Source organism: Diadema antillarum, unplaced genomic scaffold (assembly GCF_040938485.1).
Source record: "Diadema antillarum isolate AM-2024a unplaced genomic scaffold, OU_Dant_1.0 seq00000732_RagTag, whole genome shotgun sequence".
NCBI lineage: Eukaryota > Metazoa > Echinodermata > Echinoidea > Diadematoida > Diadematidae > Diadema > Diadema antillarum.
The window spans coordinates 494405-566493 of NW_027271633.1; the positions used below are offsets into that span (position 1 = coordinate 494405).

At 37.6% G+C, this 72089-nt stretch overlaps 1 pseudogene; it reads right to left on the reverse strand.

Moving 5' to 3' along the window:
* Positions 1–31823: 31823 nt before the first annotated feature.
* On the reverse strand, positions 31824–59989 carry LOC139738283 (uncharacterized; annotated as a pseudogene).
* Between the last annotated feature and the right edge of the window lie 12100 nt (positions 59990–72089).

A 72089-nucleotide genomic window follows, 5' to 3' on the forward strand; every position in this document is an offset into this window, starting at 1 on the left:
TTAATTCAGGTATAAGACGGTCATGGTAAACAAAGCAATACGACAAACAACAAGAGAAATGAAATATGAGATAATAGCGCCGATCTTTCTTGCGCTCTCATTTGAATTTTCAGATAATATAAATTACCAATCTGACCATGAAAACGAAATACAAAAATCTCAGCAAGAGTACAAAATCTTTAATGTATAGTAGAATCCTGATATCTTGAGCTAAAAGAGCAATATATGTATATATATATATATATATATATATATATATATATAGTGTTTGTTCGCAAAAACCGATAAGTCCATTTTTGAAGATTTTGAAGTATGGTCTCTATCATAAAGTACAAAATGATACCTTTTAATTGATATATTGGTCACTACTAAAGGTATATTTTTGAAGTTATGGTCAAAAGAAGCAAAATTTTTCTTATTATTTTCTTTTTTTCTTGACCTTCAATGGCAAATATCTCCATTTGGCAAATATGGACTTATCGGTTTTTGCGAACAAACTCTTCATATATCTATTTATATCTATATATCTATATAAAACAAGAATTAAATATTTGGTTATGTCCAGGAGAAGAATAGGAAGATCAAGAGAAAGTGAGAGAAAGACGAGAATATAAAAAAGCGAAAAAAAATTCATGACTTCTAGGGAAAACAAAGTGAAATGTTCAAGCAAAGTCGTTCATTTTTTTCTTTTCTTTTTCAATGATAAATTTGCCAGACGTTTATATCATCTCAACACAATGCCTGTGGTCGTTTCCCCATAATTTTCCGTTGGTTTCTTCATCTGCTGACGAATTTCCCCAGTATTGAAAAAAAAAATAATGTCTCATTTTCTTCTCTTGCTTCTCGATTACACAGATTGATATATGCAACGTCGGGACATTGCCCAAAAATGTAGTGTTAAAAAGCCCTTATACATTTTAAAAGTCTGTAACGAATGTTTTATTGACATCGGTGAAAAAATCATAGTGTGCACATTACCCCGGAAACATATCGTGCTTGTTATTGATAATATTGGCTTTATATTGTCATCTGTTTACATCGTGTCAAATGATATGTTTGACAATTCTTTTAACCCTAATAAATAATGTTACTGCACAATTTCCGTCAATGGGAATCGCGCGGGGGGGGGGGGGGGGTCGGTTAATCCACGACATACCAATCTTGATCGATTTTACTGTTTTTATCATCGCTGACAAAACTATGATACAAAACAATAATTCAGTAAAATGAAAATCAAGAAGTTGTTTCTTCTTCCTGTTCTATTTTTTTTTCAATCCTTACAAACAACAACCACCCTTCGTGTAATCAAAAATCTCCCTTAAATCTGAAGTAAGAACCAACATATCTTGCTGCCCACGGTGATCAAGCCCATATAACAATATCAGATGAATTACCGCAAACCAGTTGGAATTACAAAAAAAAGACATACACAAAAATAAGGAGACATATAGCTGCGTGGTACGTCAAACACGCTTTTTGCTTTTTGCTCCTACCGTAATAACTCTGCCCTATTTTCCTCGCGTTTTTTTCGGATATAATAGAGATGAATGAGGTTTTCCGAAATTCAAATAGAGGGAATTGATTTATCTTAGCGTCAAGCGCCTTATTAAGTCAATGAATTAAACGCATCTGCCGATTCAGAATGTGTTTGCCTGTCATTTCCAACGCCAGATCTCACCCGAGCCTGGCAAACAAAATCCCCGTTTCGTCTTGCCTTTTTTCGCGCCATTTCGGTATAAACAAAATGAGTGATGTAGATCTAGATGATGTAAAAGAAATCCTCGAAAAAAATGCCAAAGGCACAATGTGAACTGTTATCGGACAGGAGTCGCCAGTGTTAATTCTGGACGTTTTAGGTTTTTTGTTAACTTTTTATTATGCTGTTTACAACGGGGGAAGATAAGAATCAATTTTCTGGTAAATATAAGAATACACTTTTTTTTTTCTTATCAGAGTATTGTTTTTTTTTAACAAAACAGCTATATCAATTTTTCTTGTAAATTTTTTTTTATGGCTTAAAGAGGAGTACGGGGCCTTCCCGTTACCACTTCCTAGCGTATAATGATGCATATAAATTACGTGTTATGGTACTATAGTTAATAAACAACAGATGCTGAAACAATGAAGTTACAACTGTATTGTATGAGGTAAATTGAAAATGAGTGGTGTACATTTTGTTAATATATATGAAAAATAAACTCAAGGCTAAACTATCGATGGTTATTCTGTTTTCAAGGCATAGTGGAGACAATCAGAAATCGTAATATATGGAAAGGATGTTAACATTTGTGTCCTTGTCAGCATGTCATAGACATCGTATGATATAAATCTTTTTATCGCTACCATGTACCATCAATCATATTTCTACGCATAATAGAGAGGTGGAAAGTTCTCCAGGGCTCTCTGTGTATGCTACATGTCCGCATAGCCACGAACACAATGCTGGACCGGAGACAAACACGACTTATAATAATCCCAAAGGCTATCCATATCATGGGTGGATAAGTATATGTGTGTATCTGCACTGGAGTGGGGTGGAGGGGGGGGGGGGGGTTAGGGGATGGAGTAGTTTTGATGGGGTTGGACGAGTGAAGAGCGATGTCTACATGCTAGACACGCATTCGATGCTACATCTCCGCGACGCTTAGGGACAATCATGAGGACATACAGCATTGTACCTATGATAATTTTCTCGTGATATTCATGTATCTTCCATTTTACTACACTTTTTACCACACTTTTTTTTTTTTTGCCACACTAAGATATATTCATCGTTTGGGATTTGTTTTGAGGTACATTTTGGAACATCGTCAGTTTAAAAAGAAAATGGCTAACCTTCATTTCATCAGCGCACGATGAGATGTTTGCATGTAAAGAGCCTCTAACGCTCTACAAAAAAATACCAATGTTTAACAAACACTTGAAAATCCGGCTAGCACAATATTCAATGGGGAACTTGATATCTGAACAACAAAAGGACACTCTTCATACTGAAGGCATTATTAGAATTTGTTAAAAGTACTAGATTATGATAAACAACAGTTATGTTGTTTTATTCTCATTAAGTTATTTTATTCAGTTGTTTTCATATCCAAATAATAATCATTATTGCAAAGCAGAATAATTGATTTGTACAAGTAGGTGAAATGTCATGAAGCAAATGCAAACGCAAACAATGATATTCCAAAATTAATGCATATAGAACATAACTTTCCCTCGAGACCTTTTTGCAGGTGAAATCATTGCCTTCTCGCAATTTCAAAGACGAGAAAAGTTGAAGCAAATCCTGATGACAGACCATGCCAATTGGAATTGTAATTTACGGATACTTCAATTCGACATTTCCATGCAAATAACGAAATCAGAAGCGACGAGTAATGAAATTATTTACCACAAAATTAAAGTGATTGCTGCATCAGAGGCGGCGAGGTCCGCGCTGGGGGAAATCCCAAATAAATGAATGCATTTTAAAACTTTCTTTAAAACATGTCAAAGCATTCACTTCTCAAAATTGATAAGCCTTGATTTGATTTACATTAGAGAAGTTCAAAGCAAGCCATAGCCGGTGTCAACTGCCCACACACTTGATGGCTAAGTCAAATTAAAAACAGAAGTAATCATACTTTATACTTAATCATACCTCATAACCATGTATAGATATATGGTCAAATTGTCATCTTACACGGTTGGTTTGAACTGAAGGAAAAGAAATAAAAACGACAAAAATATAAAATATGCAATTTGACTACAGTAAACTCTTACAAACTAATTTTGTACGTTATTGGTTCAACATACTGTCAGATGATATTCCATAACAGATCTCTTTTTTTAATATAAATGTATATCGTTAGAGTACTTTAGAGATATTGATGCATTAGAAATCACCAATTACGATACTCAATATTTTGTCCTGTATTGCTTTCTTGAATATCAAACCTCGGCGCACTTACTTTCTCTGTGTTTCGTACAAGTACATATATGCCGTTAGCAACGCAAACAAAACATGGACAAATATTACTTAAAACAAGCTTAAATTATATCATAAGCATTTTTCTTTTCGCAAAGTCTGGTCAAAATTCTATCTGCCATTTAATGCTCTTTGCATTCGAGCTGCATCTTACACTAGATGTACTCAAAACCGTTTTTTTTTTTCTCGTGAGATTTCTTCTTAGATACAACTTTAACTAGAAAAGCACTCTGAGAGCGCAGGCCTCCGCCAAGCATGAAGCTTACTTCAACCACCTACACTGATCTTGTTCTTCCATAGATATCATACGTACACACAACATCGGTGCTAAAAGTCGCCAGATTTCCAAATATAGAAGCCTTTGTTACGTCATAAGCCTTAAAGGGGAAGGCTAGTAACTGATCAGTGGGAATCAGTGGAAATGCTGGGAGATGATTGTTCCAATCCTTATGGGATTCATTCAAGAGTACATTGTATATCTATTGTTGTGTGAACATGATTTGCTTCAGAACGGTCTCATATTCAAGTAATGTGCAGATTAATGCTCCGTCACTGACCAGGGACGCTAACCTGGAAGCATTAAACTGCACATTACTTGAATATGAGACCATTCTGAAGCAAATCATTTTCACACAACAATAGATATACAATGAACTCTTGAATGAATCCCATAAGGATCGGAACAATCATCTCCCAGCATTTCCACTGATTCCCACTGATCAGTTACTAGCCTTCCCCTTTCAGCTGCACTGCGCGCCTCACCCCAGCAGAAATTATAAAATGGGTTCAAGAATGTAGCCAATTGGAAGCGCTGAAATGAGTCACGTGTGCGTGCATTAATTTCTTAGTAAATGCACGGCCGGGGCCTGACGTACGTCACAATGTTTACACTAGCAGTGCGCACTCAATCAGTTGTTACAAGTGCGTCACGCGCTACTATACGCGCTGTCAATCCTGTAAACAACTTCTAGTTCGGGCTGCCAGAACAGCCGGCGGCCTTTCTTGTGCATAACACGTGGCGTACGTATACTCTTATACGTACGTACAGTACTTATGTGCGGGATTTCCGAGTGCGACGTGCGTAAATGTTTGGGACGAACATCTTCGGACATCTTGACTTTTGAGCGAGTGCTACATGTAGCTGACTGGTATTGACCCACAAAGGTACGTGAATAATGCTGTTAGTTTTCGACCCATTTTATAAAACAAATGATGCACAGGATTATTTCGTGGCGTTAGCGAAGGTGCGGCTCACTCTCGAGTATTGACAACGGTTGCAAACATGCACTCGGCTGCGCCTCGTGCATGTCGCACCATTGTCAATACTCTCGAGCGCGCCGCACCTTCACTAACACACTCTATCCTGTGCATCATTTGTATACTAGAGCACGCACTTTAGTGCGCGCAGGCAAACCTCAAATACGCGCAGCCTGAACTCCCAAGTTCATTGACCCTACCTGCCAAAACATCAAAAATCCCTCATAAATTCCCCCCGAATTCTCGGATCACAACCTAAAGTTAATCGTTTGTTACTTGTGTCATTCTAAACCTTTCCTGCAAGTTTCATCTAAATCCGTTGACTGCTTTTTGAGTTATTTTGCACACGGACAAACAAACAAACTAACTAACTAACGAACAAACGCTCAAACCGACGGTAACAAAAACATAACCTCCTCCCTTGGCGGAGGTAATCAAACGGAAAGGGCAGTGGAAATGTAATGCTTGTTTGTGAGTACATTTTGTATGTTTAGTTTCGAAATATGCAACTTCTTACTAGTTTGGAACGCTAGCGCCCAAAAGCCTTGTTTAAAAAGTAGTGAAAAATCGACAACAGTCCTCGTCATTTCAAACTCCCCAGACACATCTTTGCAAACTGATTCGTAACTTGTCCGATCCATTTCAAACAAATACTGGCACAGGAATGCTAAAAATATTATGGAGGATAGATATATTTTTAGTGACATGGGCATTGATATTTTGCAAGTTACATATACAAACATAGAATCAGGCAGTAAAACGAAATAAGTAAATACAAAGCATTATGACATGTTAAACAAAAAACAGAACAATGTCAGTTTTCCAAAACACTTACAGACTATGAAATTCGGTCAAGAAGCACTTAATGTTATTTTGATTCCGAATCTCGAACAACAACACTTTCCTATCCTGAATATTTTCTCCAACGTCATCTTGTTTGACATATTTTTCCCCCTGCTTAAGGGTTGGCGATGTTATTGGAATAAGGTGTAGGCGGGTCGCATTATTCACAACGTGTTAAATACAAAATTGTAGAAGAGAGATAACAAGAAAAATACATCTAGGGCCTACTTTGATCTAAATTCTATGCTACTCATGGGGTATGGGTAGGTTTTTCCCTAATGTGGTTCTACCTTCACTACACATTCTTGTTCATTGCAGAATGTCACCTGCCTTTGACAATTTGGAAACACGCCGTAAATTGAATACAATATCTTCTTCAACGAACAAAAATGGTGACTGATTAAAATCTGATAATATATCCCTGTTTCTCTTTACATTTTATTCTCTGTTTTTTGATGATCTTTCGTGTTGTCTTGTGTTGTTCTCGTTTGGATTTGTACTGATTTTCTACCCTTCTACCCAACGGCAATCTTGGGGACTTTGCGAACGTTTCTGACCCTCATGAAAACACAATTTATATCGCCTTTGCAATAAAAGGAGAGGGTATATGCAGCCGCTGGAATGCCTTATGGTCTTTTCGTTTTTTCACTGAATTCGATCAGCATGCTCATCCCTCAACTCGCCTCGAGGTTGGGCGGGTCATGACCGTGCTGTCGGGCAGTGGTCGGGGCCCAAGTCTATACTTAAAATCCGCTCGCAGGGGAAGAGGAGGTGTGATGCAAGAGGCATGACAAATGGTTTGATACCGCGTGAATCTTCTTTTGTATGACTACCCCACTATAACTATGCATTCACCACAGGGGGGGGGGGGGGAGGAAAAAAATAGGGCGAATAGTTGCAAACCGCATAATATGGTTGGTTGGTCTCACCCGCGTTCGCCCACATTTCTAAAAGAGGAAACGCAGAGACTGCCTAATGCTGTTTCCTTTCTACGATTTCTGGGTCGGAAAACATACATGATCGAGATATCTTTCTTATATTATTATGTGTGTTTGTGAGTGTGTGTGCGTCGGGGGGGGGGGGGGGGGAAGCGGGGAATTCAATGGATGTTTTATTGAATTTGAGGGAATAAGAAGTCCATACATGAAACTGAAACTCGTCTAGCGAGAAGGAAATACAAATACCTCGCACTAATAGGTGCAAACGTGACAAGTGGGACCTATTGGTGTGCATTATAGGACGCATTTTGACTATTCATTGAAATGCCATTGCACTATCTCGCAAATCTGTTTGAGGCAACATGCGCGGGAAACTAATATGGCTGCTGGTGGAATTTCACTTATTTTTTTCTTCCTTCTTCACCCCCCTGAGCCAGCTGAACGCAAACAACATTTCGGTTTCCTTTTTTATGTTAATTCAAGACAGTCTGAAAATACATCTTTACACTAATTGTCTTTGGATGATTACATTTCGTAACTGCAGTGCAAAGCTAGACTTTTGCAATCACCTGGACATTCCAAGGGAAATTCCATCCTGATACTACAACGCTTTGTATGAAAAAAAGTCATATCAGCTAAGTAAATTGGGGAACTTTATGAAAACACCAGACCATTATAAAATGCTAAGTCTTATGATAGTGTAGAGAGTAAGGCAAAATTGGCAAGTCTGCTTGATTTAGATGTTGGGCTGCTCTTTATTTGCTCTGCATACAAAATTCCACTTATTCTGATTTTTCTTTAAAACAATGACTCAGAAAGAACATATCCATATTACTGTTATTCGAATAGGTCTAAAGAAATTATTTCTGGGGAGAAAAGTGAAAGTTAGTAAATTATTGTATACAAATTCAATTTTCTTATCGTATACTTTGTTGATCTAGTGGAATGTCTCGCGGGTTAGCATTTTAACTTCGTAAACTTTAAAAAATGAATTTTTAAAAACTTCTATATGATCTGATTATTAGGCATTTCTTTGTTCTTCCGTATATTGTTTGCCATAAAGTGGCATGTATCAAATTTCAGTAAAAAGCACACGGAGTAGAATTCTCGAGGACAGACTCCAGTGGCGACGAACAGAAATTACTTGCATATTTGCACACACAGGGATAGAATGCATTTATTTGAGAATGATTAATCGAGCAAACCTATCTATGGTTGAATAAATACACCACTAGATTAATAGAACTGTATCTTTTGTTTCATATCCCCATTAGTTACAGGGCACCTTTTATAAGAACTTTGTCCTACGGAAAGCTATTGTTAATGGCCGTTGTTCATTACAAGCATTTACAACAGTTACATCAAATGTATAGCAATTGATATGCGCTTGGACGTTTACCTTAACTTCCATCGTTCATAAATATATATTTATATTCATCTCACCTTACCATCTTCACATTCGCATTCACACATCTTCATCAAAACAACCAGCATATGTGCAGTTGGAACCACCTTTAAGATAATCTTGTTACAACAACAACGAATTGTCGCATCGAATCGCCCTCTCCGGCAGTGTGTGATTCAGTTATAACGAAGGCCCTTTAAAAAAAGCTCTGAGCCGAAATGCGGAAGTGCAAGGTATATCAGGCGATGTCGCGTAATACTAATGATACATATCTTTGTAGAAGTATCTTCTACACCTGCCTGTTCAAGGACAACGGAAAGGCGGAAGAGCTATATAACACGTCCGAATACAGGTTGCCCCAGGCAAACCCGTTTCCCCCTATTTGCCAGGCAGTCGATGCAGTTGAATTCATAGCGAGCGTAAGATCTGCGACGCGAACGGGAATACAGCGCTAATTAGGCCAAAATGGTGTTCTGAATATGCGCGCGACAGCTGTTTCCATTGTCCAAGCTGGGAAACTGCGTTGTCTTAGCGTTCGCTGTTATTTGACGGGCATCTCCTACGATACAGATATAAGTCATTATCTGCCAAGCCTTTTTATGATAATTGAGTACACACATTCAGTAAAGTTCAATTAAATCAAATTTCAAATCAAGTATTTAAACGAAAGATATTATTTAACATTGCCAATACTGTGACTGCCCTCAAAAGCAAAGGATGACAGAAAATTATGTTGTAAGAGCTTAAAGTCACCTTTTTCTTGCATTATCATATGCTTTTATCATGAAATTTCAGGGAATTTTTTTTTTAGTTAATCACACTGACTATTATACACACCTAGTGCACAAATTAATTCATGATATATACAAGTGTTTACGATATACACTATCATACCGCACTTTTTCCCACCAAATTTAGCAAGCTCTCCCCAAGACAATAGAAAAAATATTTCTGATGCACCAATATTATCAATCTGCCTTGTAAATTTCCCCCATGTTAAGAATGATGACGTCATCGATTCCAAAACAGGTGCAGTGTCCCAATGGACAAGAGCTGAATGACGTATAGAACGGAAACGCAGGATGACGTCATGGCGTTTGTTCGCTATGTGACGTTACTTCAAAACGTCTATGAAATAAAAATTGCGTTAAACTAAATAAACACATATCTATTCAATTCACTTCTCTTCAGTTCTATTCACGTGATTAAGCTTTCATTTCCATCCAACAGAAAAATGATATGATTTCCAAGTATACATCTACATTTCATTGTAACTAACTAAAATCATTTATTTGTAAGCATTATCATTATTTTATAACATTATTAACTATGATTAATTAATACAGTCTACATTAATCACTTAAAGGAATAACCTTTGTTGTTTATACAAATGAATGAAAAAAAAACCCGATAGCATCATGGGCGATCAATGCCTACATTTCTTGCACTCTGGTTTTTATATAAAAAGGTGTATACCCTTAAACAGAAAGAAGCGCATGTCACAATAATAATATACAGCGCAAAACCTATAGACGGGAACCCGATTGTTATAAAGTGTGCATAAAAATTTAATGATTGCATGGAATTCGAAATGTTATACACCAGTCTCAAATTCACCATTCAAATTCTTCAACTGCAGGCATCCAGAATGCTTAAATCATTCGTTAAAAGACAAAAGAATTCGATGACTGATTAAACGTGTCAAACGGACTATCTCGCGCCTCACTGAAGTAATTTACAAAGCAACTGGTGAATATTTGGATGAATATTTATGGACAGCTATGGGCTTTGCTGTAAGATATGAAAATCTTTCATTCCCAGGCACGGTGTTGGGTAAGAGTTTGACTATCGTAATCTCAGGAGATCAAAAACATATGAATAAATCGCCTTCGGGTATGCAGAGTAGTTTTATATTTCAATACTTTTTCTAGCAAGCATTGATATGTTTAGCATTCAGTAAACTGGTGAATCCGAGATGTTTTAAATATCTGTGAAGCAAAGTCCCCCACCCCCCCAAAAAAAAAAAAAATAAATAAAAAAATTGTAGTGCAAGAACATTCGATAGCATTTGATGCGAATCGATATAGACAGGTCCACACTGTGTTTGATGTCCTGTAATGTCAACATCTGAAGTATTAGTAAAGTATTCCCTTAGTACCATAGTGAAATGCTTGGCGGGCTTTTTTATACTCAGATACTTTTTTGATCGAAATATATTCCCCTTATTTCTCTACAGCCTCAAGTGTTTGCATTATGAAGCATCTCAAACAAACAATATTCATGAAAGAATCATGGCTCCCACCCTTTGGAAGTCTTTACCAATCTCTGGCCGTAACGCACCTTGCCCTCCAGAATTCTTCATGACAAGACTCAGAACTTGTTTAGATTATCTAAACAATAATCATAATTTTGTTAAGTTAATACATGTATAATCGTTTCATGGCGCCGGCTTTGTGTATGGTGTTAGTTTTTAATTTCATTGTTTGTGGTGCATTCATTTTGTAACTACATGCATGTACTGTTGTATTTCTACATAACTATGTATGTGTGTGTGTATGTGTGTGTGTGTGAGTGTGCGCGTGTATGTGCGTGTGTGTGTTAATGGTGTGGAACTGCGGTGTAATATATTTGATGTCGTAAACGAAGGGCGGAATTTTCTCGGGCAAACGCGAGATGTAGGAAGGGAATATATAAAATGGGTGTCAATGTATCGGCCAAAGTTACCTGAGTGAATAGTTCCCATGTGATAAGCGCCTGGATTTTGGACTTGTCTATTTTCCTTTCCTTTTCCGCGGAATGCCTATTGACAAGACACCTGTACAGGTTGGGAGAAGTAATCTAATATGCGACAAACAACTCCTTTTTCTTAGAGGGTATTTAGCTTGTGCCTGTGTACTGCTCTCTATATTTCATCCTCTCTCGACACTCTATTTCATCTGGTCCCTTGACGAAACTGATTGCAGAACGACTTAACTCCAATCTTATCAATTTGAGATATTTGCAATTAAACATGAAATGAAAATAAATGATAAGAATTATGAACATTTACGATCACAATTTGAAGAATGATTCTGACTGTGCGAAAAGTGATCCATCATTTCAGATTTATCATTTTGCGATCTAATGATGACTTTATCGAAATATTTAAAGCTTGTGCTTAAGCTGCTTTGCAATCAGTCTCTTCGGTTTTTTTTTCTTTTACTGAAAAATGCATTTCTATACACGTTTTATTAGGATAATCAGGCCAGCTTAGAATACAATAAGTTTGATGTAGCAATAGTAAAAATGAAATGTTCATGGGGTAGCTAATGGAAAACGAGAAAGAATAATTTAGAATTAACGTCCAAATAATATGATAATATGTACCATAATAATAAGTCCCGCAGGTTGGACGGAAGTATGTTCTCATTCCTCATGTTAACAAAGATGGCATCTACTAGGTAACGTGTGATCTTAACCATTTCAGGACTTTAAAAAGACACTTAACATTCAAGATAGGCAAATGAATGAAAAGAGAGGGATGAAGAATTTAGGGGGAAAATGTGGGTTTGAATCATGCTTTTACACGTAACCCTAAAAGAAGAAAGATCTGTTGTATTAAAAAGACAATGTGGTATAGTGTAAAGAGCAACTTCTTAAAATATTATCATAGAAAACACAATTATCTTTAACACAAATTCAAAGAAAAGGAAATATTAGGAAAAAATTGATGTTACTGAAGTATTGGGGTTCTTAGTTTGAGTCCACTGCCAGCATCCGTGGCGCCAATTGGAGAGGCCACTTACTTCGTCTCTTAGTTACACCGCAAAATAAATGCACACGTTCGTAGATCCATGATATAATTACGGGATAGTTAGCAAAGTATTGAATTATGTGTAACCCTCAAAGACAGAAACCTTCGGAAAAAGAAAAACAACTCTAATTTCTGAAAATTCAAAGAAAGAGAGGAAATAATAACAATAAAAACGGGATTTTTTTTTTTTTTTGAACGGGGAGGGAGATTTGACAGGGCATGCTTTCTTTGAAACTTCCGACAAAATTCAATAACAACTCTGTAACTAGATTTGGCACGTTCGTAGAGATCTCGTTCGGATGATACATGAAGGTAAAATGTTTGTAAGATTTCTTTTTCTTCTCTAAGTAGTATATCTTCTTCTTCGTCTTCTTCGTTTTTGTAGTCATTTCGGAAATTACTGTCCTTGATGATGTGTAGACAATCACAACTGGTAGCGTTCTTGTCGAATTCATCACAAAATTGGGGGATATTCCTTTATTTTCTTTCCATCACGCTAGCGCGATGGAATTTCCCCAAGTTGGATTATAGTCGCAATCCTCACGTGGATTAGACGAGCGGGTTGGGTTGCATTCGATTCAATTCGGTTACGACGTCACACGATCCATACGTCGTGACCTTTCTCCGCACGACGAAATCCGCGTCGGGTTCGGATAGGTTGAGTGAATGGCGTGATATTCCTCAATGTGAGCAAACCGGATGGCGGGGTGTGTAAGAGCTTCGGTCCTTAAGATGAATTCTGGTGGAGAACGACAGATCAACAAAAACATGAACAGAACGAGATGGAGAAGAAAACGGCTTAATAAGTGACAAGTTCGTGCGGAACGGGAGACCGAGAAAGGTTTGGGTAACCGGTACCGCAGCACGTCCTCGCACCAGGTAGACGACAAGCTTGATCTGTGGATCACCATGTACGCTCGCAACATCAAGACAATTGTCATATCACATGGATACACGACGTCACGTAGAGCATTACGAAAAATAAAAGAGGGAAATATCCTGTCTTGACTCAGTTCTGCCAAGACCAACTCGCACCTTGCAGCTGGTGTTGCACTTGACAATTTTTTTTTTTCAGTATGCCGAGGCGGGGTATCCCGAAGTTAGTAGGCCTACTCCTCTTGGGTTAACGATGAGCGTATATTCATCATTATTAGGTTGAATCAACACTGTTTTCAAAGACGGAATATTATGAGTTGAATCGATTTCATTTTAATTGATTTCATTTTGATAGATTGTATTTTTATTTGTTCCTGCATTATCATTGCGTCTTCATACAGTTTGTTGGTAGCATAGACATACGTCGCGTACAAAATAATGCGACGTCTTATCAAAAGTGTATCGGCAATACAATGAATAATGCTCTTATTATGTTTGAAAGGATTTTATTTTCTGCATTTCATATTTTCTTTCAGAATACAAAAATAACAAAGGCAGGTTCAATTACACAAATACAATTCTGAAAATTATTGACATATTACATAGTAAGTCATATTTTGTATATAAAGACAAATGAAACGTTAAATAACATACAAAATGTTTATATGGCCAATAATGACCTGATTCACAGTACAATATATAATATATACATATAATGCAGAGGGCCGCCGTTATAAGCCGTGCTTGAACAGACGGACAGCCAGAGTTAAATTACCATTTTTTATTGTAGTACTTGAACACTAATACGGATGGGCCATGTTAAAATGCGTGTAAATCCAGTTTTATACAATTACTTGGTAAACAGGAGTGGTGCCTGTGAGTGCGTGTGCAGGTGATGAAGCGCGAAAGTGTTGATGGTCAGCACTTCTAAGAAAATGATTGAATATGTTATAATATGGGCGAAGGGTCAAGCAGCAAAGTAAAAGAAAGGGAAAAGGGGGTGGACCAAAATATTGCCTTGTTGTTGAGTATAAGAGGTACATGTTTAATGATTACTGTACCGTATGATATTGTGCCAAGAAATATTTCTTTGTATTTGCCTTAAAGGAATAGAGAGATGTGCACTGTTTTATGTGGAGAGGGAGTGAATTCCAAATATCAGGCCCGTTATGCCGAATTGATTTTTGAGCTAATAGGAGTTTAGGGTTATTCAAATGGAAATCATTACGATGGCGCGTGGGGTAAGCATGGACATCCCTGTTAAGGGAAAATGCGTTGTGGAAGAGTGGGAGTAGATTTTGCGTGTATTTGAACATAAATATTGCTGTTTGAAATTTGTGTATATCGTCAACTTTAAGAACTTTTAATCTAAGGAATAATGGATCAGTATGTTCTAAATAATGTGAGTTAGTACATATTCTTATTGCCTTTTTCTGTAAAAGAAAAATAACATTTACTTTGGTTTTATTACAGTTTCCCCAGACAACATTACAATAATTAATATACGGTAAGATTAATGCATTGTATAACATAATGAGTACTTTTTCCGTTACAAAATATTTTAATCTCCGAAATATTCCAATGACTTTAGATATTAATGTGGTTATATTATCAATGTGGTTATTCCAATTTAAATTGGAGTCAAGGGTTACCCCTAAGAACTTGGTTGATTTTTTTCCAATAATGGGCATACCATCAATAATAATGTTATTAGGCATTATCGGTTGCAAATGTGAAGTATTGAAGTTTATGAAACACGTTTTATCTATATTTAATGATAATTTATTGCATTTAAACCATGTAGAAATTTTTGCAAGCTCAGAATTAAGTATATCCACTAGTGTGTTTAAACAGTTGTGAGAGTAGAAGACACTGGTATCGTCCGCGAATAATACATAGGTGAGAAGGGTTGAGGAATTAATAATATCGTTAATATATATAAGAAAAAGTAGAGGTCCTAAAATGGATCCCTGTGGTACACCGCAAGTAATATATGACTTAAACGAGGTACTTGAATGAAATGCTACGTATTGCTGACGTTGGGATAAATAATCTCGGAACCAGGAAAGAACTATTCCTCTTATGCCATAATTATGTAGCTTTTTTAATAAAATTCCATGGTCTATTGTATCAAAGGCCTAAAGAAATATGCGAAAAGGCCTAAAGAAATATGCGAAAAGGCCTAAAGAAATATGTATCAAAGGCCTAAAGAAATATGCGGTACGATATATCTTCATATATCCTATTAGCAAATTTCAATATTAAACCATTTTCCACTGCTTTCCTTGCGCGCCGTTTTTTAATCTGAGAAAATTTCGCTGATTTTTTTTTCTTCTTTCGCTTGCTTTATGTCCCGTACATTTCGTATGTTACATACATTTTTTTCTTGTTTGCTGTACCTGATTTTAGGATATACTTACGTTCCAAAGCTCCAGGCGAGAAGAAAAATACGGGCGTTTCCTTGCCCCTCTATACATTTATTATGTCCCTGCTAAGCATAGTGCAGACTCCTGGGGTGGTATTCTGAAATCCCTCCCAGGAAGAAATTTCTTCCTAAGTCAGGATTAGTTTCCTAAAGTGGTATTCCGAAAATCTTCCTACATAGGTTTCTCCCTATTTAAAGTCTTGTCTTCCTAACTTTTTCCTAATCTCAGGAAGACACTTGGGAATATATGCTAACGAGGATGAGATATGCAAATATCTGACTTCACAGGAGAAGAAGTTGGTATTTTAGAATGCACTTAGGAAAAACTTTTATGGGAGATAATTATTCTAGGCACGTTGCTAAGATATGGTAAGCTGCAAAATCGTGATAGGCTCTTGTAATTCACTGCGCGAAACATGAACGTTAATGCTCCAAATGAGCACGAGAGAGAGGACATGTCGCATCCACGTGCAGATAACCCTTAGTCATAATAATACGCAATTGTCATTGGTTGGTTCCTTATGATACGGCATGCTGTATGGGCTTAAGAAAGGATGTCGCCGGGGATAAGGATGGCTTAATTTGCATGAAGAAGTTCCTGGGAAGAAATTTCAGAATACCAATTCTGTCTTTCCTAATTTTCTGACTTTTAATAGAAAGCTCGTGAGCCCATTCTACTTGATCTAGAGCTCGTGGACCTTCTTTGTATAGCTCGTGGCCCTTTGTTACTTAATGTCGCAGCTCGTGGGTTATATTATGGCTCATGAAGCGTATAACTCGTGGATGGTTTCTCTAGTGGTTAGTAAGACTCCAGGGCTCTGTTATCCGTGGGTTGTATACTTCGTGGGTGTAGAGCTTGATATGTGTACCAAACAAATTCCCGAGTATTACTTGACAGGTCATGCGAAGCATGTGACACTGAAATTGGGTTGAAGCTATCCGTGGGTTGTATACTTCGTGGGTGTCAAATTCCCGAGTATTACGAAGAATTGTACCACAGGACAGGTCACTGCGAAGCATGTGACAGCCTGAAATTGGGTTGAAGCGTTCCACCGTTTCTCTAGGCGTGATGTTCATAGTCAATATTATTGCTTGCTTTACAATATTCCAACTGCACTATATATCCTGCGACTCCACGATTCATAATCATTATCATAAGCGTCAGGACAGCTTCTTTGACTATCATTGATCACTGTAATTATTTTTACCGCGAGGTCTCAACCCTGAGGGTAAATGCTGGAGCAGCCCGGACTTGCAGCGACGCTTCCATCAGCGAAAAATAAACGCCGGCAACGAGCGTTTGACACATGCACATCTTCATAATATCATCATTAATTTGCACAACGTGACCCCCTGGGAGCAATAGAACGTAGACGAAATGTCCCTCGTTTCCAATCTGCCGAAATGTGGTGAAATGCGGTGAAATGCCAAATGTGGACTCCCCTCTGGTACTCCTCAAAGGACACGAAATATTTCCAAACTCTACCCTGTTCAAACGAGGAGTCATCTCTCTCGTTAATTATGCATTCTACAGTTCGACGTTGCCCAACATTATTCAGCCATCAAACTGCCTTTTCTTTCTGTATCTCTTTATTTTGAAAATCTACTAATTTACAACTGCATGAATCAGACTATCTTCTTATTCAAAGGAGAGTTGTCTTTGATGCTAAACAAACAGATGAATGTGTGTGTGTTCGTGCCTGTGCTCGTGTGTGTGCGTGTGCATGCGGGAGTGTGGATGGGGAGCATGCAGCCGTGGTTGTGGGTGTATACCTGACAGGCGGTTGCATGGTTTACATAGGACGATTATTCTTTCTTCTCGCCTTTCCATTATAATAGAACGGCTTTTCACGAAGAAAAAAAAAACACTATTCCCGTTCTTTGGCACAATAAACTTGCTCCTCCACTCTCGTGTTCCTGGTTCAGGAATTGACACTTCTCTAGAAACTTACAATCATTGAAATAATGTCATTCAAAATTTCATACGTGTTGAGAGACAGTTTTGGTGAAATCAACGCTTGGCTGTCATCGTTCGTTCGTTCGTATTTATTTTGCTTCTCAAATCAAGTCAGAACAAAATGAATTACATGGATGTGACGATTTTGAACGAAACACAAATAATTGATAAAAGAACAATACAAAAGTGCAGTTTATACTACTTGATAACAAAAATATTTGTAAATAATTCATAGTTGCATATAATACAGAAAAGGCAGTACATAATTCGATAAGGAAGCATGGAGACCGTCAGCATAAGCAAAGTAACTGTCGGTCACACTGCAGTCTAACCACTATGCACGTACCCGCATCTGCGAAATTAAAACATGATCATTTTAATCAGACAGGTACATGTAGAGTATTTGTATTGAAACTGTGACTACTGTCTCAACAGGCTCAGTTCAGAGAGCCTCAGTCATACACACCATGGCCAACGGATTTCATTACAGTGTACTCCTGTTATAACGAAGTCCTCGGGACCGGCAGTTTCCTTTCGTTGTATCGAAATTTCGTTAAAACCGAATAAATAAACAATACAAATTGCTCTGATATCCTTGCGGCCTGAATTTTTTACTTTGTTGTAACCGGTATTTCGTTATAACCATGTTCGCTATAACGGGAGTGCACTGTACTCACATTTCTGTAATTGCTCCGTACAGATTGCAATGTCTGGTAATATTATGTAGATGATGACTGGCGGGGGAGGGAACATATCGAATGTTCCACCCGAAGTAGCATTTTAAATCCTGAGGGTGGAACGCTTGGTACATGTTCATGACAACCTAAGTCATCATCTGTTATATTATATGGGTTAGTCTAATACGTCAACGTTAACCACCGCACCAGCACAACGCACTCGATCGCTCGCACGCTCGATCGCGCATGCAGAGCCAAAATCACCGTGCGCGCGAGGTCCTAGGCCTTCTGTCCTTAATTGTCAGGTGAAAATGTTTTCCCATGGGAGAACATTCACAAGAATGTTCACCCATGGGCGAACATAACGGATGTACCTCCATCACGTGACTGTGTTCAGCCAATCACTAACCGATATTTCACTAACCCATTTAATATAACGTTATCTCTCATCATGATGATATAGAGGAGGAGATGGCCATACGGGGGAAAGAAAGGGTCTTCAATAATACAATTGTAGAATCAATTGCGATTGTACCTTAGTTTACAAATAAGTGCTTGTGTGTATTTGTGTATGTATCGTATACAATGCCTGCGTGCATGTATGTGTATAGGCATACTTGTGTTTTCTCATTAAAGTTTAACTGAGTGTTTTCCTATGATATTCATTTATTTATTTATTTTTTACCACCAACGCATTTTGTCACTAAAATTAGATTATACTATTTTCTGCTTCTTCATCTTCTTCTATTACTGTGATGTACTTGTATTTTCAATCTGTTTGCTTTGATGTACAATTGTAAAGCGCCTTGAGCATTTAATCAAAGTGGAGAACGGCGCTATAGAAATTGTATGTATGTATGTATGTATTATTATTATTATGTTCGGAATTAGAAATTTCATTTAATTTTCGGAATAACGAACCTTAACTTTATTTTCAGATTAACACAAGTTCCAAATTATGAAACTAATTTCAATTTCTGATTCAGGAGTCTTCGGAATAGCAAACCTTATTTCATTATTGGATTATTGAGCCTTCGAAACAACGAGATAAAAAACGAGACTATAAAGAATAACACACGAATATCAGTTGGTCTCATTTCTGGTACGATGATGGAGAAGCTCTGCAACATATTTTATCGTGAGGTTTTGATGCCATCTTTGTTTCCATGCTTTCTCCTGTTGTTTTTTGTTTTTTTCAGGATGCCCATGTCGCGGGAGTTCCAACGGAGCACCGCGGCGGAGATGCCTTCTAGTTTGCGGGTCGGTAACGACGAGCAACGGCCGGGTCCTGACTCTTCCGGTCAAACGGTTAGCCGGTCAGGTATGTACAAATTGTGGGCCTGCATCACAACATCAACAACAAGTCAGCAGATATATATTACTTAAGAACATATTCTGAAAGAGCAGACTCTAAACTTTAGTCTGGTGTTTAACTCAATTCAAATGGACTCTCCTTATCTAGCTAAATATTGAAAAAAAAAAAAACAAACACACGCACACTCTGGAAAAGTGTGAACCGAGAAAAGAGGCTTTGAAGTACAGGGTCCATTCAAGCGCTTAATCTTTTTCAAACCGTGCCAGCTGTGTGATATATTGGACAAACAAAAACAAGAACAAGAACAAGAACAAGAACAAGAACAAGAACAACAACAACAACAACAACAACAACAACAACAATAAACTAGGATGTATACGCCCAGAGCAGCAACAATGAAAGGATAATCAAATTAAGCTAAAATTAACCATATAATTCTATTACCAAATTCTGTTCATGATTACTGCCAAATTTCAACGAAGAAGCGTTATCTTTTCAAATATTATTACAGTTAAAAGTGAAGAGTGTGCAAGGATTTTCATGAAATGAAAAGGGGCTGATCTAAGACATACTTGATCTTACTACTGTACGAATAAGGTCGCAGAAAAAAAAATGATGAGAACATATTTTCCATTTCATGATGGGATGATCCAAACTTCGGAATATTATACATAGAAGAAGAATAACTCTTTTAGGAAGTATAACAAAAAACCCAAGATTGACTTGGTTGACCTGTATCACTTTCATGAGTCCTCACGTAAAATCAAGCATCAAGGGGTGCGACTTTTTTTGTTGGTTTTGTTATGCACAATCACAAAATATTCACTCGACTCCCCGAGACCCGTCTCACTCCGCCCCCGCCTTACTTTCTGCCTATTCCATCTCCCCTAAAGTCAACAACAACAACAACAACGTCAACAACAACAACAACAACAACAGCACATAAATCTTCCTTTTTAAGCAGGTGATTTTATAATCTAATACCCCTCTGTCACTTCATACGCCCACTCGGATTACGTTAGTTTTACGCTAACATTGATATTCTGGGGGGTTTTTTTCTCTCTCTTGCAACTTACACAGAGAATAAGTCCAAGTTGGAAATAGAGTTTGGGAAGTTGATACTGCAAGGAAACAATAACAATCAACGCAAAATGCAAAGACATAAAAATAGCAAAGTTCTAACTATGAATATCCCCTTAGTTGTCTGGTTTCTGTGCGATTTTACTTGAGTACAAGTAGAATCACTATTTTCGCATTTGTTTAGTCGTTTAGGGACCACTTTCAGAATTTTCCTTCCAAGTAGAATTGCATAATTTATGTACCTATGTGAGTTGACAATGTTTAAAACATGACTATGAAAAACATGTTTATATTTGCCCGTAAGTGTACACGACTGACCGCATATTTTGTGCCGAAATATACACTCGGAATATTCTACGGAGACTATGAATCAATGACCTCATTGTCCGTAGGGAACCTTGTGTATTGTGTGCATAGTCTGCGAAAGCTACAGCGTGTCAAAGGAAATATGAAGAGTTTGATTGCAAAACGACTTAACTCCATTTATGTTGACTTAAGATGTTTGTGATGACAAATTTTAAAAAGCAAATAAAAAATACTAAGAAGATGGGATATCTTTAACTATAACTCCATGAATATTCCTTGCAGTGGTACAGGAAAGGTATCACTGAAAAGGCTTTGCCTCGCTCTTTCAGCTGATTGATTTACTTTAGAATGTCTAAACATAGTGCCTAGTATTTTGCGATCATACTTTTTACTTGTTTATACGTCAACAACAAAATTCTAAATAAACTAATTAATATAAAGCAAATGTTTATACACAACACTTCCTTGCGTCTACATGTAGCGATAATATAATCATGATTGTTTTCTATGTTTTAATATCCAGGAACAAATCAGCGAAGACTTATTAAATGCAGACAGAAACGACTTTGACATTTTGAGATATGTTCTCGATGCCGCTCTACACAGAAGAGAATCGTCGAACACAGGTAGGTTATATTCGTTGAATCATTCTAAGCAGAATACAAACATCAAATAAAAAAAAAAGAACAGGGTCGTTTTTATTATATCTTGACATCGCCATTTTAAAAAGATATGACAACGATTCATTTATCACTACCAAGTTGACATATCTTAGTGTCAACACGTTTACCTAAAAATATGTCAGACATCAACATTGCAAGAATCGCGATCAACGCGATTTGATCGCAGATAAAGTTCTTATATAATCAAAGCTTCTACACGTTAATAACTTTCTTCAAAATGTGACTATGCAATATAACAATTTCATTATTCCACAAGGGTTAAATTATATCAGCCTATATTCATTTTGGTGTAGGCAAATCTAATTTGATTGGAGCTTTGAATTCCCTGTTTGTTCAACACACGTTGACTAATCGGTAATGGATTATAATAGACTCTTAATTACAAAATTCATTAAAAAAAGTAGAGTTCGTTGAATCATTCTAAGCAGAATACAAACATCAAATAAAAAAAAAAGAACAGGGTCGTTTTTATTATATCTTGACATCGCCATTTTAAAAAGATATGACAACGATTCATTTATCACTACCAAGTTGACATATCTTAGTGTCAACACGTTTACCTAAAAATATGTCAGACATCAACATTGCAAGAATCGCGATCAACGCGATTTGATCGCAGATAAAGTTCTTATATAATCAAAGCTTCTACACGTTAATAACTTTCTTCAAAATGTGACTATGCAATATAACAATTTCATTATTCCACAAGGGTTAAATTATATCAGCCTATATTCATTTTGGTGTAGGCAAATCTAATTTGATTGGAGCTTTGAATTCCCTGTTTGTTCAACACACGTTGACTAATCGGTAATGGATTATAATAGACTCTTAATTACAAAATTCATTAAAAAAAGTAGAGTTCTTCCGGACCTATTTCCACTTTCTTTCCTCTTCCGTGATGGATTTAAGTAGCAAAAAAAAAACAAAAACAGATAAAAATGGGATATTATCAAATACATCATTCGAAGATTAGAGTATGGGCAACTGTAATAGGCCTACTTCTAAAAGAGTCAAACATAATATATTCAGTCTCTGCGAAGAAGGATAAATATCTTATATTCGAAATCGGAAAGGAATTAAGTTTAAGGGAGATATTTCAAGGAGTGTCATTTTGTGCATTATTGCGATCAGCAAAGGATTTACAGGAGGATGAACAGCTCCTGACAAATACCGTTATCTGTCTTTTTCTCTCGGTGTGAATGCTGGTGACATAATGTCCAGATTGCTTAACATTCAATGATGATACTGATTTAGAACTGAGAAGCGTGTCGAGTCACGATATCGAATCTCAAGGAGGTCATTAAGAAAGTTCTCAGAAGGAAGGGGATGGCTACGAAAACTTTCGATGAAATCAAATCGTATTCTCCTCCCCGCACTTGATTTGATTTGATTTGATTTGATATGATTTGTTTGATTTATCTCTGCATTTTTCACAAAGTATAGACGACATAACAAACAGTTTTCCAATACTATACATATCATATCCAACACGAGATGAATAGAAAATATAATAAAATAGTCATAATGTACCGATAATGAAATATTGTATAGGTGAATTATGATCATACAAAAACAATTGGAAAATTATTGATTATTCAATCGAGTTAATACATACAAAATGAAGGAGAACGTCATCTTAAGCTGAAGCTTGAGTTTGATACCTGCGTCTGGAAAAGCATAATATGGCTTATACTTCTCTACAAATTATTTAATACATATCAAATTGTGTAACCGAATAGGGTAGCTTCAAAATGCATCAGCAGATTTGTTATTGTATCATTATTAATGCTATTTAAGAAAAAAAAAATCTGTTGAGATAAATTTCCATATGGAAAAAAAAATTATATACTTAATCTTTATGTGTGCGTATTCTGTATGGACACGAATCATGTAATATAACATTGTGGTGGAAAGAATAAAGTATATCGTAGCAATTATAACTGTGTACACACACTGTGTTTTATTAGACATAAGAGCCTTAAGAAGGTTACGGATATCAATCCAGGACTAATTTATGAATTTATTCACTTCATCTTGCAGCGAGAGAATGAGAATGAAAATGAAATATCTAAAGCCCCTCATTTCACTTTTAATAAACAAACAATTCAGTTAATTTAGTCATCAATTGTAGTTATTCTTTTCGGTTTTGTTTGATATAGACTCTAGAATCAATTTGAGAAATGTCGTTTGGTACGCTTCTAAACAAAATCTCTTGACAAACTTTTATTTTCTAAATGACAGTTCCTACGATTATGGTTACTGGAAATAATAACAAAAGGAGATAAGTATCATTAGGTGAAAAAAAGTAAAGGGACAGTGAGAGGGATACTGTTGTCCCAATTTAGCTTTTCCTGTTTCAAGTAATTTAGACTTGTCTTGAGTCATTTTGGCGAGAATGCATAAATGTGCATGTATTTCCAAAGATAGACATTGGCTTTAGGGTTGAATTGAAATCGATCGCATCTATCGTTGCCAGTTTAAGAAGCTGTTGAGTAAATAACAAGTCATCGACAATACGTGCTCGTAGGTAATTCTAACAGCACAGTGACTTTATAATACACTGACTGGTAGAGAATGTTACATTTGGGTTTATTCAGTAAAATAAGAGGTTAGAGTACTGGATATTGAGTATCTCCTCCACCTACATAAAAAGAAAAAAAATTAATGGGTGATAAATCACAGAATATTGATGGAAATGAACGACTTTCGCCCTCCGACAAACAAAAATGGTCCAGGATAATGCAACATTCATACGCACTTTAACGGATTAACTTCGATCAAAACATAAAAAAGAAAGAAAAAAAAAAGAACCGATCAAAACGTTTGTGTCCTTTATAATTCGCAAAATATCATTCTTACCTAATGTTTTTATTTATGTTTTATTTATGTTTACTGGACCCAGATACTGGACCCAGATACTGGAATGACCTCTCTCAAGATATTACTTCTTCCTTATCCTTATTCACCTTCAAACGCAAACTAAAACGGCTATTACTTAGTGGATACACACTACCCGGCTCTTAGCAACAATTTTTTTTTAATACCCCCAGTCTTTTGTCTTTGTCTGCAGCTCCAAGTTATTTGAAGATACCGTTATAGCACTTTTGTGTGTGTATGTGTGTGTAAACACGGCGAAATATGTACAGTCTCGTTTAAGTGATACTAAAGTATTCATGTGGTTCGATAGTTCGTTTTTGATACTGATTTTGCACTGGTACAATTTAAGTTGGTCGAGATAAACATGTCCGTTCTCCGTATAATTTCACGCCTATAAATTCGGGAACATACAGTTTTTACAAGCATCATTGCTTTTATGTAGGCCCCATCATATTTCTGACATTTATTTGTGATATCCTCAGATGAAAACGACCATTTATATTTGTGTGTAATGTTTGTTTGTCTTTTTTTCCTCAAACATAAGATATGATTGTATATGTTTTGTACTTTTGTTTTATTGTCAATCATTTTGTAATCCCATCACTGAGAAAGTGGAAATATGAAATAAACTTGAAACTTTTAAGTACTTTTTGTAATACTATACAATCAAATCGTACTTAACTTTCAACGAGGTAAAATCAGTATACAACATAATCGCTTCTTTTTCTCCCTCGATATCACATAATACATTATAATTGTCTTATTTTAAGCGCCATCATTCATGAAAACAACAAAAAAGGTGCCTTTCATCTGCTTTATTGTCTACCGACAGATCGGATGTCGGGCATGGATGTCCAGCCTAATGACATTGACGAGCGATTTTTCATCGACCAATACTCTGCGTGATCGAGAAGGGCGGAGTCCTATCATCGCTATGGAGCTCAGTGATCATGGAGCTCAGCGTCATTTTTGTTAAAACTCATCGGCGTCAGATACCAATGATCGTAATTATACATACCCTTGTCTTATGTCGAGAAATCGGTAACTTTTTCCTAACCTATTATTGTTTTTGGTCATAAAATTTCAGATTGAATTCAAATCGAGCAATGCGTGAAGAAGACAGGTGTTGTATCTATTCTTAATCTGAAGAACGAATTTACTTTGGAATCGTATCCAAATCGTTACCCATGCAAATGTCACTTACCGCTTGTTACACACTCTACACGGTGTTCTGATTTAGGATATTTAGATCTATTGCTAGAAAAAGATGAAAAAGTCAAACAGATAATTTTTATTGTATAGAGGTCATACAGGTCCTACAAATTGATCTGTCAGGCTTTTAGCTGTGAGAGTACTTAAAGCAAAATGCAAAGTATGCTTTTCGAATTGTTCGGAAAAGCTGCTAACAGCCCTTTCGTATGCTTTTTTTTTCCAATTAGTATCTTTAACGCCGGCCTTGTCACCAGGGCAAGTGCGAGACGTTCTATTAAAAAGTGAACCCATACCTCCTCGTAGGTTAGCGGGGTCACTTGGCGGATGACTCGGTGTCGACGAAGTCTTAAGCCCCACTTCACCCTATCGTGATATGGTGACGCGTGTGTCATATTTGGCCCCCTTGGCGTTTCCGGAGACTAATGAATGTATTGTTTCCAAACTTTGAAGATGACTATATACACCGCTCTGTCTTGTATACTGTTGGGTTGGTGCCTTTACTTTTGCTTTCCTAGAAAATGATGATATCCTTTAATAGACAGCAATTTCATAGAGCAACAACTGAAAGATTTTCCCCATGGGTAATCAGTGAAGATCAATAAGGTGAATTTTAAGCAGTATAGAGAAGGGTACCCCGGGGGGAGGGGCTGGTCTTTCGGAGTAGGTAGCCGCATGGGAGGTATAATGAAATCACACATATCGCATATTATCGTCGTGCAACTACACACACACACAAACACAATCAAAGGAAAAAAAAAAGGAAACATCAGAGCATCAAACATCTCTCCTCACTGATTTATTTTTAAGCCGTTCCCAACGGGAATCTGGTTTTCTATGTATTAAGTTTATGGGGATTTAAGAGTTCAGTATGGAACGGGTTAACTTTATTCAACCCATAATGAACGACCTCTCCCATGAATAGGTTTCACGCTTTCACACACTAGCTTGTGAAGATGTTTGTAAGAGTAGCAGAGTTAGGAATGATTATACTATTATTATTTGAACAAAAAATCCGGGGTCGATTCGAAAGGTAGTTATACCATTAAAACACTTAAAAGTAAAACATAAACGGAAACATAGATATGAATGTAAATAAATTATGTTTAAATAAACGTCAGACTTACTCGCTGTCTTCGTTAAACCTCTTCTCAAATTATAGCCAATGAATTTAGAAAAAAAGAGATACAAATATATTGACGTAGAAGGTAGAAATTACACAGTTGAGAAAAAACGAGTGAATATTCGAAAGAAAATATTTTGCTGTCAAGAGTCACGCATTTGAACTTGGTTGTCATAAATTATTCATTTGTTGTTCAGTCCGTAAAATATCAGGGATATCGAGGATATTTCATCAGCTACTTCCACTTATTCTGATTATTTATGATGCCCGTTGAATTAAAATGTCAATTTCTATCAAAATTAGGTATAATTTCAGGCTGTGGTCTCAGAGAAGTCTGTATTTATGCAAAAAGTGTTTTTGAGATGAATCTATTGAAGAATAAACGGTGACGTAATTCGATAAAATATATATTTGGGGGAAAAATCTGCTTCGGTGTCGAGTATTAACAAATCAGTTGACATTTGATGGTGATACTCTGCGTTTGATAGGGAGTGTGGGTGGTGTGCTTGTTTGTGTTGTATGCCTGCGCTTATCAAAACATTTTTTTTTTCCAAAGAAAAGGAGATTTTATGTAATGAACTGTATAAAGTTATTTGATTAAAGAACTTCAACTATTATGTAGTCGATGTTTGAAACAACATACATAAAGTTGTTTCATATTCATAAGACAGCATTTATTCCGCTCCATTGGTTATTTTTCTTTTAATGGAGCTTTCGACATCGCTGTGTTCTTTTACATTTCTCTTTAATTTCTTTACAAACTGATGAAATAGCTAAAAATAAGCGGAGATTGAGTTATGCAGGACTGAAATAAGAGAACTTAAAACAAAATAATCAGTAAGGAAATACGTATAATTTAAATTCGCATGACAATTAGGTTGGATATCATCTTAACATAATTATATTTCAATTGCGACATGGTCAACGAATGCAACGCATGTAAAAGGATGGAGGTGTATAAGCAGAGGGAAATAGGAAACATATTCAAAGATTGATATACTAGACCCATTCATAAACACAAAATATTGTTACTCTGCATCACATTGCCACCAAAAAGTCTCTAGATATGGATTTCAAGTTAAGGACAAATTCTGAAAGAGCAGCATATACTCTCTAAAACGTTTGCATAACTCAGAGACCTTCCTAACCTGTTTGAATATTGAAAAGAAAGTACACACTCTGGAAATGTTTTTACTGGATACGAGGCTTTGAAGTTTAGCGTGTATTCAATAATACCTGCGTTCAGTGGTGTGTGTGTGTGTGTGTGTGTGTGTGTGTGTTTTAGTGTGTTGTTTGTGTCTTGTCGACATGTAGAGAGCGTGTATGTCTTTTTTTGGTTTGGGTGTGTGGGGAGTATATATATATATATATATATATTTAATATATATATATATATATATATATATATATATATATATACATATATATATATGTGTGTGTGTGTGTGTGTGACCCTGCACCTCAAAATAAACAAAAAGTCGCCAGACATGAATTTTTAGTTAAGACCATATTCTGAAAGAGCAGACTTTAAGCTTTAAAATGATGTATAACTCAATTCAAATGGACTCTCCTAACCTATCTAAATATTGGAAAGAAAGCACAAACTCAGAAAAAGTGTGAACTGAGAAAAGAGGCTTTGAAGTACAGTGTCTATTCTTTACCAAACCGTGCTGGCTGTGCGATGAATGGGACAAAAAAAACCCAGAAAGTATACCACCAGAGTAATAACAATGAAGAGATTATCAAATTGAACTGAAATTAATCATGCCTTATTAACACAGTCTGTCCATAATTAATGCCAACTTTCAAAGCAGTAGCACTATCCTTTCAAAAGTTATTAGAGTTGAAAGTGAAGAATATGGACGAGGTTTTTCAGAAATGGAAAAGGGATTGTAAAGACACACCTAATCACACTACTCTACCAAAATGTTCGAGATAAACTCCTAAAAAAGCACACACTTTTCAGCCCGTTTCATGATACCAAATTTTAGCATAATGTAAAAGAAGACCCGCTCTTTCAGAAGATATGAAAAAGTCAAGTTCGGCTAGGTTGACCCATTTCACTTATTTTCAGTCTTCACGCAAAATCAGTGTGTGCGACTTTATGTTCGTTTTGAGGTGCACGGTCACATATATATAATCATATATATATATTATATACATTATGTATATATATATATATATATATATATATATATATATACATATATAAATATATATATATATATATATATATATATATATATATATATATATATATATATAATAAATGGGCATGCTTATTAGGTGTCTTCCTTATCATTTCACATCTGCAGCTTACAAGAGTCAGTTTCAACGTTGCAACGCATTTACTATTAACACACCTATCGTGAGATGAGCTTTATATCCAAATGAAAGCTAATCATTATTGAAGGTCGAGGGCGTACCCCTCTTGAAAGACGTCATCGAGTAATACCATTGGACATCGCCCGAGGTCATTTTCCCCCTATCTTCCTATCTTTTTCTCCTCTTCTCTCACTGACAGCGTCTGTCCCTCTTTCATCTGTTACTCCAGCGTAAGACGCAGTGATGTGGATACTCAACTCAAATTACTCAATGGGTGGTGGAATGAAGTCACTTATCCAAAGCAATATAGGTGATGATCAACACATCTAAAAAAAGAAAAACAAAAAGAAGAAAACAATCCTGTGAGAGGTGCAGTTTTGTTTTGCTTCGTTTCTTATTTTGGTTTTATCATCACAGTGATATATAAAGGTCACATCTTGAATAACCGGCAGATAAGGGTGTCGAGTATTGTTTAGTTACAGGTCATGATTAGACATCTAAACATAAGTAAACTGCATGTCCATTCATTCCTTTTATTCCAATTACTTCATTTCGAAGGGTTACATTGAAGTGCTAAACCTGGAGAATAATCTATGCACAAAATACAGTGTGCGCAAGATAGTTAAACATGCATGTTAACTTCCCTCCATTTATGTCTCCAGGTAGTCTTTTTTTTTTCCTTCAGCTGCCCACGCGTGCTTTCATACTGCAGTTACTGTGATGTGAGCAATTGTAACATTCAACTTTAAGTGGAGATAAAAGCATAATGATATTCTATTGGCATAGCCCTGGATATTGCTTTTGTCATTAATATGTAAACGTCGGCGTAGGGAAGGATTTATCCTTCCATATTTAAGTGTAATTTCTCATTTGCACACTTAAAATGTTCTTATCCGCTTACTTTCAACGCTGACTTTGTTCTTAATGGAAAGGAATTACCTAAAACACTTTGAGCAACTAAGACATTATGGCTAATGCCTTAGGCTTATTTTATCTTAAATGGAGGTCTACCAGCTATCAGCATTTCTCCGTCGTGTGATGTTGTGGTCTGGAGCCTTGCTTACCCGATTTGGCAAAATTGCAGTATAAATCTATGATGTTACTTTCAAGCTGGTTTGATTGCGATGATAGTTTATGTGATATGATACTAAACCAACAAACGAAAAAGGTTGTAAATTTGAAAGATGCGAATGCGTAAGGTCCTATTAGCTATTAGAGAAGAGCGAACGATGAATAATGAATAAAATAAATTACTTCATAAACAAAAGAAAACATGTGTTATAATAAAATGAGTTTGATCAAAAACTGGATAAGCGACATTTTTAAAAATCTTGAAGTAAAACCCTCATCAGAAAGGGAAACATAGAAGCTCTCCAAAGACATCTCACATGTTGTATAACAAGAAATGTTCTTGAAGTTATATCAAACATATCACAAATTTTTGACAAGGATGGAGTTAAATTGTTTTGTGATCAAAACCCTTCATATCTTGTAATGAACGCATTATGCACTTGGATGTAGTATTATGCTATTTGTTTGATATTAAACCTTAGTATATATACCCCGTTTCCTGCTATTCGTAAATAATTGGTTTTTGCATGAGGGTCGTCTGCCTATATATAAGACTCGTTGGACGCTGTATACGTTATTAGGTGTTGAGGTGTTGATTAGAATTAGCAACAGAAAAACAACTCTTTCAGTTCTTTCCTGTTTTTTTTTTACAAATGAAACATGCAAACACACAGATACACGCACACGCACACACCCCCACACACACGCACGCACGCACACACACACACACGCACACGCTCGCTTCTACAGAAAAAGAAATAAGTTTATATATACAGTAATCTGTTTTATTTCCTCGGATACACAACATTTAACATAAAAAAAAATAGGCAATACATAAAATATGTCACAGTGGTTTAACAATGCGGACATACAGCACAGAGAATATGGAGCCCCATTCTGCAAGGCGCTGCCACTCATTGTTAACCACCCGATGAAAACTATATTATATCCAACAACTTGGATAGGTGTCTATATTTAAGAAGTGTGTGCCACAGGAAAATCTATTTATCCTCAATGGGTTAACATAATCTGAATAGCTTAAAGAGCAGAAATCACACCCTCGATTCCCGAGGTTTCAAAATTCGCAAGGAGAAGAAAACATACATTGATTCCATAAAAGCGCGGAACGTGGTAACAATTTGAACATACAGATTACTAAATCACAACTTTGTTGCAAAAACTCAGCTATCTCAAAATGACACCATTATGCGATAGTTTCAGAAATCAGAAAGTATTTTTTTTTTCGTTCCTTTCATACAAAAGTAGACTGTTGCGAAATCATGCTGAAGATATGACATACTCGTTGCCGCTAACCTATATTCAGGGGGAAAACGAAGATATAGTGAGGAATATTCTTTCAGTACTGTTTGCAATTTCTCAGAGTTCAACGCAGTTCATGCATTGATAATGGGAATAGTTAATGCTCTTTCTACAAAAGGGAAATTCTTTATGCACTGATTTGCTGACATCCACCTCCCACGAGGGGGAAGAATCAATCGTAAGTAATATTATCTGTCTCCTCTTCCGAGACTTCTCGCGAAGGAATATCCGAGTTGTCCCAACACCCCGTTGATGAATATTCATGAGTACTGTTCAACCATATAGGTGCCATGTGACAAGCCAGTCGGTCGACGTAATAATAATAATAATAAGAATGATGACGTAATTTTGTCCCGCCCACAAAATCGAGACTCGGCTAGAGCACGAACGTGTCCTCAATTCGACTGAAAGATGACGGGAGCGTGCCCTTCTTGAGTTTCGTCAGATAGATCTTCCTGTGTTGGTCTTGTTCGGACTCCTAAAATAAAAGAAAAGAACATGAGGGGAAAAAACCCACTAGTATAACAGACAAACAGACAGACAAACAAATCGATCAATATTTGACGGTGACGGAGACGTTGAGAAAGATTGAATGAAAAACGGCTAGATGACGTGTGTGCCCACATCAAACACAACGTTTCAGTTTGATAAAACAAAACAAAACAAAACAAAACAAAACAAAAAACAAGCAAGGAAATGCAATCTCGCTAAATTTAGGTCGATATCCTGCAGATATCATACTGTCACAGAATAAGTGGCAGGTGAAAAGTGACATACCCCCTCAAAAAAATAAATCACCAGCTGAGAAAGAGAAGGGTGATATTGCGTATGAGATACACATGAAAATGATTTAAAATTGACGCCATGGTGTGGAGGACATTGAGCTCAACAACATGATATCAATATCTCAATACTCCCCTTTGAAAAACAAAACAAAACAAAACAATTGGGATGAGGTCCTTCTTGTTCTCAGCCGACAGTGTTTGGGTTTCTTTTCTTTCACGACTTAATCTTTCAAATAGCCACTAATCCATCAGGTTGGTCTCAATAGTTCCAAATGGAATCTCAATAGATCTTGTACGATGTCTACGTCGGTACGCGAATTGCATAGCAAACATTAGTTATATCCACCATCTTTCAAACAAAACAAGGTGGACCTTCACTAAAACAGTGACAAATGACGTGATCTTTAATACATACTTCTTCTTCATCGTCATTCTCCTCCTCCTCGTGAACCTGGGTCCTTTTCCGGTGCTTCTCCATGATTTCTCGCATCCTCTCCTTCTCTGCTAAGCTTTGCCTCTTTTCTTTCTGCAGCGACGAAGTCGCGAGGTATCTGGAGAGTCCGGCTGATTCCCCGGTCGGTGATTGGTCTACCAGCCTGGTCACATGACTGAGCCGGTTGGCGTAGGAGCGAAAGTGGCGCCACGCGGTGTCCGCGAGGAAGCGTTCAAAGAGTTCCTCGTTTGACGGGATCCTGAAGAGTGCAGGGGTGAATCATTCATGTTATAATCCAAGTGGGAAATACAAAGATCGATTTCGCCCCTAAGCAGTCATTATCTTGTTTACTCCATATCCATTCGGATTCTTTTTTCTTTCTTTCTTTTTTGGTTCTATATAGGGTGATACTGGGGAAAAAAAAAAACATATTTATTGCTGTGGACATACGACAGTAGATATTGGTTCTCCTTTCGAAAACATTCTCAGCACATATTTACCCATTGAAGACAGATAGTCATGGGTATACTTGGAATGGTATCTAAGAGAAACATGCGATAGAGCAAAATAAGATATATAGGCTTCAATAGGTTAACATACATGTATCAAGATGCCTTCAGTCACCCGAATACATTCATCTACATTTACCCATTTAGACTTGCACACACAAAAACACATATCAGCGTGCGTCATGACACCTTTACTTTCTCATCCTTTCTCATGTTTTCTTGACTTACATTGTAGTCAGACGATTTGTGTTTAGCGCAATTGAAGACACCAATAGTTGAAAGACAAGATAAATGGTAACAACAATATAAACGGTACAACACAAAAATAAATGTTTCATAATGTTAAGATGAAGAACCTGTCCGAACAAATTAACATTATTTTTTTTCATTGCTACCGAGTAATTGTTCAATGCAAGACCGATTATCTTGAGGACTTCGACTCACCGTTCTTTCTTCCTGAGCATGCTGAGGGCCAATTTAAAAACTACTTCAGAGTACCTGGAATCCCCTTCATGCTTTCAATTATTGCAGTGTGGGACAATTAATCCATCGAGGAACAGCAGACGTAACAGATTGAACTTTGAATTTGACTATGCTAACAATCAAACTCTACTATCGCTCGGAGCGGTGAAAAAAAAAAAGGGAAGAAAGAAAACCCATCCAGAGTTCAACGGGAGCCTTTTCCTAGTTTGCAGTTACAAACCCTGGTCGGTCGTACAGGAGTCTGTGCCTAAGCATCTCCTTCATTATTCCCTCCGCTGTCAGCTGCTCCCAACAAAAATGACAAAGGAGCAGCAGCTACAGTATAGTGCTCACGTGGGTCGATAATTTCCCAAAGAAACGTGTTTTAAAATTCAAAATAAAAAAAAAAATCTGTAAATTTGCTGGGAGAAATGAGGTGTTTTTCTTCACTAACCTGAAAAAGTGATATATATCCTTTCTTCCATCAAATTTCTAAGGGGAATACTTCAGCTCAAACTCTGTCCAAGGGTTCGCAAAGCCAGACTACGAGTCCTTGTCACTCAAAAAAATCACATATTTTCTTTACCCAATCAAACATAGTCCCTTCAAATTCCATGAGAAAAGCTTTAATCTTACAACCAAAATGCAGTTTATAGAGAAAGTCATTCTCAATATCTGCAGCTTTTCTTTTCTTTTTTGCCAAACTGCATTTCTGATTTGTAATCATTTCTTTCTTCATTTATTTTAGTATCTTTGGTACGATTTTGTGAAGCGGTCAGGGACATTCCATTTAATTTAGGGGACAGTGCCAGTGGTGGATGTAGTCTTTCTTGGCGCAAAATCTTTTACGACCGACAAGAGTTTGTGCCTGCAAACTATTATAGCTTTCTCCGGTTGCTTGTGATGTACTCACGGCATGGTGGTGTCATGTTTGAGTCTGAATTGTTCCAGGACTTCTCTTGGGGCGAGTTTTTCCACCCTCATCTTTGAAACCCTCATGAGACGACATCCCCGACTGACCAGTGTCAGGTTCTTCAACTGTTCCCGATCTCGGAACTTGATGGGAAGGATGTCCTATAGGGCGGAAAGGGACATGTCCGTGGATTTAAATTGACAATATTGGTTTTAATAGATGATATGGCTATGGAAGTAAAAGTGATAAGTGTTGATTGATACCAGCTTCCTACTTTACTTTTACTTACATTTCATACAATATACTCAAGAGTACGTTAGTTCATGATCATTCATTTTCTTCATATTTTCATTCATTTGATTTTTTTTTTTTTTGTAGCAACGCAGCCTTCAAAGTCATTGTTTACCATTGGAGCAGTGATTGAAATTTGTTCGAGTTATCACACTTGATGCATATAATAGTTCAGTTGTATCACAAAACATCCTGCCATGTAGAAATTTCGCAATAAAGCCACAGATATATGGATCTATCACTAATTTTCTTAATAAACCATTACTGTAACAGTTTACTGTAGAAATTATTTTAAGCAAAATATTATTCACATTTTGTATAATCAACAATAACACTGTTCATACGGATGAACAATTTTTCTATTGGTTGCTTTTATCCCTAACTCACAGTTTAGAACTATTTTGAAGCACTGAAGCTGTTTTTTTTTCATCGCATGCAAATGGTAAATTGTGGCTTTGAATTCAGACTGAATTTTGAATTAGTTTCCCTTTTAAAACATCATATTTCGCAGCAAATGTCACAATGTTATATTCCTTCCTTTATAGGTACAATTTACACACATGTAAAACATGGTAGCTCAGGTGAAGATTCTTTTTTTAATGAAATGAAAGTTCAAAACAACACTGACAGTATTAGAATTTGGTTTGAAATGTCATAATATTGTATGATTAACTTTAAAAAGTTAAAGGAAAAGATGAGACAAACACGGGAGTAAAGTCTTCATTCACATTGAAAAAAAGTCATAAAATAGTAATGGTATCAAATTTCATAGTGTCAAAGAACATTGATATCGTTGATAATAACACTAAAACAAACAGATTCGAGAAAATTGTAATGGGTATACGAGCTAAAAATGTTACGAGCATCTGTCATGTCACTTGCATATGCTATTTTGACAAACGTTGTCGTTTTAGATTACAGAACAACACCAGCAGCAGCAACAACAACAACAAAAGTTCCAATTTCTATGTTTAGCTATTGTAGCTAAATACGAAATACCTACACATCAAGCTGGGAGCAACCAAAATTTCAGTCTCATTCCTTTTCTTTTTCTGCTGAAATGTATTTCGGCACATATTCGCACCATCGACAAAATAATGTAGGCCCTACACATTATGCAAAGCTGGGAATGACGGTATAAGTACATCGAAGAAAGGTCTGCCGCCAACCCCCCCCCCCCCCCCCCCCCCCCACCACCACCAACACCACAGCCCCCCCCCAAAAAAAAAAAAAAAATAAAAAAAAATAAATAAATGAATAAATTTTAAAAAGAAAAGGTATCTCCAGTCACAGCGCAGATATCGCGTTTTTCGGGGGGCAGTGGTGTACAAAACCATGAATGAATTCGGCATTCAGGAATCACGTGAACAGGGTCTTACATACCGTGGCATGCCCGATAGACATGAGGCCGATTCGCATGAAGCATCGCCCGTTGCGGGTCCACTCGGGTACCATGAGATTTCTCAGTTCATCCGCTAATCTGGATTCGTCGAGACCGGTCAGAGACAGGGTCTTGTTCTCACCATCCCCCGTACTCCGCCCGGTCACATCCCGCCTGTGTTCCACTAAGGCTCCAGCGATGTCACATTCTTTGAGCACGGTCACTTTACCCTGCGAAGCGGAAATATGGAAATAATCCCCGTTTACCTTAATTCATCTTTAACCCTTTCCTCCGAGACATAATGAAGGCCAATGCATTCAATACACGAGAGAGCAGGTTCCCGTGGGCAACGGGTTAAAAATAAAGCATGTTACCAATCCCTGAATACATTTTCTTTTTTTATCCTTTGGCATATTTACTGCTTTAATATCCTTTCCGACTAACATGTGTTAAAGGCAACTATTTGAGAACAAGGTTTTCCATCTCCGAAATTCACTTTTACATCATGGTGGACCGGCCTGAAGAGACCTATGAGTAATAGATAAACATCAAACATAGAAAGTGATACAAGATATATAAGTATATCATGTAATACATACCGACAATAACAAATAATTGAACACAACAAAAGAGAGAATATGGCAGGCTAAGCAATACATGAAGGAGTTATTCAGTTGTGGGAATATAATAAATTGTTACGGTACGTTAAAGTAAGGTTGGTAAAACTGGCTACTTGACAGCACAGTGAATCTGATGACATTAAATAAAGGAATTTTTGGTAAATAGGCATTTTAGGAAAAGTAGGATCTCTTTCTGATGTAATGCTGAATAATTGTGATTTTGAAATCATCATATGCAGAACAAATCATTAAACAATGAAACTTATCTTCTACATCGCTGGTATTACTAATTATACAAAATCTTTCATCGTATGGGACAATTTTGTAATGTTCGGTTTCGAGGGCAATAGGGGCACAACCACTTCTGAACAAAGATAATGCTCGCCTATTAGATCTATTCTGACACTGAATAACATATTTAGAGGTATTCATAGAGTGTTTGAAATGACGATAAGTTCTGAGTTTGTTTCTGGATTGGGGAACTCTCCTTCTGAATATATGTAACCCTGCATCACAAAACCAACAAAAAGTCGCACGCATTTTTTTCTACATGAGCACTGAAAAATAAATGGGTGAGATAGGTCAACCTATATAGCGACTCTTGAGATTTTCCTATTTTCGAATCATGAAACATATTGAAAATTACGGTACTTTAATGGCAGCATTCGATTCCCGTGTTTTGTGTTACCCCCCCCCCCCCCCCCCATCAAAAGAAAAGGGTGAAAAAAGAGACATAGAAGTAATTTGAATGCATTTTTAAGGAGGTGTATGAAATGTTGCTTCCTCTGTACTGGAATTGATCACAGCCGAACTGTTTTGATGCGTGTGCGCATTTGTATACATGCGCCTTTAATCCAGAAAGGAATTAAATTGTTGTGGCTTCAGATCCTAATCCGACTCCATTAGGGTGATGACAAAAGAGGCAAGGTATTCTGCAGCCTTTAAGCACAGGAGAGGCTATTCTGAACTACTAGTATCTGATGATACGCGTATCTTTCTTAACAATTACCTGCGGGCATTTCACTGAGAAGTGATACGTAACTAACCCGCATCGTCGCTTGCTTTCGAGAGAATTTGTAATTACGTTATTATCTCGTTGAGTTTCAAGGAGTAGAGTGGGTGGAGGACGGAAATTGTAATACAGAGTTAAGGGGGTACCGGGGGTGAGAGAAAACAAGCGGAATTAGTGGCTATTTTTGCAGCTTCTATACATTAGTTCTGTGGAGATCCATTTCCTTAAATCACAACGCAGAAAATGAATGCTTTTTCTGTGTTTTTTTATTTAATGGTTCTGTTAGGATATGCTAACAAAACCATTCATGTGCTTGCACACACTCCATTTCAGGATGAATCAAAGGACTATATGTAATAGTGGAATTTCTCGTGAATATGTAACAGAGCGTTAAGACCATGGCCATTGTTCAAGATCATTGTCTGGGTGTTAAACATACACTCCCACGCACACCAACTGACCCCTGTGCAAAGTTAAGGTGTGTACAGAGGGTTGAAATTAGAGCAAAATCTGAACCCTAACTTAAAAATCAATCCTGAATTTAATGAAACTGAAATATGCTTCCATTTCAAATTACCTCCACCAAAATGGTACACTATTCAGCTATTTGAAAAGTGGCAAATGTTTTCTTTTTTTTTGTAACACCTAGTAGATACCATGTAAATATTCTCGAGTTATTGCGTAATCATTTGATTTTACGATTGTTTTGTTACTGTCTATATTTACAGGAAACAAGTTAAGATTTCGGCAAAAAAAAAATGGCATTTTGCTGTATCGAACGTGATGAACTTAAGGCGTTGTCATTTCATAGATTTATAATGCGATCCCAAAAGTTTTGCTTGCTCTGTTTATTGAGGTGAACAAAATTAAGAATCTCCATGTCAGCTCTTACGCATATTATCTGGGTTTGTTTGTTTGTTTGTTTGTTTGTTTGTTTGTTTGCTTGTTTTGAATTGTTTCACGGACAATGTATAGGATATCAAATTTGTGTCCGGCCTAAATGAGTTGAAAAATTCCAGCATTATAAAACATCGGGAATAGGCGTGAAGTACATTTAACGAGACTCTCATAACAGCACTTAGCAATGAAAGTGCTTCACGCACACACTTCAGTGACAATTGTTTTCGCAGAATACAAGGTTGGTCAAGTGAGGATGAAAGCAAGACAAAGGAATCAATGCGGCTTTATATAACGATTGCTCTTATCAAAACGTGTTACCCGAATACAAGTGTCAGTTACTTTAAGTGCACACGTAATCTGCCACAAAGAAAAAACGATTTTCATGTGCTGAGTTTATAGTTGCCCCGTAGAACAATATGAGCTTTGGCCTACATGCATTACCTAAAGAATATGCCTACTAAAAGATGAAATGTAATATAAAGTACAGGACGTATTTGAAAACGTTCTTCCAGCTACAGTATACTAAAGCTCAAAAACTCATCAAAATAACAGTAGAAATCGAACACGTATCTCTACATCGACATGCCAGCATTAACTCGAGGAAAAAAAAATACCTTGAGAACGACGTAACAGTATTCGGATGATCCCGGATCAGTTTTCGACGACTTTCCCGAAGTCGATCTCCTGAATCGGAGACTCGAAGCAGAGTCGGCGGAGATCGGATTCCGGCCATTGTCGGAAGAATTTCAGATCTCTGGTTAGGTTGAATATTCAGAGAAATGTGACAACAGCGATAACATTTCCAAACGTAAATGACTTGTATCTGACTCAAAACACAGCAAGTTTTTAGGAAATATGATACGGCGTCATGTTTTATGAATAAAGTTAGGCAGAGAAATTCTGCAAGATGGATAGTTTTTGAGCCTCAACAATAACGAGATTACTAACATGACTTCAATTAACATTCATCATAAAATGAAATGGTTTATATTAAATGGGTTAGTCAAATACCGGTTAGTGAGTGGCTAAACAGAGTCACGTGATGGAGGTACATTCCTTATGTTCGCCCATGGGCGAACATTCTTGGTGATGTTCTCCCATGGGAGAACATTTTCACGTAACAAATGACAGAAGGCCTAGGACCGCGTACCGGCCACCCACGCGCGCACAGTGAATTTGGCTCTGCGCGGGCGAGCGATCGAGTGCGTTGTGCTATGCATGCATGCTGGTGGTTGCAAAGATCGTACACTGTAACTATACACAGCCCAGTCGCTGTTGTAGCGCACTGCGTTAACAGCGTCTAGTCGGGCTACGCTAGCTACGCGTCAGTACACTGAATCTCTACGATCTTTGGTGGTTGACGTTGACGTATTTGACTAACCCAGATGATGATTTTTGTTGTCGGGAACATGTACCAAACGTTCCACCCTCAGAGTTTGAAATGCTATTTCGGGAGGCTATAAGTCCCTCGACTTCGTGTCGAGACTTATAACCTCCCTCAATATCATTTCAAACCCTTCGGGTGGAACATTCGGTATGTTCCCTCCCCCGCCAGTCATCATCTATATAATGTTTCATATTGTTTTCGCAAATAGTTGAAAGTGCTTTGTGTACTTAAATACAAGACATGATTGGACTTTTCTGAAAATATTAATAAGGGATCATTTCATATATTTGCCACTTGGCAGAGATCATTAAATTTTAACTTTGAAGAATATATTTGAGCGTATGCTTGTGTTATTCTTCTTTTTTGTTATATTTTGGCGAAGCCATAACTTAGCATGGATCTACCTAATTGCAATCAACAAATTCATTCCTTGCGCATTCTATATCGGTAAAGCAGTATGGATTCAAACCCTTTGCATGACGAATGAGTTTAACCTGCAACCATATAAATATCACAATTGTGTGAGCTCAAGTATTGCGTGTTTACGCATATTCGATTCTCCCAAATGAAATATATATGTTGATCTTTTTAAAACAATTTAATCTTTGATAGTCTCAGTTTAAACATGCGGATAGCAATTGAGAAATGCTAGATGGTACGAAGCTCTAATCTAATAGACGAATATAAAAGCGATATGATGTCCTTTGATTCAAATCTTTATTTTTACAATGATGAAGAAAAAAAAAACGCGAGTTATTCCCGAGTACACATAATCCAGTCATAATCAAACCCGTTCCCATTAGTTCCCCGCCCCCTTATTTCTGTTAAAACTTGAAGAAAAACAAAAATGATTTGTGAAATGTCAGCGGCTTTGGTATTTTTGTATTCGGGCAATGACTGTACCCAATAACTGTTCTGTCCGAGTCGATTCGATACGGAAAAGAAGATATATTCGGTTCAGATATCATGTGGCGTATTTCATATGGCAAGCTTGGTAGATCAACATAAGTATATACGTCTCTTTAAACCAATCTACATGTACATGTATATTGATATGATTATCGTCATCCTGGAGTCAGTCTGTAGATATGATACCAGTAAGAAAGATGAACTTATGTTATATATATATATATATATATATATATATATATATGTTTATTGAGCAACTCAATGAAAAAAAAATAACTTTATAAACTCTATAAAGATTGGCGAAATATTGCATTACCGGTTTATTTTTCGTTACATTAGAGTCAATACGTGAATTTAACACATATTCTTATGTATATAAAATTATATATGTGACCCGGCATCACAAAACCACACAAAAAGTCGCCAGACATGGATTTTTAGATAAGGGCAAATTCTGAAAGAGCATACCCTAAGCTTTAAAATGATGTATAACTCAATTCAAATGGACTCCCTTAACCTTCCTAAATACTGGAAAGAAAGCACACACTCTGGAAAAGTGTGAACTGAGAAAAGAGGCTCTGAAGTACAGGGTCTGTTCAAGCGCTTAATCTTTCACCAAGCCGCTCTAGCTGTGCGATGAAAGGGGCAAAACACAGGATGCCAACCACAGGAGCAACAACAATGAAGGAATTATCAGATTAAGCTGAAATTGAGCATATTGTATTAACACAATTTTCTCATGATTAATGCCAGCTTTCAAAGCTGTAGCATTTTCCTTTCAAAAGTTATTAGACTTGAAAATGAAGAGTGTACAAAGGATTTCAAGAAATGAAAAGGGGCCTCTAACACATACCTGATCATTCTACTCCCCCCAAAAAAGAAGTTGTAGAAAAACTGCGCAAAACACACTTTCCCATTTGTTTTATGATCCCAAACTAAATAACAATGTAGAAGAATAAGAACTCTTTAAGAAAATATGAAAAACTCAAGATTGACTTATAGTTGACCCATTTCACCATGTTTTGAGTCCTCATGTAAAATCAAGGGTGCGACTTTTTGTTTGTTTTGTGATGTACGGTCACATTTAGTCAATACTCACGAAGCCACCTGGATCTTCTCGGCGAGTTCGTTGTCGAAGATGTCGGGGCAGACCTCGAGGAAGGTCTCCTTCTCGATCTCGAAGAACTCCGTGGTCTCTCGACAGATAATGGACGCCGTCCGTTTCCCGCTCCCAAGCAGAGCCAGCTCCTGGGGTGGGGTGTGGAAACTTTGACTTCGAAACTTTTGTGGAGCTTTTGAAAACTTCTTTGAACATTTTTTTTTCTTCCTGTTTCATCATCGGTCTATTAAAGGAATATTGTGGTAGGCTGACATGCATGTAAGCTTCATGAAAACAAAAACAAAAAGGTCCAAATGGATATATTATTACTACCTACCCCTAGGGGTCTGCAACTTTCCCTTTATACCAACAGGTACAACGAATGTGAATTAAATATATAAATCAACAACGATTAATTTTCTCTCCGTCAAGATCGTATATGATTATTTTCTAATTTAAAAAATGGACATAAACTCCCTTGTTGCGACGTTACGCCAATTATCAATTGACTTCTCTACAAGGGCCGTTCCAGCAACGGACGCTTCATTCGCCCGAAGAAGCCAATTGATGATTAGCAAATTGTTGCAATAAATAAGTTCGCACCTTACCCTCAACAACCCTCAACAACAACATCAATAAAAAGAGAAATACATGGAAGTTTGTAAAACTTTATGTCTATTTTTTTTGTTTTTTTGTCGGAGATGTCTCGTGCGAAATCTAAGAAACAGCAGCGAAAGAGTGTGGCATTCGGAAGGCTGCCTTTGGAGCAAGCACCCTGCTGTCCGTATAACTCCCTGGTGACTCTTACCCCAAAGCAGGCACCCCTTCCCAAAGTGTTGACGTTGGTCGTGGTCGTCACACCCGACGACTCGTCGACGACGTCGAGCTGGACGAACACGGAGCCGGAGAAGATGAAGTAGAAGTTGTAACCGATGTGGCCCTGCCGCACGATTACCCTTCCTTTGCCACACCTGATTAAAAATAGAAAGAATATTAATCATTAGATATTTTTGTTTTCTTACATATCAACTCTTTCACCTGCAGTCGCCAGAATAATCTATTGGTATATAGCTTCCTTTGTTCCACTACGACACAATATTTTCTGATGTACAGAACTCTTTTTATTTTCGTTGCTCTGTCTGCACACTTTTTTCCCAGTATGTGACTGTGTGTGTGTGTGTGTGTGAGTGTGTGTGTGTGTGTGTGTGTGTGTGTCTTTATAGTCAGAACACTAAAGATGAAAGGGAAAGTTCGTAAAGGGCATCTTAAAGACATACCATCCCTTTTCCATCATGCAAATTCTTGAAAATCTGGTGAGAACACTTACAGTAATTAAGTATTGAAGAAAACACTGTTGGGAACCTTCTGTAAATTTTGAACTCAAATGGGTCTTTATTTGTTAGGTTAAATTTACCGTTAAGATTCGAATAATCTTTTTCGTAATACGAAAATATTACAAATCTGAACTACTAGTCTAGTTTTACAGACCTGTGTGATGCACTTCTGTAGTTCATGTAAGTGGTGTGTTGTTATTTGCCATAGATAACACAATAAAAGAAGCTAGTGAATTCTTCCTTTCTGACAGCTTTAACATTATCCTTTGTTCGAAGTAGAAGTATTATACTACAACCACTGGATTAGTATATGCAGCTGTGTCTCGTACACAGAATACGTTACGATGAGCAGTTAGTGCATTATTTGAATTTTAACGGCTAACAACCTTCAAATATCACAAAAATGTTATAGCTTTACAATAGTCTTGTTATTCTGGTGGGATATATCATGTTCTGTGCTATTTGGGAAGGAATGCAAAATTCTAGGGATGGCCCATCTTTAAGACAGAAAATGACTAGTAAAAAGATTGAGGGAGATGATTTTTCCCTCTACCGATTATAAAAAGGGTGTATAGGACGGCTATTAAAACACGTATGGTATTTGTCCCTTTTTTTGGCAGATATGGTGAGATAAAAGCTATCTTATAACCCATATTCAGATTTTTAGTGACAAACATGCAGACATTAAAAACAGAACAGCAGAATGATGGCAATTAATATACGACGTACCTAATTACCGGTGGCCCCGGTGGCCCCTGGCTACTAAAGATTGATATCAGCCTATGAAATTTCCGAAAGGGTTATCTATTGGTGGCTCAATCGGGCAACTGAAACTCGACTCATTTTTTTTTTTTATATTTCATTTTGTTTCGGGCCACTTCATTCTTTTATGGCCACCAAAATGTCAAGTTTGTAAATTTTAATGGCCCAAAGAGGCAACCGAAGAAGGAAGTTAGTGTCAAGCTCTGTAGTATGTAATGTCTTAATGCAAGGTAAAATATGAAAATGAATTTACTGGAACAGTCAAATTGGAACTCGATCAGACTGGAAAATAAATTTACCGCTAACATTGTGCTTTATATCGGTATCTTTCTTTTATCAATTGATACAATGTCTATTTAGCATTGACGTCACTGTCAGATTAAGTTAATAGGGTTTTAATATGGGATACTAACATACACTCCAATACACTATAGGTTAAAAGGAAAATAGTAAAGCAAATAAAAAAAAAACAACCGTGAACATGCATGTGATTGCTGGGAAGGAAATTAAAGACGTGTACTACAATATAGTTTACGTCATGACGAGGGTGTGTGGTGCTTTTCAAAGATGTTGAGAATAGGCACTCAAGGTTTGAGAGAGTGATGAGGAATTTTGCACGCGTTAAAGATTTTTAAAGTACACAGAACGTAGGTTTGAGTAATCATAAGGCCGCTGGGACAAACGATTGACCTTAAGGAGAAAATAATACTTTTGCTTGATAGCATGTGATAGCATGGCTCTTAAGAAAAAAAAAAGAGGAAACGGCGCGTTTGACCGCAGACAGAGTTAATTCCATGACAACCCCGGATGAGAGTCTATTCAACCTATAAGATTCGGTACACTCACTAACACGCTCACTGTTCGTGATGATGGTAAGGTATCGAAGCTACTTTTCTTCTGACTCTATATATAGTGTCTGTCTTTGTTTTTTACATTCCTCATAAGGGAAGAGAGGAGGCAGTCCATATTGAGACAGAAAATAAGACGGTTGAGAAAACACTAAAAATAACACATATTTTTATTTAAATGCTTTCATAAACAGCTAAAATGTCGACGATAGAATGGGATTTCCCTGTAAGAAGATGCAAAATAATCGAAGCAAGTTGTACAAAATGATGCTATTTTCAAGCTTACTGGTAAATTAAGCCAGGAGACTCTTTGTTTGCTTGCGTGTGTGTGAGTGTGCGTGTGTATGTGTTTGTTTAAAGATATAGATTTAAATAAATGACCAACTAAACTACGAACTCAACATTCGACATTCTGTATGTAAATGACTACCTACATTTGCAGGAAGTGTCTTGGTTTTTTTTTTTTTTTTTTTTACCCCCGCCCTCTCATCAGAGCAGAATTTTTAAACAAGATGATAAGCACGTTATTCAAGCTTGTTCACTCAGGGCTGACTGGTTATTTTTGTTTCCTTAAATCCACCTCCATCTCTGTGGGCAACACATAGCTCCACACTGAAGAGTATCCTATCAAAATGATGTTCTATCCTTTTTGGAAAGCACCGTTTTGCTGACGGCATGTTTGATCCTTTAATTGTTTCGGCTAATCGTCGTAGTCACACCACCCTCGCAAAGGCTTCAGTACTCTCGGAAAATATTCGTGAACCTACCCACGCTTTAGTTTGCATCCTTAAAACACAGCCCGACAAATTTAGACAATTCCCTGCCGCATGCAGTAGGCACGATACTACCCTACAGTCAATATGGCACCAAAGAACGACTCTGAATCGTATGAAATCGGCAGATTTATGAGCCAATAAATAGATTGTTCGTACCATGGAGCTACATGGAGGTTGAAGAGATGAAGTCACGACAGTCTAATTCCCCTTGAAACAGCGTTGATGCTGCCACTCAAAATGTTTGAAGTATGTGCCAAACTGGATCTGCCTCGGTGATAGGAAGACAATTGATTCATTTCTCATTGCATAACGGCGAGCCAATCTCTAAAAAAATACATCTTTATGATGGTAATTATTTTTTTCGCCATCCCTAGGACCACTTATAAAAAGTGAGAGCCATAGTGGTCAAGACATAGGGCCTGATTAATTGACGAAATAGGAAGAAAGAAAAATGGTTGACTAGACATGTCCGGCTATCAATCTGGCGCATTTACCTATAAAAAAAACTGGATTCGATGATGATACCACATCAGGTTCTTTCGCCGGAAATAAATAAATAAATCTTTAATGTTAGAGTTGAAACTGCATCTTCTTGCTCAAAAAGATAGCGGTATCAAACTCTGCTCAGCGAAAGCACAAAGACACCTGTTAGTGGGTGTTTGTGCATCCTTGGAAACCTGACTTCTGTTGAAAAAAAAAAGTCATTAGAATGAAACTCCAGCACTTAAGCTATCCTCATTGTTCGTACCAATATCCTTTCAAGCTCGTCCGAACAAAACCCCAATACAAACAAACAAACAAACAAACAAACAAAAACGCGCGCACACACACACACACACACCACATTTTAATCTGGGGTGAAAAGAGGACATAAAATCAACAAAAGTTGGTGCGTTTGTTTGTCAAGACTGTTAAAAGATCATTTAAAGACAAGGTGAGCTGGTCGAGGTTTCGCTGGTAGTGTGCAGAGCTTTCATTAAAAACCAACTTCGCTCAATAAACCACTGCAAAATAGAACTACACCACTTCAAACTTTTATCTATTTTATTCATAGAAATCATACAAGACTGAGTTGATCGTTGCGACCGTGTTCTGTGAAAGACGTATGGAAATTATGTCAAATGTTTTGGACACTCAACGGTCTGTAAGTAATCTTGTCTACGTAAACAAAAAGAAAAGAAGAAAACAGTGTCAGTAAAATTAAGACATATTAAAAAAAAGAAGGTAAAATTGACTTACTGGTTGTATCTGGCAGAGCGACAGATCTCCATGCGCATCCTCCGCGTAAACTTTTCAAAACTGCGCATGTTCCTCATGACCCCGTAGAGGCGTACGATTTCTTCCGGGGTACGTTCCCATGGCTCTTTGCACACGACACGTTTTGCCCAAAGCGGGACGTGAAGGTTCTGTTAAGAAATGAAATGAAAATAAATACATAAAAACAAAATTAGAAAAAATATATGTGAAAATAATTAAATGATTCCATAAATAATTAATCATAACATTAATATAAAGAGAAAGAATATTGATAATACGAAAGTAGAGAACCCCCCCCCCCAAAAAAAAAGAGAAAAAAAACCGTAATATCATTATCTTAAATGTTTCTAATTCTTGATATTGTTACTGACTCTTTCTTTATCTCCCTCTGTCTGCTTGTCTGTTTGTTTTTCGCTCTCTCTATTATATATATATATATATATATATATACATATATATATATATATATATATACATATATATATGTGTGTGTGTGTGTGTGCGTGTGTGTGTATATACATACTTATGATACAGGCCGGCAGTGCATGACAAAAGTTATAGTGCAAGCAAAATATCACGATTGCAAACGATAACCCACTATCGATGTGACTATCGGTTTTTGCTCCCTCACCTTAATCGAGTACTTAAATCCCGCATGTTATCGGCGCGATTGCGCCACAACCGCGATATGCTTTACTCGATATTATCGTATTTCTCGATTCTCGCTGGCTATTGCTAGCACGGCTACTTATCTGTGTGGGACTAAAACTATGGAAGCAGGAGCCCGCGTCGTAATTCGAATTACTACGCGACGTAATTATTTACGTCGTGTAGTAATTCGAATTGCTACGCGACGTAATTCCGAATTACTCCATACTGCTCAACGACTTAACGTCACGACATTAAATGAATTAGTGTCATGTTGTAATTTCTAATGCTACGCAACGTAAATAATTACGTCGCGTAGTAATTCCAATTACGACGCGACGCAAATAATTACGTTGTGTTGTAAATACAACGCGACGTAATTCCGAATTACTGCTCAACGACTAACGCAGCGAATTAACATAGCGACGTTAAATCAACCGATGAAATCGTTCGTTAAACGACGTTAAATCGTTCGTTTAACGACGTTGAATCAACCAATGGGATCGTTCGTAATAGCGTATGAAAAACAGGTAGTGAAGCGCATGCAATCCGCTCACTGCGTGCTGGTGTAAACCGCAGCTGACTATACAGCAGGGTGGTGGAAGTTCCTTTCCACCTCCCTGCTATACAGCGAGTTATATGCCATTTCGTTGACAGTACAATCCTATGAAATGTTTATTACCTAAATTATTGGGCCTACATTGCATCAGTATGTATTCAAGGTATACCAGCTAAACAAGTACTCTGTACTGACAAACATGCTGTAGGAAATGAGTGTCTAGCCCTTTGGCACGTGCACCGTGATGCATCACTGAGCAAATAACGAACGATTTCATTGGTTGATTTAACGTCGCTACGTTAATTCGCTGCGTTAGTCGTTGAGCAGTAATTCGGAATTAAGTCGTGTTGTAATTATTTACAACACAGCGTTATTATTTGCGTCGCGTCGTAATTGGAATTACGACGCGACGTAATTATTTACGTTGTGTAGCACTGGTAATTACAACATGACACTAATTCATTTTATGTCGTGACGTTAAGTCGTTGAGCAGTAATTCGGAATTACGTCGCGTAGCAATTCGAATTACTACGCGACGTAAATAATTACGTCGCGTAGTAATTCGAATTACGACGCGACGTAGTTATTTACGTCGCGTAGTACTTCGAATTGCTACGCGACGTATATCCATTTTTTGACGGGCTCCTGCTTCCATATAAAACTAGACTAGTCTTTCAGCGGTAGATTTAAACATGGAAACTGAAAACAACAGGTTCGCTACTTTTACAGAGACTGATCTATATAAACAGCATCTTAGACGATAAGGACACAAAGAAAACAAAGGATGTCATCAAATACGCCCGACGAATTTGGACTCCTACTGTTCTGAAAAAGGAATCAATCCGACGGATATTGAGCAAGTCAACCCAAGATTTGTGCCTCTTTCTCCGTACATTCTACTTGGAAGCGCGCCGTGGAAATGGGCAGCGTATAGGCCCTATACGGTGTACGCTATACGCGCTCTTTGATCACGCTACGCTATGAACTTTTACAACGACATTTTAATACAAGACATCTCGGCATCCACATTTCCAGCAATGGTGACTTCAATGACGGTGACTTGCTACAAAAAGTGAAAGTCAGCACCTACAATGCCTGACACGAGCCTTGTGTTTAAATCCAGTAGATCCCTAATCCTACAATACATCATCTAGTCCTGGTCCTGGACCCATTGCAGTGCAGTAAGTAGGGCGTCTAACGTGTTAGATCCATAGACCTATATAGGGTCTTACTCTAGCTCTAGTGTTAACTAGCTCTGTCGCTCGTAGATCTAACGTTAGTCCTAACCTATCCTATTGTTACTTGCACTGTTAGATCTAGATCTAGACCCTAGACTCGATAGTTGAATTTGGATCTTAAGGATTTTGTCTACACAGGTTCAAAGAAACTGGTATTGTGTAACAATGTCTAACAAGTTAGACACGTGTAGAGTCTTAAGTGAACCAGGCTTGCGTACTTTCTTCAATTTAACTTGCCTGGGTATGTGTGCTATTTTATATAACACATAGTGGATGACATCTTATTGCACCATAACAAGTACAAAGCACCTCCAAATTCTGAATTTGCCCTCAGGCATTTATATTCAATTCGGCCTGCGGCCTCATTGAATATAACTGACCTTCGGGGCAAATTCAGAATTTGTCGGTGCTTATATTGTTATAGTGCATTCAACCTCATGCAATATATATATATATATATATATATATATATATATATACATATATATGTTTATATATATTATATAGCCATACATAATTCTTATAAGATATTAATCTCATGTACAATGTATTTCCAAAATGCTCCATTCCGCTAAATACAAAATTTGAATAAACGTTAAGTCCCTTGCTTTTGTTTGTTCATGTCCATCTGAGAAGATGGCTGAATAGCCCATATTCAGCTACACTAAGCTGGTCTTCCGTGGAGTCCAGTTAAGCATGTGATATGGGTCCACTTCACCGGGTTAAACACCCTGCTCTTTGCGATGAATGAATGAAGCGGGATCTTTTACGTGCATGAGTTATGACTCTCTCATACACGGGGCCTCCATTTTATATCCTATCCGAGGGACAGAGTGTTTTGCCTCTTGCTAGAGGGGACGGTATGATTACACAAAACATAATAACATGTTATGTTTATGAAATTGCTGACTACTATTTGACTATTCAACGCTTATTGTGATACACTTGTATTGTCATTTTTCATTTTTAACGGGTGTTGGTGAGCATTCAAAGTCAGAGTTGCGTCAATTCATTGTCAATTCTATCGCGAGAATGATTCATCATTTCGAATAATATCACAATAAGCGTTGAATAATCAAATACTAGTCAGCAATTTGATAAACATAACAATCATGTTATTGTGTTCTCCCAAGTGTTTCGATGTGCGAACATTTTTATGCATGAGTAACATATTGATGGCACACGAACTCGAGATGAAATTCAGTAGATTGTCGGCAGCCGCTATGTTTAGCTTGTTGTGGGTTTGCGTTTGTCTCAGCAAATATAATTGCAACCAAGGAAATTTGTCTTTCGATCCTAGTCTTAAAGTACTGTCAATAAGCCATAGACTACAAATATTATTGCAATTCTGTTGTCCTTAACACACAGCATGTTATTTCCCCCAGTGATTGGTATGATTGTTATTTCGGGGAGGTTAGGGACCGTTCTCAAAAGCATTTCAACCTTTTTGGCTACATTATTATGTGCGTTTCCTCCCTTGCCAGTCATCATCTATATAATGTTATGCCCTAATACAGAACGTGACCTAACCACTCGCATAAAGAACGCACTCGGGGCAGTGAGAAGTATAACGATGCTCAGCCACGTTTCTTTCTTATCACTGACGGATCATTCATGAGATTCCAAAACAGCTGCCAACTGCCACCGCTGATGGCGCACTACACTAGAACATTTCAGTGCCGTATGATACATTTCAAGAGGGATGAGATACTGAAGGAGGAATAGAAGACAAAGGAAGAGAAAAGAGAAGGAAGATGAAGAAGAAGAAAAAACAGAAGAAGGAGAATTGAAGCTTTGTCTTTTTTTTGCAGTTTGCGTAGCATTATTTTATATTCATCACGTCAGTTTTCATGACAATGTGTAATTATCATAAGATTCCACAATAATTTATTGCATACTCTTCTCACGTTTTGTTTTGCCAATGAAACCTTACTCTCTGCTACCGTATCTTACCTTGCCTAGGAAACCTTATTTTCTGTTACCGAAGAAAGTGAAATGTCTTTATTTTCGATGAAAAATGAAATAAAATTTGAATTGAATTGAATTGAAAAGAAGAAGAAGAACAACAACAAGAAGAAGAACAAGAAGAACAACAAGAACAAGAACAAGTACAAGAACAAGAACAAAAACAAGAAGAAGAAGAAGAAGAAGAAGAAGAAGAAGAAGAAGATAGAGATAATATTTTCAGACTTACTGCAAACTTCCTCGAATATTGCTCCTTGTTGAAGTTCTTTGGGTTGTCGGAGCCGTCGACGGCGGAGAAGTGGAGCGAGGCCATCAAGCCCGAGTACGTGCTCGCCTTCGACCGCTCGATCATCCGCAGCATGACGCGGGTGATTCGGATCACCTTCACGATCGTCTCGCGGAACAGCTGTCGGAGCTGACGAATAATATTTTGTTTACGAGAGTGAGAGTATCGTTTTCAATAATGGTTAGGACAAAATTATCGTCGGTCTTATACAAAAGGGCCTTAAACCACTACCACTGTTATGCAAAAAGTCCCTTAGTGCTTGTGACTTTGTACACTATTAGTGCCCTTTTGGCATAACAAGGGAAGTTCAAGGCCCTTTTGGCATAAGGCCGGCGTTATTAATAATTATGTGACCATGTGTCACAAAACCAAACAAAAAGCCACGAGCCCTGATTTTTCACTGAGGACTCAAGATAGGACGGGTACCAAAAGGCCAACCTAATCAATCTTGAGTTTTTCATATATTCTGTATTACAGAGTCTGCTCTTAATTAGTTAAATACTCAGAATGTCTGGTGACATTTTGTTTGTTTAGTGATGCAAGGTCGCATATATACCACTTCAGAGGTAAGCAATGATATGAGCAGCACACAATAAATTCCAACGATAAAACCAATGATGATGCTGCTGCAGCAGATGAATTTTTTTTTTCAAGCTCAATTTCAAGATGAAGTTATATATCTTATCTCTTACAAAATGTAAATACAATGAAACATTTGAATACACAAGATGAACCGAATTCAGTACAACCATGTAATGGAGAAAAATGAAAAAGTGAACTGATTCAAGTACAAATGTATGTTATTCAAATTCATGAATTTCTTCCGTCGAGATGTTTTCTTTGCAATTGATTGACAAATTGCCCTACATCGACGTTAAAATAAGCACTGAATTGATCAGTGTTTTAGTAGTAGCCATGATAAAAAATCATGGGCGTACATACTCGAGCAGGATTCGAACCTACGACCTCCTGATCACCGGACAGGCGTCATCTCCACTAGACCACCGAGCTTTCGCCCGAAAGCAAGTGTTGGTTCTAATCCTTATAGCATGTAGCGGGTACTGCTTTGTTATTCAAATTCATGAATTTCTTCCGTCGAGATGTTTTCTTTGCAATTGATTGACAAATTGCCCTACATCAACGTTAAAATAAGCACTGAATTGATCAGTGTTTTAGTAGTAGCCATGATAAAAAATCATGGGCGTACATACTCGAGCAGGATTCGAACCTACGACCTCCTGATCACCGGACAGGCGTCATCTCCACTAGACCACCGAGCTTTCGCCCGAAAGCAAGTGTTGGTTCTAATCCTTATAGCATGCAGCGGGTACTGCTTTGTTATTCAAATTCATGAATTTCTTCCGTCGAGATGTTTTCTTTGCAATTGATTGACAAATTGCCCTACATCGACGTTAAAATAAGCACTTAATTGATCAGTGTTTTAGAAGTAGCCATGATAAAAAATCATGGGCGTCCGAGCAGGATTCGAACCTACGACCTCCTGATCACCGGACAGGCGTCATCTCCACTAGACCACCGAGCTTTCGCCCGAAAACAAGTGTTGGTTCTAATCCTTATAGCATGCAGCGGGTACTGCTTTGTTATTAAATTCATGTTCAGATGTTTTCTTTGCAATTGATTGACAAATTGCCCTACATCGACGTTAAAATAAGCACTGAATTGATACTACTAAAACACTGATCAATTCAGTGCTTATTTTAACGTCGATGTAGGGCAATTTGTCAATCAATTGCAAAGAAAACATCTCGACGGAAGAAATTCATGAATTTGAATAACAAAGCAGTACCCGCTGCATGCTATAAGGATTAGAACCAACACTTGCTTTCGGGCGAAAGCTCGGTGGTCTAGTGGAGATGACGCCTGTCCGGTGATCAGGAGGTCGTAGGTTCGAATCCTGCTCGAGTATGTACGCCCATGATTTTTTATCATGGCTACTACTAAAACACTTATCAATTCAGTGCTTATTTTAACGTCGATGTAGGGCAATTTGTCAATCAATTGCAAAAAAAAAAAATGTATGTTGTATTAAATTTTACACAAATATTCCGAAACAAAGTTGTTGGAAATGAAGAAGACTGACAGGTAAAACTCATTGCTTGTAGTACATGTATGTATTCCCCTTTGGAGACCACGATGTCAATTATGATGATGTTGATAATGATGAAAATGGTTAACGAAGCGCATAATTCGCTGAGTGGTGCTATTCATGGTTTTCGAATGCACCCCGGTGAACAGCGAAAGAATTGGGTCATCCTCGTATCCCTACATTACTGGATTTCGAATGGGGTGTTACTTCTCGACATCTGAATAAAGCATGAGTGGAATAAACACTCGTTATAAACATAATTTTAAACAAAGATGATATCCAACCAAAAAATGAATACACTTCAAAAGAAAGAAAAAAAATATTTCCTACAGAACGATACAAAAAATTTGACAATAATTGTGCAAGAAATAAGGAAGATGATATCACAATTTTCTTTTCCTCGTTTTTCGGAAAACATCTCTTGACCAAATGTGTCCTTACGAATATCCAAATGAGCAAGTTTTTTTTTTCTTTCATGTATAGTATATAGATATATGAAATTCGAAAAAATATTTTTTTCTCATACAATTAAAAGCATGTTTCCATACAAAAAAAAAATATTCAAGCGTTAACATCTGATCTTTTTTTATTTTGGGTAATACCATTTTAAAACAAGATTATATTTCTACAGCTGAAATACGACATTTTTGTTATTTCTGTATAGGAAATAAATAAGAAATTGTGAGAGCATGACTTCGTCAACTTGCTGATTTGAATATTCGTAACGAATGGTCATGACGTGTTTTCCGTAAAAAAAAAAAAAAAAAAAAATGTGAAAATTCATCATGTCATATTTTCTCTTCCCTTATCAGATTTTTATCATTTTTGTATCATTCTGTCGTTTCTCTTTCTTTTGAAGTTTATTCATTTTGGGGTGGATTTTTTAAAGTAATTATGTTTTCGTGACTCTGCATCGGCAATGAGCTCCGCATCATCAATGAGACAAGTGTATGTGGATTTCGTAATCTCACCCTATTTCTCCTCGTGATAGAATCTTCCTGAACGTCAAGCCTCATCGGCTGCCCATCGTAGTCCATCGAATAGCTGCGATCTTTCGGCTGCGACGGCCGACCTGAAGAGCGCCGCCTTGAGTTGAAAGCCCGTATGGACTGCTCCAAATCCATATTAGACGTGTCCGGGTCCGTAGCATCCGTTGTAGGGACAAAACTGCAGGAGTTACAGTGTAAGAGAGATAGAGTGACCAAAAAATAAAATCGAAGACGAGAAGGGAATAGAATGGAATGACCCTCACGATCGATAAAGTCGAAATCAGAGAATGATATAGTAATGGCTCGTGACAGCATAATGAATGCACTCAGGCAATTGAGACGTGCGTGCAATTAGTTCAAATTGACGGGACGTATTCTCGGAAGAAACGAAAACCCTAGGTCACCTTGTGGTGAATTAAGGCATTGTTTGAATCGCAGAGGAATGTGACAGAGTTGGGTTTGTTTCTTTGTATGTGCTCTCTTGGGGAGGAGGTCAGATAAGATGTTAATTTACATGTGATTTAGTTTTTCTTATTTATCTCCTGTATTTTAATGTGATATCTTTATTATTGGTCTGTTTTGTAAATAACGTGTATTAATTCTTCTTTTTACAAGTCTATTTCATATGTGTACGAGAATGCATTACATGAGGGCTCACATGCCTAAGGGCAACAGTAAAATAATTACTTTTGTGAGCCCTAGCCTATGTATTGCTTCCCTGTTCATACTTGGTGTTACACGTCAACTGCGTGCTATGTGTTATACATCAACTTTGCATTTCGATGTGAATGTATTTTTTAAACGTTATTGTCATTTCCATTTGGCTGAATAAATAATAACAATGATGATGATGAGGATACTACTACAATGTACTACTACTATTGCTACTACTACAACTAATAACAATAATGATAATAAGACGAACTAACAAACAAGCAAGCACATACACTCACATCTACAAGAAACAAGAACAAAAAATTCTCGCGGCCCCTCTGGTTATAATATAGTAAAAAAATACTGTCAAGACTGATTTGAAAATTGCCACTTTTCTAAAGAGAAATCATTTACAATGATGAATCGTTAGCAGAAATAATGGTGCATTAATGATTCTTACGTCACGGCTGTTCTTATATTGATTAACACCATTGTGTTTGGTATTGAACAAAGGTAGTTTACAAGTTGTATTCAATCCTAAGTTACAACAACAACAGCACTGAGTGGAATTTCCCTTTAACTTTTGTGAAACAAACAAACAAAAAAACAAAAAACATGTCTGGGTATAGACAGCTTGCACTTTGGACTAACCCCTTACCTCATTGTTGCCATGGTGAGGGGAGATCGACGATCTCTCTCGACGGAGATCGCCTGTCGCCGAGCGCGAAGTCGTCGGGGCTCCTCGCCGGCGTCCGTGGAAGAACGTCGGAACTCCTGCGATTCGTTTCCCTTCCACGTACTGCGCCTGGGGATCCAAACGAGATTTAATCACAACTGGGCACCCTCATTATTATCTCGGAAGTGCACGAACAGATATATAACCCAGTTGTTGGGTTGGCGCTCAAACTCTCTACCGTCTGATAAGTTTGTCTTTCTTACCTATTTTTTTCAACAAACTGTAATGCAAATGATTTTTTTTTTCTCCAGATGAAGCTCAGATCCTTCTTCATTCATTCATCGAAAAGAGCGTGTTACATAATCCGATACAGTGGCCCATCCCAGTTACTCACAACTGAACCCCATGTGACGACCAGCTAGAGTGCAACTGAATATGGGCTATCCAGCCATCTTGTCAGATGGAAAAAGAAAATAAAGAAGGATATTACCAAATTATTATTTGTTTTACCTTCCAGTGCTATAGCTTCATTAATGTACGTGTCGTTAATTTCTTGCTTTTTTTTCATTCTCTTGCAACTAAATCTTTCCCGATGCGTCGTTATAAAAACGTGATCAATTCTTGTCATGGATTGGCTATTGATATATATTATATATATATATATATATATATATATATATATATATATATATATATATATATTATGTTTAAATATATTTAGAAAGTCATACATTACAGTCTATTGATCGAACAACTTGAACATGTAAAATAAATCACTGGAAGAGATCAAAATGAGACTTTTCTAGGAGGAATGTTTGGCTTAGATTTACAATATGTTTTTCTTCCGTTTCTTTTTTTTTTAAGCTGGAGAGTTGGTATATAACCTAACGATTTTAATTAAAGTTTTGTTCTCTCACTACCCCACGTAGCTCCAGAAATTATGATATTGAACATTCTCTCGTAAAAGTACTGGGCTTTTTTTCAATGAAAGCTGGGAAATAACTAATATAGAGGTAAATGCAAAGAAAAGATATCAATGTTCCACCAAAAAATTACGCAAATTTCGATATATACATCGAGTCATTTTGACATCAATTTTAAGATATTCGTCGTATGCGCTTTTCATTTCCATGCCCCGCAGGTTTGACTAAATATCAATGATACTGATAATTGTTTATATCCACCTGATTTTTCTTTAAAGTATTATGGGTTTTTTTTTCGGGTCTAGGGCAATTACCCCCTGGGCAATTACCCTAGACCCTCCCGTGGCCTTAATCCTAATCCTAACCCTGACCCTAATCGTAACCCTAACCCTAATCCTAACCCAAACCCTAATCTTACGTTGTTGTTTTTTTTTCTTGTCACAAGTAACATATAGAAAATGAGTCATAGGATGTGCTTGATTTCTCTTTGAAGTGTAAAGTTGCCAGAAATCCCTTCACCCCAAGAAACGCTGCAGTTACAGTATGATGAAACACCATAATATTCTAAGGGACTTGAGTTCACATGTACATGTTTGAAATCTGAACTGACAACATCGTTGAAGTTGATCCGATTTTTCTTTGAAATTATTGTGACATTGAAATCGAGATGACTACATTTTGATGTAAATTACTGACATGCAGCAGAGCTGTACTTACAAGTTAGTAGCTCAAAGTTCAAAATATACGGTGAAAGCAATTGATATATTTTTTTTTCATTTCGTTTCTGTGCAAAAACAACAATAACACCAAAAAGTAACAAGCAAATTATGATATACAGAAATTCAACTGCATGAAGCTTATTATGTCTGCACACCTATTTCCTTTTGCTTGTAATAATCCTACAGATAACACACTTGTTTACAGTGTTCTCTTCGTTTCTGTATTCTACCTCTAATACTCACATTTTGAGGATACTGTTCCCCCATTGGTGATAGAGCACCTCTGAGGTCCAGAAACCGCTTTTGAGTTGCCGCTGAAAGATGTCGTCTCCGATCACAGATTTCTCCCTCCTCTGCCGGACCCGCCGGTGAAGATGCACTCGCATGTCCTCCAGGGCCGCCTCCTTACGTTCCCGATGTTGCCGCTCGACCGCCGCTCTCGCAGAGTGCGGACGAGACATATTCACCTCGACTTGACTGTCGGAGTCGCGCCGCGACGAGGTCGACGCTTCTTCGGGATCATCGATGAAACTTTCACCCCTCTCGGATAAGCTTTTAGTTCTGAGGGTGTTTTCGTGAGGAAGGGTATTCTTTGCAGGTGCTAATATTGATTGGGCACGAAAACCTGCTTTTGATTGCACGTTGTCCGAGTCTTGTACCTTATTGTTTTCCGTCGCAGCTGCAACATGGCTAGCCGTCAAGTGTTTTCCGATACCATAGAGTTGTTCATTTCGGTTGGGATCTAGTTTGGTGGTGTCTGTAGCATCATCGTATGCAAACTCATCGTCTTCATCAATGATATATTCAGTAATCAAGGAATTTCTCTGTTGGCAGATTCCTTGTTTACCCGTGGGTATCCATCCACTACTAACACCTCGTTCCCCTTCTCCAGCAACACGAATACCTTGCCTACCACCACGACTGTCATCTAAACCCACTCCTTCTTCTCTTCCTACCACACCCTTCCTTGTCCCTTGCCCTTTCCTCGAAGCAGGGACCATCCCACCGCGTGTCCTCTGCAGATGTTGTGTCGACGACATAGGTCTTCCACCTGCATCCTTACACACCACTGAAGAATCTCTATCGGTCACACCCAGTTCATCCTCACTGCTCTCCCACCAATCTTCGTTACCATAGAGACCACTTCCAAGAGCGTGGTAGAAGCCGTCCCTCTTGCGTTGCTCTTCCGCCATAGCCGATATTTCCGATGTTACAGGATCCTCCTCCGATACATTCCTATTTATCTTCTTTCTCTGAACGAGTCCCCTTTTCTTCATCTGGGACCGTTTCCTTTGGTCGCTTGACATCCGATCCTTGATGAGAGACACAGAGACACAAATGACGTAATTTACGAATTCTTATGAAGAAGGGACAATCTTGATTTATATTTGTCCTTAAAGAAAAATCACAAAGGTTTCTAGAACTTCTCACACGCTTCTCAATTCAAATAAAACAATACAGAGATGATCTTGCCAGGACGATCTGCCCATACATAGATCGCGTTTCTCTGCAAGACAGTTCCGGCCTTCTCTCTCCCTCCCCCCCCCCCCCCCCCTCTCTCTCTCTCTCTCTCTCTCTCTCTCTCAATGTATCTATCTATTTATCTCTATCTCTCTATCTTTCTCAAGAACACACATTAATGTGAAGTCTGAAATCAAGGAAAGACTTCTAACATTAAAACAAAAATAATAGAGAAGAAACTAACACATTTGTTTATAGCGGAAGAAGTAAAAATTATTCTTCATTATACCACAGTGAAGGGGAAAACGAAATTATTTACAAATTACCTTTGATCTGACTGCACTAGTTTGATTGTTTCCATTCCTCCATAAATACATGGGATGCCCGTCTCCGACAAGGCGGACGAGATGGTGGCCAGCTCTTGTATCCATGGTAACGTCAGGGCGTTACCCTCGGATTGCATCAATCAGAGGCTACGGGCTTCTTTCGTGTTCTGGAAGAAGCACAAGAGGGAGAGATGATTTTCTAAGGTTTCCCTGCCAGTGTTTGATCGAATCCGCAGTGCGTTTACGAAATCCGTGACAGACATTATATCTATATCTAACTCACGGAAATCCTGTAGCCAGGCTCGGAATACATGGTTACCATTTTTTCTTTGATTCTTTTTTTTTTAAATGAAAACGCAGGAGTAACATTCATCTCCATTTAACTATACTTCCAATTATGATAATCCTTTGTTTAACTCAATCAGTTAGAAAAGAGGAACAACCCGTACGCACAAAACTTAGTAACATTATCTTATGACAACATAAGTCAAATAATTATAACATCATTGACTATTTTTTAAACTAAAAGAATAATACAGCATCGCAGAAATCACATTGGGAGCCTTTTATCTACCTAGATCATTAAACGTAGATGGCATTTGTTAAAAGTTAATTTCTTCTAAAATGTTTTCCAATATTCACTAATAAAAGGAGCCTTTGAATGTTAAAACTTCAATCGTCATCACCACAATCGATTCCTGTTAAGCTCGTCGCACCTTATTCATAACACACGAGGTCTTTAAGACGCCACCAATACCACCACCATTACCATTACGACCACACCCACGGCTACATCTACGCTAACAACAATCACTTCGTCCATCACCACCACCACCACCACCACTGCAACCACCATCACCACAGCAGCAGCAACACAGCAACAACGACATCAACAACAACAACACAACTAATGACAAGTATGAAATATTTTGAAGCAGGACTATGTTGCACTTACACACAAAATAAAACATGCCGATTTTCCCTGAGGATGAGCTTGGCCTCGATTGAATAGATGATTTGACGAACACTCTGCATGATATTTCTGACTCCGATGGATCATTGTATGTGGTTATAATGTTGCCTCATGTTTCTCAAGTGGACAGCTAGCGACGGTTACATTTTTAGAAATAAGGACCGTTGGATGGGTACCTATCTTCTGTTCTTAACGGTTGCGGACGTGATGTGTTGTATGGCTCGAAGGATTTGCCCCCAAGGTGTTTACCGACTACAGACCTGAGAGCACTTTATAATCCGCTTAACAAAAGTCTTCAAGCCGTACTACTTACCGACGCGCCTCGGTTTGTAGTTCGTGCGTCCCATCTGGTCTCACAGTCACTGTAACATCGTGCGAATCGCCAGTGCGCCCTCCAATGGCAGAGGGGCGAAAAAAAAAGAGTCTTTGGTGCTATATTTTCTCGCCGCTAATGCGGCTATTTACAAGCAGTTTGCCCACTTCAGCGCGATCGATGGTACGGTCGGACGATCGATCGCGAGCACAATCAAATCTTGGATTGATAATTGCGCGATGAATTGGCCTGAATCGGCCCTGACATGAGGGTGGATCATTAGGCATTGAGACAACCACAGAAGAAAACAATGAACACATGTTTTTGAGTGGAAATGGGACAAGCATAGGGGCTTCAACAAGACAGACAGTTTCAGAGCTAATTTTAAGATGATTAGACGATCGCGTGCAGAAGCAGAGCTTTTAATCAGTGCATGTTGCTCTCAAAAGCTTAATCATGAAAGCACAAAGTAGTCTAATGTCAGTAATCCACAGCAATATTGAACGTATACTGATAATCATCCTTTGTTTATAACTCGAAACAAACATTCGACTATTCGGACAACAATAAGCATGATAAACCTTCTCACCATCTTAAATAGATAAAAAACACACAACATCAGCCACACACACATTCGTATTCAATGAAACTGATAAAAAGCCCTATCATAGAGTGTGTAAAGGGAGGGAAAAAGTATGTGTGTGTGTGTGTGTGTGTGTGTGTGTGTGTGTGTGGTGGGGGAGGGTTGTAAATTGACACAACTTCCTCATCTTTAGTGGATCATATGAGTGACGTAGCACGATTTGGTGATATCAGGTATGCTCATTATTTTTTTTTTCTTAATCGTTATTTCTGTTCTTCTTTATTTCTAGTACACAGTGTATCAAATTCTGTCGTAAAATGTGTTGAAATAGTGCTAATACTCTGAATGAATTCGGTTTTTTTACCTCTTCAATAAAGTCTCTGTATCTGTCCCTTTCTCCCTCTACGGGCAATAGCACTTGATAGCAGGACAATTTTTGTTTTATCTTATTATCAACAGCACATTACGCAAAGGATACAATCGTTTTAAACACCCCTCTTCTTTACGCAATAAAAGACGTTGAAGAAGAATAAAAATCGATGAAGATTTTGATTCGCGGTAACAAAGTGAAACAAAAACTGAAAACGTCTGGGCTGCCCAGTACGGATCGATAAAATCAATGCGTAGAAATAAAGCTCGCCTCTATATTCGCAAAAAAAAAAGAACATGCAAGGAATCTTTCATACCAGTCCCGCTATAGCAATAATAATGTCAGATATGATAATCGTGACCTTGTCAATAACCTATAACGTTTAGGCAATGATGAGATACGGTGAAAATGAAATTAGTGTCGCAGTTGACAAAATGAAAGATTGTCACCAAATCATCATTCATATAAAAATGATTATATTACTATAGAATTATTGACATCATTATAATTTATTTCGAGGAAAAGAATATTCAAGAAACGATAACGCACGCCCTCCCCCCCCCAAAAAAAAAAGAATAAGAAACAATGACTAAAGTTCAATTCAATTCAATTCAATTCATTTTCATATTTCTCAATGAAGGAATGTACATCAAATATAATAAAAACATAGTGAATCATAATATCCGGCTTCGATGCACAGTAAATTAATGTAAGCATGTAAAACATAGCGGTCAATTATCGTACGTTTGGTTCTATGTATAACACTAAAAGAAATATGATGGAACCTACTTAAAAGCGAGCTTGTTAAGCGTAGTTCCCAAATTCTGAACAGAGTGTAAAGATGAGGAGCACGGATGCAACGTAGGACCAAAATAAAGAAAAACAAAAAATGAAAGGCAAGAATACCTGGGACACTAACAGAATCTTCTCAATACAAATAGTGATATACAGACAATCACATTCTGCAGATGTAAGAACAGTTGATTTAACAATGTTGACAATAGTGTAATACTATGATTTGAATAATGGTGAAAAGAGAACAACTCGACATGCAAGTCCTCGGAAGAGATACGGGAAACCTAAAGAGTGAACATACAAATACTAACATTCAGAGAAGAATTAGAATTAGAATTACAAGCCATTACATAGCACTGAGGGGAATACAACAAGCCAGCTGTTCACACGTTCCGAAGTGTTTGGGTACGAAAAGGGGTACTGGTGTGAAGGAATTTAAGAGCGCAAACAGAGAGGCTTAACTGATTTGAATGACAACAACCAACACAGCAGGAAAAGGCACGTAAACAAGAAAGGACATTTCAATGGACTTACGCAATGTAATTATTCAATAAATTCTGTCTTAATTTGTTTTTGAAGGTCGACAAAGACAAACAACCTGCGAGTTCTATAACTATAACATAACATAACATAACATAACATAACATAACATAACATAACATAACATAACATAACATAACATAACATAACATAACAGTAATGAGAGATATACGAGGAGAAAGAGAGAGAAAAAAAGTAAAAAAGAAATATAAGAAGTCGTTAATGAACAGGATTGATATAAAAGCCAAAGTTACATGGATTATGACTGTTTTTTTTTTTGTGATGGTGAATTTTGTTTTGAAATGACAGTGGGATAACGTAAAATTCAACAAGAGTACTCATGGAAAGCACTGGTGAGGTTGTTTGTTTCCAAACGTCTGGCCAGATTAAAAGAGGTACCCCGTCGAATAACACCACAGAAAGTAGTCTGTAAGCCTGAATCATCTGAGCTGGTGTTGACAACTACGAAATACGGTTAGATGTTCGAAAAAGAAGGAAGAAACGCGAGAAAAGAAAAACGAGGATAATAAGGCAAACAAAAGGTATAACAAAGAAAAGCAGAGTAGGGCCGACTACACTGTAGATGGATAAAAAGGTCGCGGAAATCCCATCTATGTGGACTAAATCAATGAGGGAAAATCGAATCTGCCCCTCAATTTGACGTCTCTCCAAAAATATCGATTCCCGGATCGGGATGCTCGATTTCCGGAGATCGCGACCCAAGCCAACCGAGCTACTCCCGCCTCTCATTTCAAAGTAGCGCCCCCTACCATGATGGTGTGGTAAGTCGACACCATTCTTGCCTTGGAGGAGGAGACAGTCATGCGCCCGCGATTGACGCACTACAGGCCAGGGTATACATAGAGTGCATGTCGAGTTAGTTTTTATTTGGCGGCAGCCTACTATGATTCGATTCCGGTCTATGTAATCCAAACTTTCATTAACCTAGGTTTAGTGGGAAAGCAGGTGTGTATGAAATCAACCTTCCTTGTCTCGTTAATCTTTTTTTTCTCCACACCAACAGGTGAACTATTTCTAAAGTGCCTAATTGAATGAGTGACATAATTTGAATCAGTCCTATACAAAAAGAATATACCAGCATACTGTGACAAAGCAAACGTATTCCGAAGATCCGTTGGTGCGAAAATGAAAAAAAAAAAGAGGGGAGGGGTGGAGGTGCGTACTAACTTACCTTCGGAAATACAAATCTTACATAATTATTGAATAAACACCCCGGTCACACAGCGCTTTACGGCTTAATCATGGCCAAAACACGTCAAAAAGTGGTCTCCCGTGAAGCAGACGATGTTGTTCGCGTTGATGTCGAGTTTGAGACGAGCTACGGTCGATTTATAGACGTGGCAGAACGCGGGGAAAAATCTGAACGGCGTCGGACGCTGTAAAAAGTTATGAACTGCTCAAAATTTTATTCCGCGGACAACCACGGGCGGCACACGTGGTAAACACGTGCAACACACGTGAAACACACATGATAATCCTTGTTCCGGCAGTGATTATAACTTGGGGAGAAGCGGTAAAGACGCGAAAGTTTAGCGGTCTGTCACGGGCAGAGCACGGTCATCTGACGCGTGTTACGCGTTGGTATCACGGTAAATAGCGTGTGTTTAGCGGCTTATCGCTGACAAATGGATTTTTCCACGTACACACACGCGGCTGGACGTGGTTAGCCGTGTTTAGGCAGTTCTTCAGCAGTGGAACAGCTGCCAACGGCCATACTCCGTACAAAGCACGGCCAAACCAAAATTGATCAAAAAATTACTACTTACGTCCACGTCCACCAGATTTTAATAACTTTTTGTACGTGATTTGGACGTGGAGTGCTGTGTGACCGGGGCTTAACGAAACTTCGGAATAACTGTAACCACTAAAAGTCTGCATTCACTCAATCAACATGATGATGAAATTTGGGTTTCATTCTCCTTTCATATTGGAGATCGCAGAAAATCGATTTCTAATGCACTAGCTTGGATGCAATGACAGATCATTCGTACTGGAGAAGAAAGCAAAGGAAATTGATTAGTTTCCCAGAAACATGGGGAAAAAAGAATGGAAAGTAACACGTTAGAGCTGAAGTGTTTTTAACTGGATCTAACAAATTGGATCAATCTACGTCTTGCACATAATCATGGACGCAAAATCTTTTCATCCATGCTTATGTTTGTTTGTTTTTGCAAATCATACACATTTGTCTGTTGCCATGATGACAACATCACCTTAAGACCTATGCTTTACACTCATCGTCCTGTCGAATTTAATACTAAAACAGACAGAAAGGAGTTTTCCCGTTGGATATTTTATAATCGTTTGCAGCTATAGTGTTCGAGTATGCACTTCCCAGTATTTTCAATTTGATGTTCCCACGGAAACAGTCTTTTCATAATTATCCCACTCGGCAATCTAATGAGTTTCATTTAACCCTCCTGAAAACTTTATTGGCTCAGAATACATTTATATACACCGGTCCTAGATTTTGGAATTCATTAAGCTGTGAAACAAAAAATTCCCCATCTTTGTATTCTTTTAAGCACAAGTTGAAATTCTTTCTATTACATCCTCTTTGATATCCCTTTTTTCATTAGCTATATACAAAACCTTGTAGGTCTCATCAACCTCAGGGTTCGTCATCCATCCACCAATCCATCAATCACTGAATTCATTATTACCATGATTACGTAATGAAGTAGCCATTATAATCCTTGCACAGCTGCGTGCAGCACCAGCTCTCTCAAGCACATCCTCAATCATCCCCTGTTCTATTTCCCTTGTTCATCGTGTAGACATTCTCTTTTTTCCTTCTTTCGTTCCATTCTTTCCATCTCTTCTGTCAAGTCGTGTCATGTTGTTGTGTTTCTCCTGTTTTGTTCCGTCCTGTCTTAGATTTTATTTGTGATAAGTGTTTGTAAATAAATAATTCATATATATATATATTTTTTTTTTTTTGAGTGGTTCACAATATACAAGCTTGCTTTTTACTGGACCTCTCAATTCTTTTTTTTTCTCAACTGAAAGATAACTTTGCATTTTTTTTTTGTTCAGTATGCATTCTTATGTTTATCTGTATAATTTATCTTTTGCAAAGTTGAATTTTTATGTTTTTGATGTAATTCCTGATTTATTATGTGTTATGTTTTGTTGGAAAAAAGAAGAATGAAAATAAATGAATTAAATTGAATAGTATTAAAGATCTTTGCTGTTGTTAGAAACATAAAGACCGGGTCTAATCTTGCAGGCATTAATAACTTTCTTCCTCCTAACAATACACAAATTATCTTAAAACAAAAACAACCAAAATTCTTATTCAAATACTACAAAAATGATGGCAGAAACCAAATGCTTGTTATAGTGTATCACTTTTATTACATTGATTACCAATGTCAGAGCTGAATTTCAGTTTTTGAACAAGGGTAAATTCATGCTTTGTACTTTTTTTTTTACTTCCGTTGCAGTCTACAAATCGCTTTCTCTTCATTTCCTTATAGTTATCTCACTCTCTTAGAATAATTCTCTTTCTCCATATTTCTGTCTGTTCTCCCCAATATTTCTTCTCCTTTTTCTTCCATCTTCCTTCTCGCTCTTTCTCTGCCTGTCGGCCTGTCTCTCCCACGGTATCATATCCCTGCTCTCTCTTCCTCTCGTAGTCTCTTGTTCTGTCTGATGTCTCTATCTCTCGCTCTCTCTGTTTATCTTTCTGTATCTCTGTCTGTCTGTCTCTCTCTCCCTCTATCTCTCTTTCTATCTTTCTGTATCTCTGTCTGTCTCTCTCTCTCCCTCTCTTTCTATCTTTCTGTATCTCTGTCTGTCTCTATCTCTCCCTCTCCCTCTCTTTCTATCTTTCTGTATCTCTGTCTGTCTGTCTGTCTCTCCCTCTCTTTATCTTTCTGTATCTCTGTCTGGCTCTATCTCTATCTCTCCCCCTCTTTCTATCTTTCTGTATCTCTGTCTGTCTCTATCTCTCCCTCTCCCTCTTTTTCTATCTTTCTGTATCTCTGTCTGTCTCTATCTCTCTCTCTCCCTCTCTTTCTATCTTTCTGTATCTCTGTCTGTCTGTCTGTCTCTCTCTCCCTCTCTTTCTATCTTTCTGTATCTCTGTCTGTCTCTATCTCTCCTTCTCCCTCTCTTTCTATCTTTCTGTATCTCTGTCTGTCTATATCTCTCCCTCTCTTTCTATCTTTCTGTATCTCTGTCTGTCTATATCTCTCCCTCTCCCTCTCTTTATCTTTCTGTATCTCTCTCTCCCTCTCTCTCTCTCCGTCTCTTTCTATCTTTCTGTATCTCTGTCTGTCTCTATCTCTCCCTCTCCCTCTCTTTCGATCTTCCTGTATCTCTGTCAGTCTCTGTCTTTCTATCTTTCTGTATCTCTGTCTGTCTCTATCTCTCCCTTTCCCTCTCTTTCTATCTTTCTGTATCTCTGTCTGTCTCTATCTCTCCTTCTCCCTCTCTTTCTATCTTTCTGTATCTCTGCCTGTCTATATCTCTCCCTCTCCCTCTCTTTCTATCTTTCTGTATCTCTGTCTCTCTATATCTCTCCCTCTATCTCTCTTCATCTTTCTGTATCTCTCTCTCTCTCTCTCCCTCTCTTTCTATCTTTCTGTATCTCTGTCTTTCTCTACCTCTCTCTCCCCTCTCTTTCTATCTTTCTGTATCTCTGTCTGTCTCTATCTCTCCCTCTCCCTCTTTTTCTATCTTTCTGTATCTCTGTCTGTCTCTATCTCTCTCTCTCCCTCTCTTTCTATCTTTCTGTATCTCTGTCTGTCTGTCTGTCTCTCTCTCCCTCTCTTTCTATCTTTCTGTATCTCTGTCTTTCTCTACCTCTCTCTCCCCTCTCTTTCTATCTTTCTGTATCTCTGTCTGTTTCTATCTCTCCCTCTCCCTCTCTTTCTATCCTTCTGTATCTCTGTCTGTCTCTTTCTCTCCCTCTTCCTCTCTATCTTTCTGTATCTCTGTCTGTCTCTATCTCTCCCTCTTCCTCTCCCTCTCTTTCTATCTTTCTGTATCTCTGTCTGTCTGTCTGTCTCTCTCTCTCCCTCTCTTTCTATCTTTCTGTATCTCTGTCTGTCTCTATCTCTCTCTCCCTCTCTATCTTTCTGTATCTCTGTCTGTCTCTATCTCTCCCTCTTCCTCTCCCTCTGTTTCTATCTTTCTGTATCTCTGTCTGTCTGTCTCTCTCTCTCTCTCCCTCTCTTTCTATCTTTCTGTATCTCTGTCTGTCTCTATCTCTCTCTCCCTCTCTATCTCTCTGTATCTCTGTCTGTCTCTATCTCTCCCTCTTCCTCTCCCTCTCTTTCTATCTTTCTGTATCTCTGTCTGTCTGTCTCTCTCTCTCTCCCTCTCTTTCTATCTTTCTGTATCTCTGTCTGTCTCTATCTCTCTCTCCCTCTCTATCTTTCTGTATCTCTGTCTGTCTCTATCTCTCCCTCTTCCTCTCCCTCTCTTTCTATCTTTCTGTATCTCTGTCTGTCTGTCTCTATCTCTCTCTCCCTCTCTATCTTTCTGTATCTCTGTCTGTCTCTATCTCTCCCTCTCCCTCTCTTTCGATCTTCCTGTATCTCTGTCAGTCTCTGTCTTTCTATCTTTCTGTATCTCTGTCTGTCTCTATCTCTCCCTTTCCCTCTCTTTCTATCTTTCTGTATCTCTGTCTGTCTCTATCTCTCTCTCTCACCCTCTCTTTCTATCTTTCTGCATCTCTGTCTTTCTCTATCTCTCCCTCTCCCTCTCTTTCTATATCTTTCTGTATCTCTGTCTGTCTGTTCTGTCTGTCTGTCTCTCTCTCTCTGTCTGTGTTCTGCATCGGTCTTTCCGTCACCGACTCCGTGAACCTTCTCTCTGCTAGGCCAGCGGCCTGGGGGCGTCACCCCGTCAGTCAAGTCTTTCGATTGAATCAACACGGGGTGTCAGTGATAGTGTTCCGCAGCCCCCAAACACACACGTTCTTGAATTTCCCTCTCGTATTCGTATGTTTGTTTGTTTGTTTGTTTTTCATATCATCCTTTTTTCTGTTTTTTAGGTGTTTTAATTCATACAATATTGTCTTTGTTGCTCTAAAAATTGCAGTAATCATTTAAAGTATGTTAATAATTACTCAACTTTAGACCATCGTGTGTAAATGCATTGAGAAAATGCCGTGGACTATAATCCATCAACTTTATAATAAACACTCTCCTTATCGCCAAAGGGAAGACTACATGATTGCGGGAGGTGACACATTTCAATTGAAATCGAAGAACTTTGAGCATAAGACAGACGAAAAAAAAAAGGAGAGCAAAAAAAAAAAAAAAGAAGCAAAATAAGATGACGAAAGTGCAATACGTGAAGAACAACATGAGGATCAAATATGCATCGCTTTCCATGAACTTCAAATTGATAACCCAACCTCGCGAGAACTTTTTGAGTATATCTTTTCTTCTCCCCCTCAGGGTGAGATAGGGCAGGAGTGGAGAATTCTTCCAGGGAACTACGCATAGAATCCTTGTATTACGTTACAATCCTACCCGAATATCGTTCACAATGTTTCTCTTCATCCCATGGGTTTAACTATTTTCGTTTAAGAGAAAAAAAAAACAGGAAGAAAATGAGAAAAATGTCTGCCTCAGCAGAGAAAGACTGAGAAGAAAATGTTACGTCTTATGGTTAAGTATATAAGACCATGGATTGTCAATCCAAATGTCCTTCGTTCGGCTCCCCTAGCAGTGGCGGATGTGTCCTTCGAGAAAACATGTTATCCTCATTGTCCACATAATAGGGTTTTGGCACCCTGGGGTGCCACATAAGAATCCGCCATTTCGTTGAATTATCTTCTTTTTTTAACACTGTACACTGGGTTATCAAAAGCAAACGAACAAATGAACAAACAGACAAATAAGCAAACAAATAGTTGACCCTGATTTTAGTGCTTTATGGGAGAACATCTTGTTGCAGGAATGAGCTCATCAGTGTAGCTGCAGCAGCAGCTTTCGGGGCACATCACCCACACTGTGTACATTAATTACACCAGTGACCTCAACGTCAGCACCCCATTATGCATTGCCAGTACACGCGGAAGACTTTTAATGTATTCTTTCTTTTTCTTCTTCTTCTTCTTCTCCTTCTTCTTCTTCTTGTTCTTGTTCTTCTTCTTCTTGTTCTTGTTCTTGTTCTTCTTCTTCTTTTGTGACTATAATTTTGAATTTTTCATTGTCCTAATGTTATTGTGTTTTCAAGTCTTTTTGTATGAATAGCACTAGCGCGCGTAGAAACACCAGCATTTGAATGCAATTATTATCATTACTATTATTATTAAAAAAGTAGGTCAATCATGGAAACAAATCAACATGATATCACTTTAATATCACTATTCCAAATTGTAATAACATATATTGAAGGAAAAACACCATGGAATTACCATTTTCTTATAATCTTTATTACTGTTGCTTAAATACAAATTCGAATGCTTCCTCTGGCACATTCCAATGATTTCACGATGGTGTAGAATTGTTTCTTTTTTTTTTTTTTTTTTGGTCAAGGATATATCCACAGGCGAAATCCAAACCGCCCTGAAAGCAAAACTAATTGAACGAAAACAGAAGATTCTGCGTGTGCACACCGACATGATTTATTTCTCCGAGACAACTTGCATTCATGTTACCTTTCCTACCACATGCAACGCAACGGATTTCACTGTTTTTTCTATGGAAATATACCCAATGCACTTCTCACCTACCATCCCTCCAACACCCTAAGTTGGAAGACTAGTATAGATAGGATGCACCTGCGTATATCGATCGCAATTCGATACATTGCACAATCTCTGGACGCAGACCTTACAGCACAGTACGCACCCCCGTCGTTATTACACCACGCGGCTTCGTTAGATACTCGCCTGCAGAGCTGGACGTGACGTCACACACACTTACTTGTTTAATGATTAATGTTCATGTGGTAAAAAGTCTGTCTCAGGACACGTTTCTAGCTATTTCCAGAGACAAAAACAAAATTCAAATTCCAAAACAAAACAAAACAAAAAAGAAAAAGAAAGGAACCAGTACACACGCGAGCACACACACAGACACACACACAGACACAGACACACACACACACAGACACACACACACACAGATAAGGACATATTTCTTGTTGTCTTCAGAGGCAAGTAAAAAATAAAACAAAGCAAAAAACAAAAACAAAAACAACCAAAAACAGGAGATAAGAGAACAGAAAAACACAAACAGAAAAAAAAACCCCAACATTAATTAGTGCACGATACTGGGCATGGAATGAATGAGTAAAGAACACCTCAGGTATGTAATCTGGCAAATGTGTGATAATAATAATAATGATAATAATGATAAACATGATAATGATAATGATGATGATAATAATAATAATAATAATAATAATAATAATAATAATAATAATGATAATAATAATAATAATAATGATAATAATAATAATAATAATAATAATAATAATAGTAACAACACTAACAATGATGAACAATTTCGATCTTTTTCTGTTGTAGTACAATAAATTCCATGAAGTAATACACTTCAGTTTATTGTGATAACTGATTATATGTAAAAAATCATAAAACACTGGCAAGAGACAATAACATGAAACGTTAGAACACACACTTTCACATTTTAGAAAAATAATAAGATGATAGAATCTTAAACTCTGACATGCTTTTGTGAAATGGTGAGATGCAAAGTAGACCACAATAAGATGAGCGGAGGAAGGAATGATTCCGTCGCTTAATGAATCTAGACTGACCCGAAGGCAAATCGCTTGACATAGCAGAGACTCTATAGGGCGATGAGTTGGCTCAGTCGGTAGCGCGTCTGCC